The 72,089-nt window shown below is 35.3% G+C and overlaps 1 protein-coding gene across 12 annotated transcripts; it reads right to left on the bottom strand.

Moving 5' to 3' along the window:
• Positions 1 to 16,182: 16,182 nt before the first annotated feature.
• Positions 16,183 to 40,908, bottom strand: LOC145671390 (uncharacterized). 12 transcript variants are annotated; one of them, XR_014128519.1, is made up of 4 exons: positions 40,449 to 40,626; positions 35,808 to 36,337; positions 22,848 to 22,979; positions 16,183 to 16,292 (listed from the first exon to the last, which is right to left on the bottom strand). XR_014128519.1 is itself a non-coding variant. In XM_081740494.1 (4 exons), the coding sequence occupies exons 3-4, from the start codon at positions 36,260 to 36,262 to the stop codon at positions 29,698 to 29,700; spliced, it is 1,395 nt and encodes a 464-aa protein (XP_081596620.1). In that variant the 5' UTR covers positions 36,263 to 36,337; positions 38,615 to 38,720; positions 40,449 to 40,626; the 3' UTR covers positions 23,564 to 29,697. The 12 variants fall into 12 exon arrangements, 11 of the variants coding, with proteins under 11 accessions (XP_081596630.1, XP_081596620.1, XP_081596627.1 ...); XM_081740494.1 differs by lacking the exons at positions 16,183 to 16,292; positions 22,848 to 22,979 and adding exons at positions 23,564 to 30,637; positions 38,615 to 38,720; XM_081740504.1 differs by lacking the exon at positions 22,848 to 22,979.
• Between the last annotated feature and the right edge of the window lie 31,181 nt (positions 40,909 to 72,089).

A 72,089-nucleotide genomic window follows, 5' to 3' on the forward strand; every position in this document is an offset into this window, starting at 1 on the left:
TTCCCGCCATGAAAGAATATTAATCTTTAATTATTTCATTAATATTAAATCAATCAGAAGTACATGATTTCTTGCGGGAGGTGAAATCTATTATAGGACTATCCTTCTATTTTCTGTCAGTAACTTATTTGGTATAGACATGAATAAAAATTGTGATTTTGTGTATGTGCGTGCTACTTCCAAATATTATATTCTTTTCTCTTTTTCCTCTCTTCAGTGTTGCCAGGTGCCCAGCTCGAAAAGTCGCTACTGTTATTTATTTATTTATTTATTTCATTTTCCGCCGTAAGAACTTAGCGTTCATGGCTTCGTCAAGAGATACAGTTACTATTACAAGTTATAATAATAATAATTGCAAGAGATACGCTACAATTAGTATTACAATTATTAAAAAATAATATATAATAATACAATATATAAAGTAATAATATAAAATATATACGTAACAATAAAACAAACTAAGTGTACTTTTAGAGAAAATATAAATTTACCTTGTTTTATATATTTTAAAATTCAAATAAATTTTGATATTTACATTATAAAGAAAGATCACAGTGAAGATATTCATCTAAACCATAGAAAAGATGTTTGAGTAACAGTAACTTGAGGTGTCTTTTAAACTGCAAGTTTGGCATTCGTTTGACACGATCTGGTAATTTATTATAAAGTTTTATTCCTATGTGGTGTAACGAATTTTGAGTTCTTGTTAGACGGAAATTTTGGATATGAATATGATTGGTTGTTCTTGTGTTGTATTCGTGTAGGTCCGAGTTGAGTTGAAAGTTTCTTTTATTCATATGTATAAATGATGTTGTTTCTAGAATGTATATACACGGCAATGGTAATATTTTAAGTTTCTGAAACAGTGGTCTACTTGGTGTATGAAACGGGACTGATAACATTATTCGTATCATTTTCTTCTGCATAGTAAACACTTTCTTTGCATAACAGGTATTACCCCAAAAAATGATTCCATACGATAGAATTGACTGAATCAATCCGAAATAAATTGTTTTCAATGTTTCTGTAGTTAGAATCTTACTAACTTTACGTATAAGATATATTTTCGCGCTTAGTTTCGTCAACAAATCATTCACGTGATCGTCCCATGTTAACTTAGAGTCCAATTTTACTGTACCGTCAAAATTCCGCCACGTTCCGCTACCCTTACTGAAATTCCGCTATTTTCCGCTAGGTTATAAAATTAAGCTTAAATGATAAAAAAAAAAAAAGAACGCTGTTAACAAAACTGCAAAAAAAATCACACACTAATAATTGGCCTAAATTCTAAATGGAAAACCCTGATCTAGTGCTTCACAAAATTTTATGAATTAAAAAAAAAGAATTTCAGTCTTATTTGAATAAATCACTCACGGTCAATATTTATCATTTTCTTTTATTATCATGTTCTTTATTAACATATTAACATTGTGTAACACAGGCCGATAGCCAGCCCAACACTGTAGGAGGAGCCGGTAGAAGTTAGAGGGGGCCCGATCCAACCATATTATACTTTATCACAGCGTTTCCCAACCTTTTTCAACTTGCGGCACACTACAGATGTAACTTGAATTCTTGCGGCACACTCATGTAGATATTATTATTATTATTATTATTATTATTATTATTATTATTATTATTATTATTATTATTATTATTATTATTATTATTATTATTATATTATTATTATTATTATTATTATTATTATTATTTGTAAATATGAAATACCATGGTAATTTATTTCTGTGATTAATGATCTCCTCACAGGGAAGAAAGCTCGATGACTGGTTTTCGGTATTTTTTATGCTTATTTATCATTCTAATTTAAAAATAGAAAACAATTGCAATGAGATATAAGACTCAGGTTTTTAAAAATACACTTTCTTTCTCGAAAACTGTATCCAATCTTTCAGTAAGAAGGAAGATCACTAAATAACGAACGAACAAACAAATCTCTTTTACTTTTAAAACAATTTGTATGCATGTTTGCTTTGTCGAAAAGATTGAATGATATTACGAAACAGTCTGCGACAATAAAGAAGCAATAATGGTCATAACAATGATTACAAATACTTTTTTCAACATTAAAAATGTACAGAAAAGTAACCGAGTAGGAATATTAAAATTGTAGATTCATAGTAGAGGTTCATAGTAATGTAAAGTACAAATATACATTTTCCCCTATGTTTTGCAATTTGATTGCCATGAATTAATAATTTTATTTCGATTTCCTCGCGGCACACCAGTGGACCATTCGCGGCACATCAGTGTGCCGCGCACACCGGCTGGGAAACGCTGCTTTATCACTATATTATAGTCCAATTGCAAACCTACCGTGAACATTTTAGGGGCAGCAAAAATTTAGGGGGACCAGCCCCCTTATTACGGGCCTGGTGTAACATCAGTTCTATTTTTTTTTCTTTTAAAAATAGAAGAAATGAAAGAAAAGGGATACATATGTTTCATTCGTTACTGCATACAATAACTTCTACATAATTATATAAGAATAATTACAAAAATGCCACTTGACAACAAATTAAACAAACATTAGCGTGCAAATAATGTTGATACATATATCAAATATAAAATTTATAAGATTTTTCTTTGCAATTACCTTCAAGAAAAGTTTTTCTTTTCGTTTAATGTTTTTTTTAATTTCTCTCCCTATGAAACTACTATAAAATACTATTTAACTGCATAAAAAATTCTATACTTTTGTCTCAATAGTACTTCTACCTTACAACAAGTGGACCCTCTTTCCCCAAAGCCATACTCTGATTAAGCCTGGACAAGCATTAAATGCACCAGATAGATTTCACCTTAAGCAGAGTCGTTTTCACGTATAATTTATGTTGTACTAATGGCCTGACTACTGCAGGAAACATTTTACTCGACCTGTTTAGTATGACATGTGACAGAACAACTCTGCATAAGTCCCGAATTGGTTAAATTTTGTCACATATTTTCTAACCTAACATAAATATTTTGTAACCTAATTTGTTCACTTCTTTCAAGGTATGGGAGAAAATCTGAGTTTTTAAGATATGCTTTCAAAAGTCGCTACATTTTCCGTATTTTTCATACTTCGCCGCTTTGTCGCCAGAGCAACGAAAAGTCGCTACGCGTAGCGGAATTCCGCTACGGTTGGCAACACTGCCTCTCTTCACCCTAACATTCCGTGAATGACTGGCCATAATAAATATACAAAGCAAAGGTGAGTAAACCCTCCCGCCCTTCATTCTTCTCGCAGAATATGGATATTGGCGGGAGTAACACTTAGTTCCATTTGGATTGGTTTATACGTAAACCTCTCTTTCTGTTCTGGTTCTTTTGACCTTCAAAGACTCTTCGAACCCATGTATTACTTCATGTACAGTACAAACAGATGAAGACAAGGGGTGAGAAAGAGACGACATGAAAAGGAAGTTGACAGAATTTCCCATTTTCAAGCATAGTTTCCCACATTCCCGCCAATGCTAAGAATTTCCCATTTTGCGGGAAATTTCCCGCCATCTGATAACACTGGCGTTAGCATAGGCAACGTCCCTTGAATCTTTGGAAGGTACCAGTGTTGGCAATTGTTTAAAGGATAAAAAAAATCCTAAATGGTAATATATCGTAGATTACCTGCTGTTTATTCGGTCCTTGGGTCTATTTTAGTTGCGTTTATTCTCAATGCCTTTCGTAACGTGGCGGAAACAAATGATTGATCAGGTAATGGCGTCTGCTTTAAAACAAATGCTGATTATGAGAATTCTATCTGTCATAACTTTAATTTCGTGTGGAGAAGAAACATTTTGTGAACCAAAGGTTTAAGAACAACTCTTGTTATTAATATAAACTATGACTGCCTCATGCAGAGTCGTTTTGAAATAAGACTAGAGTCATACTAAAGGTTTGACTACTGCAGCAAACATATGTTAGTAGGACTCTTAAGTATGGCACTAATCACACTTCAGAACGTCTTTGCATAAGGCCCAACATGTGTTAAAATTTGGTACAGCTGTCTGCTCGAGTAATAGCGTACGGACTATCTCCCCGATATCCCGACTCTTAAGTAAGTTTTGCCAAATTTTTGAAAACTTTAAGACTTTTAATACCATTATTATTATTATTATTATTATTATTATTATTATTATTATTATTATTATTATTATTATTATTATTATTATTATTATTACTATTATTACTGAAGTATTCTGAATTTAATCTTTCACCCTGTTCCACCCAGCTCCTGGCTAGTGGGTATGGTGCTGGAGAAACGCAATGTGTGTAAGTTTTCTCCGGGTTCCGGTTCTTCCCACTTTCTTTTTTCCAATATTTCTTTCATTCTCATCATCGACGTCTTCTTTAGCTAGTCCGGAACTACCATTACCTAAAAACAAATTTTCTTAGGGCTCTTAACAGGACCGTAGCCAGCCAAAAATTTAGGGGGTGGCGCGACCCAATCATATTATATTTTATCACTAGGGCCCGGATAATTATGTACTAAAAACAATGAAAATATGTACATATATATGCACATAAAATCTCAAAAATATGTAATAAAACTCTTCCAAAAGAGCAAAATATGTAAAATGAAAATACCAGCATTTTCTATTACGTTTTCTACATTTAATGTGGTAAATACAATATTTATTCAATTACAGTGTTTACTACCTGTTACTTTTCCAGCATGATCTCCGCAACACTAAGAAACAGAATGAGTTTCAATTTTCAGTCAGAAAACTTATCTTATTATCGTATAAAAGAGTTTCTTTGCACTAACTGGTCGTTTCACTTCACACAAAGTCTTACTGCATATTTGTACTTTCAGAAATCATCCAAAGATCGTTCAACTATACATTACGGGAGAATTCTAGAACACTGGCCCTCCTACCTATACAACGGATACTAACCTAACCTAACATAGCCTAACCTCTCTAATCTCTAATTAATCTTAATTAACCTATTTAGGAAGGAATTTTTACGAAAAATTTGTTTATGCCATTCTACTTCTAATGGGCGTCCAGCGTTATAGAACCTTCCCATACATTACACACTCAAAACATTTTAGTAAAAATATCTTGAAGAACAAAACATTCTCAATTAGTCTTTTCACTATTTCAACAGATGATCTCAGTAACAGTAAGGAACGAAAATGTGTTTCAAATTTTCAAACACAAAACCTGTCCTGTTATTACGCAACAGCGCTTTGTATTGACTAAACGATCGTTCAACATCACACGAAGTAATTGGTGCATCTTCTTATTCACTGCATCCCCAACCGATCCTTTCATACCTACCAGAGAAGCTACTGTTGAGCGAACAATTTCAAGATTGTCTGAAAGGCTTGATAATGATTTCTCCAAGGATTCAATAGTACTACTGAGACACGAAAAATTGCTCTGAATGTAGGCAATATCATGCTTCAACTTCCCGTCATCAAACATTTGTTTCGCTATTTCTATGGAAGATGCATCTTCAGAATCAAAATGTTGTAACACTTGTTTTACTGCACCAAAGTTCGTAATATAGTAACACACAACATCAATCCAGCTTCCCCACCTCGTTAGTGCCGGCTGAGGAGGAAGAGGTAGTTCAGGGAACAGGTTTTTTTTTTTAATTTCTCAACTCTACTGAGAGCCTTCAAAACTACCTTCTTTGTATTTGAAATTAATGCATACAGATGTGAAAATCTAGAACGAACAAATTCTGCAACACGGTAAAAGATGCGGGAAAGACAAGTTAGATGTAACAGTTTCGGATACAATACTTGCAAAGCTTCTGCAGCTTTGCACATGTACGGTGCTGCATCAGTGACTAGAAGGAAGACATTGTTATCCTTGATACCATCAGACCACAAAAGTCCCATAGCATCATTAAAGAGTTTTGCAATGGCTTGATGGTTGCATCGCGGCAACAAATCACTAGTTAACAGGATAGGCTTGCTGACTTCATTACCTTTCAACAAATCTATTACAACATTACCAACATGTCGCCCCTCTACATCAGTTGTTTCATCAATTGACACCCAAATAGGACCATCACCGATTTCCCCACGAATAGAGTTCATTGTTTCCTCATATAAATTAGGTACGTAATGCTTTCTGATTGTAGATTGATCTGGAACTCTTTCATGTGTGTATTGTTGCAGAAATTCACGAAGTACTGTATTGTTTAGTTTCCAAATAGGGATATCAGCACATACCATAGGACGGCACAGATCACTTGAAAACTGAGACTTCCGTGGCCCTGGACTACTTTGAGCTTGAGATTCAGTTCAAACTCACTTCACTTTTCTGGTTTAGGTTTTGAAGCTCGGGTCTGATGGCGTGATGTGGATATGTGTTGCACAACTTGGGAACGTTGGCGCATGAGACACCCTTCTCACAAACCTGGTAATAAAGCACTTTTCCATCGGTGGAAAAATGCTCAAACTCTTCCGTGAAATGCTTAAGTCTTATTGACAACGGGGTTTTGTCCTTTGGCATCTTGGAAACAGGATTTGCTGACAGCACAGGAGATTAAATATTCGATAAAATATCTCACACTTTCCCTACGGCATGCGTTGTGGCGGCAGGCGCTTCACTTTTGTCAATCAAGAGTTCAGTGTTACCAATTGCGTGAATGCAAACTTCCCTATCTGATTTAATATTTTTCGCCAAAGGAAAATATTAGAGAGGCGAGTTTGCGACAACAACACGGTAGGCAATCGTAAAACCGCGTCGCGATAGTAATTCGATTGAATTATTAATCTCACGTAAGGATGTGAGCGCTACTACCGCGACCGAGAGTGTACGATTGCTAATCAAATCAGGTTGTGTCCAACTCTCCCTACCAATCCGCCAAACTACGCTTCAATACTATTTTAAAAGGGTGTAACGCAGTGAAACAATAAATAAATAAATAAATAAAAATTAAAAATAAAGCAAGCACTTTAAATTCAAAGAGAAGTGAGTGTTTTCTTCTTTTCTAACTCTATTGTTGAACAGTTTTTGTATGAAAAATCCCTATAAAACATGGAAATATCAAGAAATATGTAAAATTATGTGCTCATGAGCAAAATATGTAATTATATGTACATAAGTGTAAAATATGTAAATATATGTACTTTCACATAGGTGTTTTTAGGCACTATGGGTCACAAATGACATTATTACACTGATTTGGTATAAAAATATAACTCCTACAAAAATATGTAATTAAATAATTATCCGGGCCCTATTTATCACCATAGTATAGTTCATTTGCAAGCCTACCGTGAAATTTTATGGGGGCCAGCCAAAGTTTAGGGGGGCCCGCCCCCTTGCCACCCGTAGATAGGGCCTTACTTACTTAGTAGCCTTACTTTCCACATGAAATTTGCATAGCATTTAGCTAGTTGTAGGACGTATGCAGAGCGTATGTGCTAATGGTCCTGACACTTTTATCCAATCCCGAGTATTTTGTAACCTTTGCCTAGCGGTAGGGGCGATTCTGCAGATTTTAATACAATCTGTCCTCATACAGAATTGGTCTTCTATATTATTATTACCATTATTCTTCATATTATTATTATTATTATTATTATTATTATTATTATTATTATTATTATTATTATTATTATTATTATTATTATTATTATTATTATTACTGAAGATTTGACACCTCAATGTTACGTCCTATTCCAATGCAAATAAACATACTGAAGGAAAAGGAAAAGAAGTGGATTTGGACCCTGTTCAAGAGATCCTTTGAAAGGATTAATGTCCGGAAGGAAAAGAGGGGGAAAAAGAAAGTGGAAAATATGAAAATACGAAAATCGAAACTTCGGATGCCTTAACAGAAACTAAGTAGGATTTGTCTTCTTCACAATACATAGTAACGCCATTTCTTTGGGTAAAAAGCTTTCGATTATGTGTGCGTTATATTTATAACTTACAAAAATATACATACAAATATGAAAAAGAATAGTTCGTATTTACGAATGTTGGTTGAACGGATATATGGAACGTGCTGGAAATGAAGAACAAAACTATTATTATTGTTATTATTTCAAGTAAGAGTGGAAGATCTTGAAAACAATTCCACAATGAAACAATAACGTTTCAGACACATCTATGTCATACTAGACCATAAGTATGACCATTATGTATTCATAAATTGTTTCCTAAATACTATGGGCGGTATTCAGAGAGAATTCATTAATCGAAGTTTAGTCACAGACTACTTAGTAGGCTTACTAACTTTTTACTAAGGAAGATGCACTTTTTGGTATTCATAGTCTACTTTGAGTACAACTAAAATGATGATTTGGGTATAATTAACTTATATAACCCCAATACATCGGTGAGTAAAATAAATGTGGCAATACGGAAAAGTAGATGAGGGCATGTGTAGTCTGTACAAATGAAAATACATGAAATACGAAATACGAAATAATCCGCCTTATGCAGAGTCATTTCGACGTATGATTAGCGTCACATTAAACTACTGACTACTGCAGGAAACTTATGTTAGTCGGACACTTTAGTATGGCACTAATCGCGCTTCAAAACGACTCTGCATAAGGCCCATTGTGTCGCACGCTAAACCGTGGGTAGGAGATTAGTCTCTGCTTTAGATTAATTAGTCACATTATTAACTTCGTCGAATACTACGTCTTAATCAGAGACTCTGAATACAATTTTGAGAACCATCCGTTAGTCAAACCCGTAGTATGGTGTTAATCAGACCTCAAAAGGATTCTGCATAAGGCCCGTTAAGTTTTCAGACAGTACGAATCGAGATTGCAGACTGTCGTTTCAACTCTAACTTGTAAGAACGAGATAAATTGAATATTTTTTCTGATTATACAACAGAATTATCAACACTGTAAATGATAAAGTATTTCTTAATTTTCTCAGAGGAAATCGAACCACGGACCTCTAAATTACTGAACGAATGCTTAAGCCACTGCACTAAAACTGGTCTGTTACGTAAGAGTCAAGAAACACTCGTGTATATAGCGAATTGCACACCCTTACGATTCCAATATTTTAATAACCATTAAACACTGATTTTGGTCATAATAAAATATTATAATCCAGAGAATTCAAATTTAAAATTAAAAAAAGACATACAAACATGGAACGACATGTAGGAAAAAGTGGTCTTAAAAGTAATTTATTTCGAATTACTTTTTACTTTAAAAGTAATTCGAATCCTTAACTGGAACCTGGTGCCTCAGACCACTCTTTTCTTTTTTTCTGGTTCACCGAAAGCATCTCCATAACTTATCTCTATTATACTCGGTTATTCTCGTTTTGCAGTTATTTTCAGTAACATTGAACGACAGGGATACGAACACAAATACATCGAGGACATTTAATACTTCAAAGGCTCTCCCATCGGGAATCGAAATTGAGACTCCGCCTACCCAACTATCTGGTGGGTGGGGTACCTGGTTCGTTCCCAAGAGAAATAAACTTGAGACGGACAAAATCGGGATCGTGGGTTCTCTCAGGACACTCCCACTTTTTCGTCCATCATAATTCACTTGCTTTTATCATGGTCTTCCTCTACCTAACAGGCATAATCGTGAGATATTAAACGTAAATATATCATTTTCAAGCTGTTAAACCAAACCAATCCGAACCGAAAAACAATTTTATTTTCTATTGCTCATTACTGTATTTTCATATAAAAGCATGGTGAATCGTAATTCCATTCAAAAGTGAAACAGCAGACTCATGATACCTTAACATAAAATGAAACCATTACATATAGTTCGGAATTTTTCCAAAATATGTACGGATATTCTGAAAAGTGGCAATATAGTGTCTGTTTTCAAACAAAATTGAACCAAATTACGGTTCGTTTACTGAAATAAATGAACACAGCCTGTTTCCAGGGCCGGATCCAGGACTGGCTCCTATGGGGGCGGTGGGTTGTCATACTGCTACTTTTAAGGGCTCCAAACTTTGGGATGGGTTTTATTTATATATATAAAATAAGAAAGTTTCTTCTTCTGGGGGAAGTGATCGCCCCCCTGGATCCGCCCCTGCCTGTTTCAAGCTTATACCGAACCCAAACCATTAACCGGTTGTTGGAACACATCTAGTACCTAGATTGTAGTTGATGCTACTAATGTCTCATGAAATCAACTGCCATTATGTAGTTCAAATTTGGAGATAAAACCCCTATATACATTTGCAGATAAAAACCCTGTATAAACCCCAGTTCTTTCAGCCCATATATATTTTTATATGCAGGGCGTTTCAAAACAACACTGACCACGTTTGGGAGGTGATTCCAGACCCCAATTTAAGACAAAAGGTATAGATAAACCTGGGTGCACAAATACTTGCTTTCTAAGGTATAGGCTGCGGAAAACATGAAAAAATGAACTTTAAATGTTCAATAGTTCCAAAACTATGGGACATGTTTCAGACACATTTACGTGGGTGATCCGAAAAAAAATCGCCAACGAGCACGATGCTGTCCATCTCAGGCTTACTTTTCTTGGGAACGAACCAGGAACCCCCCCATCAGATAGTTGAGTGGGCGGGGTCTCAGTTTCGATTCCCGGTGGGAGAGCCTATGAAATATTAAATGTCTTCGATGCATGTGTTCGTGTCCTTCTCGTTCAATGTTATTGGAAATAACTGTAAAACAAGAATAACCGAGTATAATAGAGGCAAGTTACGGACATACTTTCGGTAAATCAGAAAAAAGTGGTCTGAATCTCAATCTTCCAGTTAGGGGTTCGCATCAGTCTTAAGACCACTCTCTCATTCTATTTTATTTCACACGATAATGAAGGTAGCGACATCTCCTTTTCTAAACACTTCGTGTGACACTAACTACGACTTGTGCAGTAGTACCAGTTCTGTCACCACAGGAACATCGTTACATACCGGTTTGACCATTATACCCCGACTTACCCTAACACCTTTTTCAGACCAGCCATTTTGAATTAGATTTTCCTGCGTTTCCTTCATTCACACTAGACAAATGCTGAGATGGTACCTAATATAATGATCCCAGGCTGCTTCCTTCCTTCCCCAATCTATTTTTCCTTCCCTTTTATCGGGTAGTGTACTCATCGCGGGACGTCATCCCTTATACACCTGATGGGCTAAATGGCCTTAGATACCGACAGTCAGGTAATTTAATTCTTAAGTTAAAATATATATTCTTTCGGTTGAAGGGTTTAGATTATTTGTAAAGAATAATTCCATAATTCTTATTCCCATCTGGCATTTCAGTTAGTATTAAATATTATTCACAAAGTTCACATTAGTCTACCGAGAATGACACAAAGTATACTAACTGGCAAAATATGAATTCACTATTTTTAATTTGAAACTTTATATTATGACATAAAATGTAACTTTTTATTGTAAAAATAATATTGCGGCACCGGCAGTCGTCAAATAACAAAGGTATAAAGTACTACATTTAGGTACTCCAGTTATGTATGATTTTGTAGTTGCAATGAGCCGTGTACCATATAATAGTATTATATCTTGCGATTTTTTTCACGCCAAATCATTTGAGGTAATAACTTATCAGTAACCAATAATCTCACCTATTGGTTTGTTTAATGCAAAATAACGGTATTCACATTTTTGACAAAAGTAAATGTGCAATACAACACTTGATTTTTGCGTGATACTGCTATGTCTTCAACTGGTGATATTCTTACTTAATTCCACAGCATGCTTCAGGTAACTAAAAAAAGAGTGGATATTTCATATTCTTATGTGAAAGCATGTCTCCCTTATTACCTTGCATGCTGTTCTATCTAGAATGTACATTATGACATAATTTTGGATATTCCAAAAGAAAATATTTCTGAAGAGAGAAATAAATAAAAAAAAAAAGCTTTAATGGACCACAAACAGACCTATCGTTTAAATAAACTAGATACGGAAGTTTGAACAGGAAAATATGATTCTCTGCCAATACTACATAATCGGAGGTAATGTTATACACAAAATAAAGTGTACATACATGAAAGGTAGCAGTGCTTTTATTCAACTAAGTTCGGTAGTTCTTAAATTCGGAGGAGGAAAATTCATTCACTCTTTGGCTACTAAATGACAACTTTCTCTCCATCATCCTTCTTCTTTCTTTTTTCTCCGATGTTCAGAGTCAGATACTACGTAACTACCAAATGCCATCAAATAACGTATACAGTAAATTAGTCTTACATCAAACCTGCCGTACTCCAATAATTACGTGTAGAAAATGTTTCTACATTAAAGTTTTGTCTCATCAAAAGTTCCGGCTTGCACTTAAGAGGTATTTTAAAATTAAGATTGACACATCCAGAAAAAAACATTGTTGAAATTGTTATGCTATTAGACTTTAATACAACACCCATACAAACCAAAACTGGAAGTTCAGACTTTAAATAATGTCGTTGAGGAAATGAGCCGCTCTACTATATGCTTCAGTGTTCACATTACGGATGGCAAGAACCAGATCCTATAATATTCAGGTACCGGATTCTCGGTTCGATTCCCACTGGGTAAGAAACCGCAACATGGATTCAATTTGTTAACGATATTACATTTCCTGCCATTTTTCCAGGTTTCTCTAGATTTCCAGGAAAATATTCGGGTGGATTTCGGGTGGATTCACGGTTTTTTGAGCCTGACACTCAATTGTCTGTATAAGCATCGGAAACTCATTGTCACAGTTTGAAACGGGTACGTGATTCGTAGTTCTAGATCAGAATATGCGATTCTTGGTTTTGGATCCGGGTACTCGATTCTCAATTCTGAAGCCGAGTAACCCGATCCGAAGTTTTCTCGCCATCCCTAATTGTTATCTGTAAGAAATTATTTTCATTCTATTTCTTTTATAAAAACACTCATATTCATTTTCGGGAAGATACAGGGGTGTAGCTAGCAGGTTTGTGTAGGAGGGGCCCGTCGTTTTTCAGGGGGGCCAGCTACAATGTACAAAGCCAAAAAATGTGTTGCTGCTAGTGTTTTTGAGGCCTGAAAGAAAGGAAAATTTTGGTTTCCTTCTGGAAAACTAAAAACACTATTTTAGCTTCTTCTTCTTATTATTATTATTATTATTATTATTATCCATAAATTATATTCAAGATAGTTTTTATTATGCTTAATCAAGAACTACTGCCCGGGACCAAACGCTATACTTTTGTGCATAACTATAAAGGTAACCAAGAAAGTTTTGTCCCTTTTCGTGGAGGTCTATGTTCAATTGAACCTCACACCGTGAGTTGAATGCGAGTGGAGATAAGGCGAACGTCAGTTGTTGGTGTGGATATACCCAACATACTACCTGATTGTGGCAATTCAGAACTTGCGTAAAGACAGAGGGAACATGGGACATCCACAGAGCGTCATAAGAGCATGTATGCTGAACAAGTTCAAATGGAGGTCAAACGCCGCTGTGGCGGGACAGAACATATGCCAGGCCTTTGGTGAGGGTGTCCTGACGACGCGGACAGTGCAGCGATGGTTTAACAAGTTTAAGGACGATGACGAAACACCCGAAAACACCACGTGCCAGAAGACCAACACACGTACAAAGAGGAACTGGGACTACAATTCAGTATGTGGAGAAACCATTCGGCAGCACATCCATCAACTTGTGAAGCACTACAAGTTGGGTCGATGGGTCTCACATGTTTTGACTCCGGGCCAGAAGGCAACGCTGCAGTCGCCTGTGTTTATTTACTGTTTCGGAGCCATTTTTGTCCAGGGCGTTGACATGTGATAAAAAGTGGGTCTTATACGAAGCTCCAAGGTGCCGTCATCATTGGTTAGCATCCCATGAACCGATTTCAAAACAGCCGAAACCAGCACTGTACCAGAAGAAGGTCCTTCTGTGTTTGGTGCCAATATTTTTCCATACTATTTTACCATAAATTATTAATTGTCAATAAACTTTGTTACTTTTAAATGAATGAAGCGAGATAATTTTACTATGATGTTTTAAAAGCTGGTCATTTGGGGGGCAGGAAACCATTTGGAGGGGCCTGGCCCCGATGGGCCCCCCTTGGCTACACCCCTGGGAAGATAGCATATATTAGCTAAATAACTTTTTGCAGATACTAGGCCAGGGAAACTGAAACAAAAAAGGATGCCTATAGTCGAAGCCATGATATAGGGATACTTAGAGACCTCCTAAATTTTGGAATAAACACGTTTGTCAATCTTTTCATTCTGGGTAAGTTGAACAGAAACTTTTCCTAGATTATATAAAATGCCAAAAGTAAAAGATGGGTAGGTAATCAAATTGACCAAAACTAAAAGAAATAAGTGTTCATCATATGTGCATGAAATGGTAGAATAGTATAGGCGAGACCTGAGGCAAATTTTGCGCCACCTAGAGTATTGCGCCCGGGCGACCGCCTTAGCTCCGTTCCTAGGATCACGTGATATGTCATATGGTCACGTGGTGTTAGGCCACGTTCTTTTGGGTCACATGATCTTTGGTCCTGCCTCTTTGGCTCATGTGCTTCCTTTGGGTACTCGATTACCTTCTTTGAGGGCCGAAAGACCTATTTCGTTCCCTTTTATGGTTATCTTGTTTCTTACCTTATATTGATATACGATGGAGTATAGGGTATATATATAACCCACTTTAAATTTTCTCGTTTCATTTTACGTTATAAATTTTGGAGGTTTCGACCTCTTTGTTAATGTTTGTTGCGTTTTGGTGTCGGCCACGTGATATTACGTCAAGAGGTCACACCTTTGCGGTAATTAATATTAGTACTAAACCTCTGTTATGACCAGGAGTTTTGAATTAGGGACTATGGGGAATTATTTGTTTCTTTTACAGTATAAAATCACTAATAATCTAGCTCAATGTTTGGCACTGGCTAGGGCGAATTTCGGTATTTTGATCACCTTCGTTCCATTGGATTAGTGTAACATTGAAAATTTTGTGAAGGTATACGTAACCTTTGAAGCGAATGTTCAGTTTCGATCGGTGGGTCTCGAATCGTGATCTTTAATTATCAAATAGTGTGTAATGTTTCACCAACATTCATTCTCTGAGATCCGTAAAACACAGGAGTCCAGGACCTTCGGAATTAACACATTAATACATATGATTTCCGTACGTAGATTAAATTAAGAGATGAAGCCACACTTTACTCTTTGCTTAAATCTAATAGGTTCATTGTAATTACTCTTCTAATGAAAAAGTACGAACTATTGTTATGGTTTGGATGATTTATAAGCGCTCAGCGTTTTGTTGCTCAGTTCAATCCAGTAAGAGTTTCGGTGATGGAAACAGTGTTCCCAGACTTTTAATTCTAAACAGCTCCGATTCTTTCCGAAACGGTTCCGCTGAGTGAAAGATTTTTCTAAGTAAAAATTCGAAAACAAATTTTGAAAAACAAAAATTTTCAAATGAAAATTTTCAAACTAAAGATTTTCAAAACAAAATTTTTGGAACTAAACATTCTCAGACCAAAATTTACGATCTCCAAATCAAAAAATTTGAACTACAAATTTTCAAATCACAGTTTCGAACTTAAAATTTCAAAGAAAATTTCGACAAAAATTTTCTAACCAAAATTTCGAACACAAAATTTATAACAAAGTAATTGAAACTAGTTTTTTGAACCAAAAATTCAAACATATTTTAGAATAAAACATTTCAAACTAAAGTTTTTAAACTAAAAATATTCTTCAAACCAAAGTTTCAAACTAAATTTCGGCTTAAAAATTTTCAAATCATAACTTTCGAAATCAAAATTTAGAATAAACAATTTCAAACAAGTTTCTCGAACCAAAATTTTCTAACTTAAATTTTAGAATTAAAAATTGCATATGGAAGTTTTCCAGGCTAATAAAATAATTTTCGAACCGAACTTTTAAAGAAGTTTCAAACCATAATTCTCGAACTCAAATTTTGTAATAAAATTTCAACTTAAAGTGTTCGACCCACATTTTTCAAACTCAAAATTTAGAATCTTTTTTTAAATTAAAATATTCGAAAATGAAAGAAACGTTTCTCAAACCAAATCTTCCAATCTCATAATTTTTGAAAAATAGCGAAAATTAGTTTTGAAGTTTCCTGAATAAAAAAATTTAACTTTTTTTTTCGCAAAACAACGATTTCGAGAAACTATGCTTTAGTACACGTGAAGTTTTATTTTACTGGTAAACCGATTCAGAAAAAGATTGGAGTCGAATTTTAGGGGAAAAAAATGAGTTTTAGGATATGGAATAAAATACAGAATTTATTTTTCTCCACAATGTATTTTTCTTCATGATTGTGTAAGTTTATTTTTCTTCTTTATACGTGAAGTAAGTTTGTGACTGTGGTTTCACTTTCGTCGGGTACAAATTCTGTAAGAAGAAAATAAAACATATTTATATACGTGGTAATTTTTTATTTTGTTTCCTGAAAAAGAACAAGTTATTGATATTTATTAAGAAGACAAACTAACTTCTACACATAACAAAGCATCAGACATTAAATGATCAGTAGGCACACTATGGCTATTATAAAAGAGAGTGATGAGAAAAGAAAGTACAATGTTTTCATACAACCTATTATTTTCTTTTCATTTAGGTCGTTAGGATATAATTTGCTGTTGATTGTTGTTTCGCCAGTGCTTCAGGTGCTCAAATGAAGAAATGCTTCAGATCCTAAAAATGTGCATTAAACATTAGACAAACTACACAAAAATAATTAAGATTTCTTTTTTCGTACCTGAATTCGTTTCTCCACTGGTTCCCGCAAGTGTATGTGCGTTGTAAAATGTCATCTTCTGTACCTGTGTTTGTCTCCGCTAGAGGATCAGAAGGAGAAGGAAAGATGTATGAGTCTCGTGCATCGCTGGGGCATCAGGAGAATATCCCGTGGAAAATCCCATCACGGTTGACTCTTTGCCGTCTTTGGGAAAGAAGGAACAGGTAATGTTGGTGAGATTGGGGAAGGGCGCATTTGGCTATTATTCTCTCTTGGCTTTCTTATACTGATATAGCAATTTCTCGCAGGAATCAGGTATTAGTCGGAGTTTCTTACAGCTGAAACTGTACTTTTTTCTTCAGGTTTTACAACAAGATTATGATCCTGGTTTGTGTAAATTTTATGTAGTGTGTCAATGGATATTTCTTCAGGATACGAAAATTAACGACAGTGGCAGATCCCTGGGCCGGGGGTGCCTAGGCCCCCATTTTTTGAGTAATTAATGTAATTTAAGGTATTGTATATATCTTTCAAAGTTTATAGTAAACTCATGGTACACCTATCATAGTCTGGATTTTGGTGCCCCCCCCCAGTTTTTACCTTCTGGATCCCCGTCTGATTAACTATCATTTGTTTCAAACTATTGAAATTTATCTTTTGGCTCGCTGCATACTTCAAAGTGAATCCACGAATTTTGCATACATAATTGGTTGACTTCGTGTTAGTGTCATAAATTTCTAAAGTATATTCTTTTGATCCATCAGACACAAATTTTTTAATGTATGTTTTTGGACGAAAATTTTTTAACTCATTTAACATAGACTCCAGAAATACTTCAGGTCCTATCGTAGACTCTGAAGGTCGCTGCAGGAATATTACATAGTTCGTATCGAAGTATGCCACTCTTGCAGCAGTTCAAGATATTTGTAGAGATCCAGACGAGCTTGACACATTGTAAATGCCCCGAGAACAACATTAGTATTGCGATTTTGAATTGGAACATCTTCATATTGAAAATAAAGGTATAAGAACGAATGATTTATAGGTAAAATTTGGTTGACTTGTATATCTAGAACTGTTAATTTCTGATACAGTTCTTTGTGGTCATTAATGATGGTCGTCTGGGTAAAATTGTTCCTTATGGCGAGTCTTCTCCAAAACGCATTCAAGCAGAGTTTTGCGAGACTACGACGTGCTGAATTTGTTACCATATTCGACGCATCCAAAGCTATTCCTTCACGTTATTGTACCATATGAAGATATTGTTGCTTTCCTTTGCTGACACAATTGGTCTGCTAAATAGAAGCTAACACCTTGGATATCAAAAATGTATTGATATTTTCGCTGTATAAGCTGCCCGTCTTTTGTTTCAAGATCATATACTGTGATGTTGTAGTCCCAAACTTCGTAGATTTCAATTACTTGATACCCAACTTGTATGGCTTTTTGAATTTCGTAGGACACCCAAGTTCCTGTAAGACTTCGTTCGTTGTCGGAATTCATACATTCAGAATCTTGACTTAATTCTGTAGCACATGCAGATTAATTTGATTAAACCCTTCACATCTTGAACGGCAGCAATTTCTGGATGTCGCATTAGGTAAATTCATTTGTTCCCTATCGGATACCGCCCACATTTGTTGATACACGAATACAAAGAAACAATATCCAAGTATCGAATTTCTTCGTCTCCATTTTCGTTTGCTTCGTGGTATAATTTTATGGCATTAACACGATCATCATAGAAACTATCTTTTGGATTTAGAGGCGCCTTATTAGTATAGGGATATGTGCTTAAATAAGATGTTAATGCTGCATTGGATTTTGACACTTGACGTAATTCCCATTGACACATTTCGTGCACTTTATACCCCATGGCCGTAATAGTTTCATTTTACACTGTGTTCTCTCGTAGCGATAATTCAGTCTCTTCGGAATTTTCATAAATGGGCTGATTATTGCCTATAGGAATAAAGTGCAGCCCCCGTGATATCTACATCCTTAAAACTCATATACACGATCTTCAGTGTCGTGATGTTTATACTAGCCATCTAGATGAAAACGAGCAACAAAAATTTCTTTTTCTCTTGCAGCATATACAATTTGGTGTCCATGTAGGCAACCCATTCCAATGTAATACGGGCCTGATTATTTATGTGATGGTAGCCTCTTGCAGGAAGAGTGCTAATGGTATTAGGTTTTAAGAAATTTCGTCGAAATACTAAGTTGCACGCACTCGCCAAAGTGATAGCCTCCAGGAAAGGGTTTACATATGTTTCGACTTCAAAAGTACTCATAAAGATATACAGGCTAGTCGAAGTACATTCACGTGTTGGATACAATATTACACCAATTCTTCTTGGAAAATAAACGTATCATTCTGGTGTTCATTGTTACATTTCACAAGTTTCTCTCGTTCATCTACATTCATTTCATGTGCATCATAATAATGGATGTCTGGTACTTTTTTTTCACATACGCTTGATTTTCAGCAATATTTAGAAAAGTGTGGAAAATATCCTTTGGTCGCTTGTAAATGAAATGCCTTGGATAATTGACTTAATGCCATTGGCATGAAATTTAAGGACTCAATACATGATAACTGATTCACTTTCAAACTTAAAATCTTTCCTCTGTTCAAAGATCAATGTCGGTTTTAATTCATAGTCTTCCACTAAGGATTTCAGGATAAAATGACTATTATAGCCTTTAGAATTGTGTGCCAAAAAACAATGTTCTTGATGTTTGATCTTTGCTGACGTAGATCCACAAGGAAAGCATTGATCGGATGATCTTGAAAAATGTGTTCCAACTGTTCACAAACTTCACACGGATGATGCATATCTTCATCTTGAATATAGTTGTAACATACTTGTTGGGCCACCAGAAAATGGGGCTTACGAATGAACGTTTCTTCATCAAATAAAGTATCCTGTGTTGCTTCGATATCACAAAAGACAATCATGCCGTTCTTTGCATGTAAGAATGATGAAACATCAACTTTTAACTGTGTCGCATCAGGCATAGCGACACCTAGCATTAGTGGCATGACGAAATGTGTTTACAACACACACATTACAAAAATAATCTGTACAATGATGATGTCTTTCACCAGCACGAACAAATGCGTAAATATTTGGAACATTGTTTCACCATCTTGCATATTGGCTGCCACTAATGGTATGGTAAGATGATTTATATAGCATGTTTCATCAAAAAAATCACCATTTCATTCTGGACACGTTTTCTCGATATTGATCTTACTGCATGGAGTTTTCTACAAACATTTCTTGCATATGGCTGAACAGTTCCTGACATGTCTGTCAAGATCATCATACTTTTTATGACATACAACACAATAATATCCAGCAGAAAAAACGGACGTTAATGACGTGATAATGTCATAATGGAAACTGATGCACATTAAATTAATTGGAATTTTATCATCGCCACCAATGCCTTCATACAGAATATCTTCTCCGGAAAAACTGGTATATACAGTAATTTTGTAATATTTCAAGTGGCTTTGCAATTGTCGTAACTCTTCCACGGATCCACCATGGTCTAAATTCACTGACGATTTAAACAAATGTTCTTGTGCATCTGGGATAACGATACTCTTACACTGTTTGTGATATTTATCGTAAACTTTTTATTTGCATCCTTGTACTTCTTCAGACCAATAGCAATCACAATTGCATAAGCCAAACATTTCTTGTCGGTGTTTTTACTCGTATAATGCCATTCTTGCGTTTTAATAACTCATCGTTTGATAAAAAAAAAAATAATAATCGAACTCTCGGTTCATACCCGCGGGGCACATTCACATGATGAAATTATACAATGAATGGTTCTTTCGTGAGAAAGCTATCGTTACTTTGAAGGATGCGATCGAAGGTAGCCCATGAAGTTTCCAATGTCAAATTACTCGCTCGTCTAAAATATAAATAGAACAGGCTTTTTCTTCTCATCATGAGATAATTCGGGTAATCCAAGCATGGAAGATTAGCCAAAATTTTCCAATAAGTAATCCAACTTCTGTTGAAATAAGGTCTGAATCCAGTCACCAATATCAGTGTCGCTAGTCAGAGTGTCCATTTGAATCTCCAACTTTCGTCCTTCGACAATAAAATGCCTGTAATATATGTTGATTTCTTTCAAGACAGTAAACCCAGAGATAGCCATATTCAAAGAAAAAAGTAATACAAAAACAAAAAGGGATAAAAAATGACCTAGGCAAATAAAAAATATCTAAAACAAGAAAGAAAAAGAATTAAAATTGAATTCCCAGATCAGAGTTCGCTATCTCTGTATGTATACGTTTATCAAGAGAGAGAGGAAGAGAAATGTTTAACGTTATCAAAATGACTACATTATGAATTCTCAAAGAAAATAATTATCATGCAAAGTTTTATAAACAAAATATTAAATCGTACCATTGATATTACATCTCAAATAGCCCTACTATTGATATGGATGATAAAAAGGTTTATTGTTGTCATACAGGTAGCCCGGGATCAATTTAATGAAAGTGATGTACACTACATGAACGATGACATTTAGCTGTAACTGATCTAAGTTTCTGTTGTGATAAAGAAGGATGCGTGAATGAATGGAATTGTTTTCTAACTGTGCTGAAGTGTGACAGAATCATTATAGTAAGCATGTTTCTCCCCACACTGAACTTTGAAACGTACGACGAACAATGTCGTTACGAGTATGTAATTTTCAAGAAGAAAAACAAACTCTCGTGTTCCTGTTTTGTAAAACTCACCAAATTCTTATAGTCTTTTCGAAAACTGAGCTTCCTCATAGCTAAGCGGTTAGTCTCTGGCGTGGAAAACAAAGGTTCAACCACCAATGGGCTCTCGGATACCACGTTAAGCTGACAGAACGCTATACTATACATCAAACGAAACAACGGTTTTAAAGAGCGCGATGAAACATTTACCGCTGGTGCATGAGGTCTCTGATCCGATTACTGGTCTACTAAATCTCTGATGAACATCATGTACGTGAGTACTCCCGTTTCCTCCCACTTCCTCATTCCATCAGTTCTTTCATTATCATTCAAATGCTCTCCCATAGTGAAAAGTGTCCTAATCGTGGGACGATATTTCATGCATAGTTTAAAACATAAAAAGTGATAACGGTGCGTTAGTGATACCTTTAGCAAATTCTCAAGAATAAAACAACCTTATTCTCATACATAATTTATAAATAACAGCACCTAACATTTTCTCAGCCACAGAAACATTATTTCCATGCGTAGTTTTCAAGAATACAGTTCTAGAACCACTCCACTGATATTGAATAACGAGGATTTTCAAAAACTTATAAACTTGTCTCGGAAAACAATCTCAAAATTTAATATTCCAAATAGCTTGTGAACTTATCTGAAATATGTTCCAACAATAATTTGTGACGAAAATTCACAGTGACACAGTAGGCTCACCTTAGAAATTAATGAATGTCCTCAATGAGAACCAACGAAAACACAACTTTCAATATTACGCAATATTGAGAACATCATGAATCACGAACCGAAACAACATTTAACAAGCAATCTGATTGATTACCCACTGTAATGGCGTCATTGAATTGCAAATACACGATCAAGTAATATCGAAAATAGCTGCGTTTCTCCTGCCATATCAATAGTTACGACGTGACAATCTTTTATTAGTCGATATATCTTTTTAATTACACCACCTAGTATAGCCATTCTAATCGTGACATCATACCCTTGACAAACATATACTTTTGTTGATTTATTACGGCATTCAAAATTGAAACATTAAAAAGTGATTCATAACTTTTCATTTTAAATAAGCTTGATTGAAAATGTAACTCATTGCTACGTATTAAGAAACTATCTTTTCATTATTAATCACGAAGTTTAATGCTGAGATTCAGAAAGCAAATCGTTGCACTATTAGCTGAGAAAGAGAGAGAAGAATGCTGGTGTACTAAGATTCAATGAATAAACTGACATTATACTCTTCGTAAGAGCAAATTCTGCGATTTCGCAAAAACAAATTCGTATGCGTAACAACAAACAACATGTTTAATATACCGTAATATTCAACGTAAACTGTACAAAACCTGCTGCTCTTTTCTATTACAGTAACTATACTTGAAACTGCTCGCACATAAAACCAAAATAAAACTTCTCAATGGGTACGGTGACTTAGTTTTAGAGCACTTACCTCTGATGCGAGAGATCCCTGGCTCAATCCTCACTCAAGTAAGTTTGTGATTTTCGTGAGTTTTCTCCTGTTTCCTACCATTCTCTTATTCCACCATTTCCCTTATTTCTCATCAGCATCGCCTCCTTTAGCCTAGAGGGCATAAGACTTTAAACTCAAAAATTCCAAAGATTTAGTAGGAGTAAATTCATGTACCTTGTTCTTTTCATATCTGTTACCCTCAGAGGAGCGCAATGGCTATAACATATTAATCAATTATTATTCAAATGGAACGACAGAAATCACGAGGTCCTACGTTACTTTAAAATGATAATTTTTGAAGCTAAGGGTGAACAATACAGACTTAATGTATCCCTGCTCATAACATAAACACCGTTGAGGTATATAACCTATTATATAACGTAATAAGACTTCATCAATGGGAGGTCAAAATCCTAAATTTGAAATTTTGGTAGTTTTGTACCCAGAAAAGAGAACTAATTACATCTTCAAATTAAAAGGATGCGCTCCTGAACTATCGTACTCCATCACATAAGGTTACCACATAAGACGTTATCAAAGGGGAGGTCGAAATCTTCCGAAATTGATAATTTATACCCATTGATAAGTATAATATTTTGGAAGAACAATTCAAAACATGATACAATTTTCTATTTTATTGTATCTATTTATTTCCGTCCTTTCTACATACATTTTGCACTATATTACAATGCATATGAAGTGAAAAAGTCATTTATATATAAACGCAAATGCAAAAGAAACAATAACGTACATTAACACACTACATTCCTGATAATTAAGCCTTAAATCTTGCAAGACATCATTATTATAGCTTGCGTATCTTTATTACACCTTATATTTTGAATGATACCATCATTAAAAATAAAGTAAGTAATTATTACTTTCAGTGTATGTGAAATTCTTGTACATTCATCTAATGCTAAAAACAAGTAGTGACACTTATTTACTGTGGATCATGTACAATTTTTATACAGTTAGCAATTCATATATTCCTCTACCAAATAAAAGGAGTGTTGTAATAAATATTTCGGGAGTTGCTTTTTAAATTTAGCAACAGAGCCTTGAGTCTTCATATCTTTCGGAAGTTTATTGCAAATCATGATACCCGCTTATATACACCCTTTTCATATAACATTGTTCTGTGTTCTACAATAGAAGTTTTGTTTCTTGTATTATGATTGTTGTTGCTCTATTCCCCTAAGGGTACCCTCTAGGCGTCTCTTTAAAAATATCAATAACTTTAAGATACAAAAACAGAATACTGGAAGTATAGGAAGTTCTATAAATATTGGTTTTCCGGTGACCTTTTGATCTTGCAGTTGTCATCATTCTTACCATTCGTTTCTATATTGTAAGTAACATTTTTCCTTGTGTGTATTACTCCAAAATAAACTGCTATATGTTAAATTCGAGTGGAATAATCAAAAGTAAATTGCTCTTAAAGTACAACTTTTTAACACGTTTTTAAGTACCTTAATTGCAAGATAATTATCTAATTTTTTACTACGCTTAGTAATATACACATCCCAGGAGCGATTTTTTTTCTATCAAACTTCCTCAGAACTTAGTTGAGTTGACATACTCTATTTCGCTACTGTCAATTAAAATGTTCACAGACTGTGCATGTTTTCTGCGCGTGAGATGAAAATTGTTTTATTTTGTCTTTTCGATATATAATTTAAAATTATTTTCCAGAATCCGGTGAGATAATAAACAAAAATTTCATTTACACTACTTTTAACATCTCATTTGTTTTCCCTTTTTCAATAATAATAGCGTCGTCTGCATAAGAAGATACTTCTGCCGGAGCAAAATTGCTTTGTAAGTCGTTACTACATAATAAAAATAATAACGGTCCTAACACGGATCCTTGTGACAGTCCACATGTTTATTGTTTCCCCGATATGCAGTATGGTTGTTTTCTCTGTTATTGCATATAAATTCTAATACTTGCTGCAGACTTTCCAGATACCATTTACAGCATTTTGACACAAAACGTATTATTATTGCATAACCTTGTAGCTTTGGAAGAAGATTTGGATGTGAATCTAAGTCAAATGCTTTGGAAAGATCAAGGAAATTAATATACATTTCAGCTTACTACATAAACTATTGTGAACGATTTCTATAAAATTATATAATGCAGTTTCCGTTGATTTCCCTTTTAAGGAGCCACATTGCTCTTTGGTTTTCTGATTATGCTTAAGAAACGATGATACCCGAACACTGACTTTAGTTCCTACAATTTTTGGGAAAGTTGAGAGAAGTGAAATAAGCCTACAATCTTCAAGCGCTGATTTGTCACCATTTTTAAATATTGCTTTTCCTTACGAAATTTTTAATATACTAGATAATTCCCCATTTATCATTTAACGAGTTAATTATTAGGAGATTTTCTGGCAAACACTCATATTTTTATTGCATGTTTGAATTTAGAAGAGTACATAATTAACAAAAAACTCTTCAAAAATATTTTCCAGTTCGTAAAAAAAGATACTTGCAGACATTTATTCCTAGATATCCAAGGAAAGGGTAAAAGTGAGGGGGAACGCGGTGTGAACGTCGTCACACTACTTCCAGAAAATATGTATGGCGTCTCCCACTTCCTAAAAGAAATTACACTCGGCAAAGATAGGCACGGGAACGACGTTACACCATGCTTCCCCCTACCTTTTCAGGTCTTTCTTTACCCCTAATCTCGGTGTTGTAAGAAGGTATAAGGACGTGAAGGTATAGCTGAAATATTCGTGCACGGACGATATTTACTGCGAAATGATATAAATAATGTGGTGTACAATAATAATAAAATAACATTTCAAATTTCCTACTTGATATCGTAATTTTCAACCCGTGTATTGACGATACGGAATGATAGATGGAACAACTACCCTTAACACAGATACGCTGGTGACGCTGCAGTAGAAAGCCGCTAGACACTCTACAATACCCCTAAGGCAGGCTATACACTATAAGATAGATCCTAGGAAATCCCTTACGATTTATCCTAGAGTCAAAATCTCAACGTGTATGGCAACAGATCCCATGTCATTTCCTGTGTTCTGAACGATCCTATGAGATTTCTCTTGTTTAGAGCACGCTCTATTTCGGAAAGAAAATTCGTAAGATTTCGATTTAAGCGACATCAGGTGAGAGAAAGTGAAAACAAAACAAATGAAAACACAAATGATGAGGTATCTTCTGATCGTGCAGGTTTACTTTCGTGCACCACTCGAAATAATTGTTGAAAAATTATAATTTGTCACTATTTCCTAAATGATTTGCGTTGACCGACATGAAAATATCTTACATAGCATAGATAAAATCCCTGAAGGGGACGAACAAAAGCAATTGTTGATAAACTACAATTCTTTTACGATTTGCGTACAAATACGGGGTCAAGATATATATAGTATAAAAACTATAGTGCAAGAAACGCAAACCAAGTTGTGCTAGGTTGTTTCTAGAAAGTACGAATGATATTTAACCGAGTCAGAGCAAGGCTAAGCGGAGTCCCGAGCGTCAGTGAGGGGGTGCGAGCGAAGGAAGCAGGCGCGTCAGTTGATGTAGTGAAAACGAGTGCGTTTTGACAATGATACGAGTTTGAATAGCACTTGTCATGGGATCGTGGTAGTAGCGCTCCACTCGTAAACATAAATTATAGCTTCTGTAAACTATGCAAAAATACACCGGTGGTGGAAAATAGTAACACCGGTCAACTTTCATATGCACTCACTTACGTAAAAGTTTCGCAGAAGGGGTCCAGAAGTAAGCAGAACATACAAAATTTACAGGAGAAATGGAAGATGCAAGTACTTAGATCTAACACAACCTAACGAAATCTAACCTAATGAAGTTAACTAGCTTAAACTAACCTAATATTAATAGAAGTAAGCGAAATTCTATCACTTTTTGAAAATTGTGTTGGACCCATGTACTAATATAATCTAACGTAACATAACCGTAACTAACCTGAATCAACCTAAGCTAATGTGAATATAAACTATCGAATTTGTAGCATTTCTTAGAAAAAATAGCTGGACCCTTTCTGCTAAACATTGTCTCACCTATTTTAACCGTCGTTAAAACATTTATAATGATTTTACACTAGTAACCCTACAGTTGTAAACATAAAATACAGGTGTATTACTTTGTATTTAATTATGTTGCTTCAAAAAAAATTGTTCCTTATAAATATGTCTTTTCACGCAAAGTATTAAATTTTACTTGTAAATCTTCTAAAATGTGGTGCGCCAAAAGTATACCAGTACCCTTCTGACTTATGCTTTTTTTTTTTTTCTTTTTAGAGGTATCCAATTTAACAATATAGCGCCTGATATTAATATCAGTGGGATGTGCAGTGTGGTTAGCATAGTAATTCTTCAACTTTATACTTTTATTAAATAGAACTATTTCACAATGTTGATATACGTAATTCGGTCAGACATTAAAAATCTTCACGTGTATGGCACACAAGGGTAAGATTTCCTACAAGATATGTCATAACATTTTTCCGAAGATAAATCCTAAGATATTTCCTAGGATTGATCTCGTAATGTATAGCCCGCCTAAAAGACATCTGTGGGACAAAATAAGTAGTTCGAACACAAATAGATGGCTTCTATCATGATAAGCACAAATAGGAAAATTACAAACGTGACGACACAACGCAGGAAAGAAATAATCACATTTTTTTAATAAACGATATAACTCGAGATTTGTCCTTAAGGGGTTAAGAACTACATATTTACAAGGAAACAATATATTTTATGCTTTCTTGCCAGTTGACTCATTTTCACTCTCTTTATCACTTTATTATTTCTGTATTAGTAACAGGATGTGGATACATTGTATTGTTGCAAAGTTTTGAGAATATTTTCGAAGTGTGCAATGCTGGCCCATCATTGTACATTTGCGCTGTAGTTACCACTAAATAGGTCAGCTCTTACATTGAATAGTTCATTTATAATGACAAGGCATGAAATGTTTATACTGCCATAACGGCAATTATTTTATTCTCACTAGTTTTCAAAATTGAAGATTGTTTATGCAGGGGATCGCTAACCTGCACTGGGCACGACCTGCATTTATTCCAAATTGAGTATATTGGATTTCATATTTTATATCTTTTAGTTTTCTGTAAATAAATTATGATACAAATCAGGTTCAAGTAGGGGGTATTTTGGAGTCTGGACTTTATCAAAATTATCGATGCTTTGTGCGTTTCGTCTAATTTGAGTAAGAATTTTATATATTTTATAAGTAGTTTAGCATCTTAATATGGAATCTTCCAAAATTTTGGTACACATGATTTGGAAAAGATGCGCATCCCATTGATTTCTTACAAATGTTTCTGAGTATAGATGTGGTCGAAGAACTCGTTCAATATAGAGTCGCATATGCTGCTCATGAAAACAACGCTAATTTTAATCTCAGCTTGGAAGAGATGTATTGGTTTTTAAAAGTACTAGTTCTAAGCAGCTATGTGCCACTGAGGCGTACAAAATTTTATTGGGAAACAAGTGAGGACGTTCGAAATGTAATGGTATGAAAATCAATGAGACGAAATCAAATTGAAGAAATCTTGTTGTTTACGCCTGTGATAATGAAGAGATTGAAGCTAATGATCAAGTAGCAAAAATACGTCCACTTCTCAATTTATTGAATTATTTATTTCTGTAATACATACCAGAAGAGAAAAATATTTCCGCTAACGAGTCAATGATACTGTATTTAGGAAAACGTGGATCCAAGCAGTTTATTTGCGGTAAGCTAATTAGGTTTGAGTTCACAGCGTGGGTTGCAGCACAACAAAACTGATACTGTCCGCAGGCAAATTTGTATCAAGGCCGACGTGGAGGTGAAGAAGGACCAACTAACATGTTACTGAAAGAATTTCTGCTTTCGAAATGTATGGGTATCCTCAAATCTGAATTTCCATAGGATACGGCTGAATTTCTTTTCTGATATATTCTTTACCCGTGGTGAAATATTGGATGGTCCCACACATTGTTGCATAAATGAGAGTGGGACTGTTAAGGTCAATCCTACACACACTGTCCAATTCTCACAGGAGAAGAAATAAGGAACCGTAGAAGATGTGAATTTGAATCCATGGTTGACAAATTTCTCAGGTCTATAATTGGAAAGATAATGGAGTAATAAGTATTATATCAAATCACACTGGCATGGAACCTTTACACCGGTGAGCAGATACTCTTTGCAACAGTGCAACAACTCCATGCCTTTCACGAGTATAATCGCAACATGGGGGGTTGACTTGATGAACTAGAACATATCAAACCTTCGTATAGCAACCAGACGAGAAAATAGCACGTGCCTATTCTATTCTGGCTCTTCATTGTGACAATGAATAACGCGTGGATACTTAGCTGAACTCTCGCGCAAAATACTTAATTCTTAAACGTCATGTCGAATGAAAGCCACAAAGAAGTTTCACAATAATAATAATTTATATTCGTTTTCTCACCTAATTAGAGAAGGATTGTTCAAACAAACAACCTTACATTTTCTGATTAAAACTGTAATCAAGGATGGACCATCCACTTATATGAATATGATATTAAGTACCATGAGTCACTTTGTGCAACCCGTAAATGCACTTCTCACATAATATTTGGTACAATGCCTACTTACAATAGTGCGTTCTGATTTACAAAATGAAATAAACACACTTACTATGAAAGTACAATTTCTATTAGCTTTGTATCGCGGTAATCACGTTGAAATAGATGTTAGTCCATACTACTGTAAACCTGGTCATGTACATTTATGTCTTACGATTTGTAATGTAATTTGCCAGTCATAATTTTCAACAATCATTTCCAAAACATTTGGAAATATGCTTTTTCAAAGTACATTTCCTAACAAACGCTTTTCCACACTCTTGGCATGAATGTGGCTTGAAACCTGTATGAATTGATGAATGGTATGTCAAATCACATTTTGTGCTAAACGCCTTACCACAGTCCTTGCAAACGTGAGGTTTGCTCTTTGTATGAGTTAACAAGTGCTTTCTTAAAGGAGATTTTGTTATGAACTTCCTCCCACATACTTGACATACGTGCGATCTTTCACCAGTATGAGATAAAATATGTTCTTTTAAACTGAACTTTCTAATGAACGTCATTCCACAGTGATGGCAAGAATGTGGCCTCTCTCCAATGTGAATTAACATGTGTTCTCTCAAATGGCGTTTTGTAGTAAAGTCTTTACTACATACGTCACAGGAATAGGCTCTTAGAGTGTTATGAGTAGCTTTATGCTTGCCCAAGGCAGATTTTGTTACAAATGTTTTTCCACATTCTTTACATGAATGCTTTCTCTCTCCTTTGTGTGTTAGGACATGATTTCTCAAGACCTCTATTCGTGTAAACCCTTTACCACATTCTTCACATGCATGAGATCTCTCACCAGAATGAGATAACATATGCACCTTTAAAGCTGACTTTTTAATGCACACTTTTCCGCAGTATCCGCAAGTATGTTTAATTACACCATCATGAGACAGCATATGCTTTCTTAGGAAATATATTGTACTAAAGGCCTCATCGCATTTTCTACATCTATGTGGTGTTGCACTTTTATGATAAAGAGAATGCAATTTCAAATCACTTTTGACAGTGAACGACTTTCCACAATCCTCGCATTTGTGCGGTTTTTCTCCTCTGTGAACCAATATATGCTGCCTTAAACTTCTTTTTGTACTGAAAGTTTTGCAACATTCTTTACAATAGTTCCCTGTCCCAGCACTAGAAAAGGAAAAAATATTGTAAAAGTAATATTTGTCTATATTCTTCACTTTGTAGTAAATATTTTAATTCTATGATAGAATTAAACTTTCTCCATTTTAGCTACTTAGATTAAGATAGTCACTCATTCCTGGTTTATTTCCGATATATGCATTTAAGGATAACTGTTATTTTAATGTACCATGGTAGGAAAAATTAGTAATTCTTGTAAAAGCTGCTTCGAAAATTGTGTACAAATAGTATCTTTACGAAAATAAAAAGAAAAAATCACCAGTGAGATTACCCCAGAAATAAATTAAGTTTTATGCATATAGAGACGAAGAGTGGATTGAGGATGGCGATGGAATCAAATATTTTCTTTATGCCACTAAAAGAATAGGCTTAATCTCTTGAGATGGAATGTACTTATGAAATGTTAGCGAGTACAAAGATTGAGGTAAAAAAAAAAATTGTATGGAAATATTAGATTTTCGATCTACGCTATCAGTAAGTATCGATAATTCTGCTATCTCTCTATCCGTAAATAACAATGAAAAACTAAAAACGGTACAATGATTGATTCAGAGTTCAAAAATAAGATATATGCAGTTCGTTACTTCTATTCTGTTAATTCTGTTCTCTAATCAGCCTTTTGCGAATTCAAAGTTGTCATAGAATGACAACTGTAACTGATAGCGGTTAGTTGTTTATAGTTTTCATTCTTTTCCATTCAGCGTTTTAAGGAAGTTAAAATATGAACTCCAAATGCATGTGGGTAAAAAAAAAAAAAAAATAGAGCTTAAAAATATAATTGCTCTTTTGATTTGCATAGAGCAAAATCGGTAGAGTATCACGAAAACCTATCTCACGAAATCGCTTCAGCATCCCAATAAAAGCTTGCATCTTTTTGTGTAGAAAAATGGATTTAGTAGAAATTTAAATTTTCAGTTTGAATGTTGGTCGCCATAGAGCAAAGTAATAATAATTGGTGCAATCGCGTATCGATCTACTTGCCCCATAGCTACTTTTACTTTCTGTTCCAATTCTCTATCCAGAGACAAAGTGTTATATACTGTATTAATCATTTCCAGCTTCAAGAATGGTAATTATATAAGTGTAATATATACTGATATGCACATTCTTGAAACAGATTTATTGTCCAAAGACCAAATAGTTCTGTCTTGTATCTCTACCACATTCGGACGTTGCTAAAATTTACTCTTGATCTCCATGGATCAAAAATGGTAAGAGATAAAGACAATTCATTCTCGAAGAATCGATTCATCGTCTAAGGTAAATATCCTATCTTAATTTACTAAAAACCGTTTTTACAAAATTGACTTTTTCAGAAGAAAGCGAAGAACGAACGCAAAGCTTGAACTCCTTAATGGACAGCCACTCTGATTTTTACAACAGCAACAATTCTGAAATTAGCAGGAGTAGCGCTTTTAGGGCTAGATACATTGATAGGCCGCCTGTTCTTAGTAAATACGATGTAAGAAAGTTAAAAGCGCGAAAATGGACCACTGCCCTTAGTAAACTAACGTACGGATATACAATCTTCACACGTATCTCTACTGCGACAGAAACTTGAAAAGGTGAGAGTTTTAATATTTTGAATCACACTAGACTTTATAACATAGTAAACAAGTTAAGATTTAGAAACAAAATGTATTCTGCAATCGACTAACCGTCTGATGAATAGGTTTTTCCTCCGAATTTACTCTAATACAACAAAAGTTGTACAAACCTATATTAATATTCCAGGTTTCATTATTATCCTACATTTCTGGCCCAAAGCAAAAATTCAACCAGTAATCTTGGTGCGTTACAATTGGATGGTATTGATCTACTATGAGAAGTTTGCATATTTAAAACTCATAATTTGGAAAGTCACAGTACTTTCACATTTTAAAATTAAACTAATTTGTTTTTTAACCTTTGTGTTCGTTTCAGACGTTCTCGTCCCAATTAAATCAGAACATTGTATTTAGGATATAAATATTTACACTGCTTTTTGAAATATTAAAAAGCATTCTATACTCTTGAAAGGGAATGTTATCGAAATCTAGCACAGCACATTTTAAATTATGGTTCAAATCAAGTTTCAATGGAGGGAGAGTAATTCGCAGTTACTGGTTAACACCAATCACAGCTACTTCAAAGAGAGGTGCAATGATTATTTCAAGATGTCGATTTATAACCAATTCATTATACTTTTACGTGCGAAGAAATAAGTATCATCTTCGAGTACTTGGTGTAGTTTTACATCACTTTTAAACCCCGATGATCTATACGGTTAAACATCGTTGTAACCCGCAACTATCTATTCAAGAAATCCAACCTGGAATCAGACACATACAGAAAGGGTGTTTGGCAGTCCCCAAGTTTATTGAAAAATATGTCCAGTGATTATTATTCTTAATGTAACAAAATCAAAATATAACAATATAGTGTGTATAACGCTGCTATTACATTCTTCTTCAAGTACACAAGTCACGAAATTGTTCGAATTTGGAAATATACTTGTGATGTAAGTGTAAATAACATGAACGAATACGCAATGAAGCACGTGTGATAATTAGTCCAATGCTAGATATTAACAGACAACTACTTCCAGAACATCTTTAAACTCACTTAATTAAAAGAAATATGTGCATAGGTTGAGATTTTTAACTTGAGAACATCGTAGCACCATCAAACCATTAAATCAATACTTTTAAAACACTTGAACTTCCTACAAAGCAAACACGAAAAAAAAGGGAATTTGTTTGTATACGAAACTGCACCAACAAAAAAATAATATGGCCAGTCCAAGACAAAAATATATCTGGATATATTTTTGTGTCTGTTATATATCGAAGCTTTTAAAACCCAAATCTTAAACGAATATTTACAATAATATATTTATAATTCTGTGCTACAATCAAAGGAAGCCTGTAAGCCTTAGAAGACTCTAAAACACTAAAAGCACAACTGAGACGAATGGGGCAATGCCCACACAATGTATTTAGCGTTGAATAGGTATAATATAATGCAATTTGAATAAATGGAAACAAAGTTACATAGGATCAAAAAATTGATTTCCTTTCGAAAAGTTTCATTTCGAAAAATACATACATATCACACCTAAATACTTATATAGTTTATAAAAAACGAACCAATCCTTTTGCCGCTTACAGCACTTTGGTATTTCAAAGCGTCCCGAAAATATGGCCATCATTGGTAAAATTTGCAATACTGCTTAAAAGTTTTTGTCTCATAGAATTTGTGCTAGTGAGCTATTTCAGCATATTTGCTGTACTCTTATAAAAGTAAAATCAAAAGAGCAATCCATAAAACTATTTTCAACAAATACATTTTATTATACATACACCGACATCAAAATAAGAGAATTTATATAGATTACCGAAAAAAGCGCATAGTTTCTGAACTACGACCGTTTTAAAATATGTAAATAGTAGGCCTTCAATACATGCCTCTAACTCCAGGCACTGTGGAGTGCTACTCCATATCGGCGTAAAGAGAGACAGACAATACGTAATCCAAAAATGGATGATTCTGCAGGGTGCACTAGATGTGCAAATGATTCTTCACGGGACATTGTGCTCCGAAATGCTGTACGTAGAATTCCCATATCCAGGCACATGAATTTGGGACGACAGTAGAAAAAAACTATGCCACGACAGCACTGAAGATGTAACATGTCGGAACAAAGTTTAAACTTTAAGAATCACCATTTTTTTTACTTCCTTGTGTTTGGTATAACGAGTGCTATTTTCTTCGTTTTTTTAGTATCTGCCTGTCCTAGCTTCGAAACTATGCATTCTGCCTTGCACCAATTATCAACACACTTTCTAATTTTGTGACAAATCTTTTTATTTATTTATTTATTTATTTGCGGTACGTTTAATAAATAAGCGTTGCATACACAGATACCTATCTATTTAATGAAAACTCTTCTTTAAAAAAAACAACTTATGAGATTCTTATGACGTAGACCAACATTCGATTCAGAGCAACTCGGATGTCACACCATTTCTGAATGGCAATAACACGATTCGGTATACTATGTATCACTCAAGTTCCATGAGAGGATTTGCCTCCAAAATGGACTCCATGTTCAATTATGTTTAAGCCATGCATTTCTTGGGTCATTATGGGTGTTGAACTTCATCGTGATTTACCTCAAGAAACGCTTCACTATCTCGCAATGAGAATAATATTGGCGCATTATTATTTCCAAATAAATTGTCATCGCCAGGCTACGACATCTGATGCAAATAGTCTCGTAAATGGCGACACAATCACAGGCAGTAACACGATCAGAAAATGTACCAATAAGAGCAATTGGAACCAGGATACTGAACCCTACAGCCGCCGTCACGTTTTACAGGTGGATGAAAACACTGCGAATCGCACGTTCTTATTAGCATCCACTATATACAAAAATATCCTACAATTGAAAATAAAGTGATGATGACTCATTCGACCATATTAATGTTTTTACTCGTCAGCGGTCTTTGCTGCATATTCGTTATAATTTAGCGCCGCGTTAAGTCCTTATGATCATGTATAAACGGTTTCGTACGTGTAATCCGACCTCGTACGTTTTCATGTAATTCGCAGCTGATTATGACTGTCGACATAGACTATTGGCTGCGGGAAGTTCTTCAGTCCCTGCTTTGCGGTGACTATGGTCAGAAGCTTCAATCTAGTTTAATATTCGGTTGTAAATGTCAGTGAATGTTTCCTTGCTTCTTTTCGATCATGTGTTTTTGTCGTGGGTTTTCTTGCCGTCATTACCATACACAATTGTCATTTTCGTCACTAAAAAAACGTCAATAATTTGACCATTTTGGACAGTACAAAGTTTGTCAATCTTACACTATTCGGTTTCAGTCCGCTCAGTTCACTGTACACTGTCGTTCTGCCCTTCCTCAAATAGTAAGAGTATTGCCTTAATATAACACCACTGAGAGCCCGGCGCAGCGATCGCTACCTGTTGCTAACCTATATACCTGAAGTGTTACTAGCTTCACTTGTTTTCATTAAATTAATAAGTATCTGTATATTGCAACGGTTGAAGATAAATGGACAAAACAAAACTGAGGTAGAAAATTATTCGAGACATTAAACTGTCACTTATACACCTAGTTTTGTATTTAAAAAATAAAAGCTGGAATATTACCTTTGAAAATCACAAGCTTTTGTTTCATTTCTCCTGTCTTCCAAAGTGTTTGAAAATGCTTCATGTGACTCCGGGAAAAAATTACTCTCTTCTACCTTCACTTCCCAATCATCACCAATTGAATGAGTTTCATTGTCGTTCGTTTCAGGTTCTGACTTCACTGCATGAATTGCTTTTGAATCCAAAGAGTAAGATACTGTTTCAAGCGTTGTTGTCTTTCCTTCAGTGAATGCTAATAAATGTCGCTCTGTGCTTTCTATCAATACTGGATTCTTCTCTTCCAGAGGCCCTTCCTCAGAAAAGTTATCACCACTTTCAGTTTTAACGAAAACTGATTCTACTGGAGATATTTCATATTTCGTTTCAATATAACTTTCCATCGTAACATTAAACTGTAAAAAATTAACTCTTAATACGTAATAATCAAGTTGGTTATACTTTGAACAACATGGCATTTGTATTTAGCTCCTCAGAGCGATTATATATCTGCTTCAAGCTGAATAAGAACATGAGTTACAATACCCTTGAACCTAAAAAGAATAAGAAGAAACGCTCAGGATAATTCCCTAATTTATTACACAAATGAGTGGAACATGATTGAGGTGCTATATGTAATTATTGGAATCATGACACTTAGAATTAGAACAAATTATGTAACACTTATTCATTCCTTAAATATAGATTTAAATCTTAAATTCTACAATGAAATGTCATAATTACATATTAAAACAATATGTAACAAAAGACCTCGTTTAGAGTACAGATGTGTATCAAGCTGCTCCGGCTAGTGACCGCTAATTCCCAGAATCAGAAATTGAGAAATATCGCAAAGTATACTTGCATCAAAACGATTAGAAAAAGTGACTAGAATAAGTGGATTTTTTTTACAATAGAGAAGTAGTAATGGTAGAGCATGTCTCACCCGAGCAACTTTCGTCTGGAAAAGTGTACTTACTTTAATTCGTATACGGAATCATATAATATGTTCTTTACTGAAAATATTAACGAACTATAGCAAGTATAAAGAAAGTTTAGTTATAATAAATTTATTAAATAAATCATGATGTTAAATTTAAAAAAAAAAAGTCTTTTAACTCTGCACACCTTGACTTCTTCAAGTAAAAAATACATCGGCATGCACTACGCATAGTCAATCACATTTAACAAATACTTTAACTTGCAAAACTTACAAATTCACCTTGACTATATCACTAGTTCGTCCTGAAAAAAAAATACTTTTTAACTGATTTTAGTAGTATTGTTAATCATAGATTTTTTTTTTATTAATTTCTAGCAATTGATACAAATGTAAATAGCAAATTTCTAATGCATGGGTTTCTAAAGATTATGAATCCCATAACTAAAAATACATGAAATGAATATTTTTCTTAGTTAACGTTTGAATCTAAGAAAAGAAATCTTAGGTAACAAACTACATAGGTATAACAATCTTAGCGTAGAAGAAATGTATGATCGTGTTTTCTTACATCTTCCTGTTGTTCTGCCGTGGATGTTGACTCCACGAAAGCTGGGCATTTCGCTGTGATATCATACCAAAAATCACTACCACTCACGAATTAGAGGAACAGTTCAGAGCGTTGCTAAATCTAAATCCCGATTTTAATGTATGACATATGGATACATTAAAATCGGGATCCAAATACCACGATGGATCAAATATCGGGATAACTTTCTTTAACTGTATTTTCTTAAGACAAAAACAATTCAGGATTAGTATCAATCATGTAAGATGTTTACTTATGCATATGTATGAGGATTACCGACAACTATGGACGTAAACTAGTTGTGTATAACTAGCGAAGAAAGCGGGCTTGGACCTGTACAATAACAACCCATTCCGGCAATACCTGATGTGAATGAGAGAAACACTAGAAAATCTTACTAGAGATGGCTGGCCTAAAAAGGCTGTGACACCTTTTGAGCGAGTACCGTTAGGCGGTAATCTAAATCTAGAACCGATCGCCCAGAAGGCGAGGCGTTAGTGAGTACGCTACGCGTGCAAACGATCTGACCTTAGTATTTGCAACTAAACTAACAGATATCTTGTCCCTAATTGTCCGATTAAGGTTGTCAACTTCGTGCGATGAAATGCTCTAACTCGCAAAGCGTTATAATCAGTATTTTATTTTACTTTTAGGATATCAATTAAGAACTAGGGAAAATTTCTATATAAGTGAAATAATTTAATAGTTTGAAAAATACGATATCGAAACTTAAAAGTAGGTATCTATTAATCAAAAACCTACAGAAATATCAATTACTGTTCCTATTTAACATAGTGTTTGGACTTATGAAATTGTTGAAGATGAACTATTCTAGTTACATTAGTTGCCACACCATAATTCTAACAAAAGACCAACGTTAACTGAGATGAATTGTGTTATTCTGTTTTGACGTAAACCAACAAGAGGCACTTCCTATTGGCCTTTTTTTTTTTTTTAAGCTAATTCAACATTACACCACTGCTCCATTTTTCGCGTAAGGACATCGCTTGAAATGGTTCAGCAAGCTGTGAAGAGAAAACTGTTTTCCTTATAGGAAGGGTCTGCGATCTTTCAGTTACTTTTACCAGTTGGTTTATATACCAAGCTCGCCTCGTTCGTTGATTTCAACAAGAAACTTGTCGCGAGAGTCTAGAAAAGTTTATTCAGTCTACCGAAAGAAGATAGGGAATTTTTATGTAAAAACTCTGATAGAAATAAAAGAAGTATAAGGTTATCCCAAAACAAGTTGACTTCAATAATCGGTTATAATCTAATAGAAAGAAAAAAATGGTACTACTTTACATTTTTCTGGTGTAAACTAAAAGTGTTTTTCCTCTTCTACCCACAATCAGATGGATAAACAAGTCACGCTCTTTAACACATTACATCAACTTGGGATTACGCACTGCTGTAAAAAAGATTGAACTAGTTGTTGGAAAGTAATCATTTAAAGAAAAATAGTAGAGAATATACCGTAGGTGGCCAAACTATATCCCATTCATTAACTGATGTTTTATATGTATAAGTGGAGGGTTACTAGTCTCAATCCTATAAAAGTACTATAAAACGGTTAAAATGAGTGAGTGTTTCTCAAAATGAACTACTAGGTATTAGTAGCGGTTCACTCGACCAGACGGTTCTACCAAACAGAATATTTATTGGTAGAATACGATGCGAAACATTTTTCGTGAAGGAATGAGAGTTTGAATACAAGTAATTACTGTTAGTACACAACGCATTGAATTGAATTTTGAGTGATAGTGGAAGTATGTGTAAGCGTGCTCTTCAACTATCCTTGTTTATACGTACACACCCCGTCGCTGATGGCCTCCTCCCTACGAACGCACCCCTTGATGACGCTCCGGGTTTCCGTCTGCGCTCCTGCTTTGATTCGGCTCGATAGCATTCGTGCTTTTAGTGTCCACCCAGCACAAATTGGTTCGATGCACTTTAGTTTTTATGACATGTCTACAGTGTATTTATAGTGAGTCCTCCTGAAGTCAACCTGTAAGCGGTAATGGAACTTCTCATTAGTGTACTCTGCTAGAATACAAAGCTCTAACCTAACGTGAACATGTAGGAAATGTCAGAATTTGGTAGAACCATCTGCTTGAGTAATGTCATAATTTCAACTACTCAACCGTATTCTAGCACACATTGCTGAGTATTTTTTACATGAACTACCGTTTCTATGGTATATCAGCTTGCTGGCATATTATCAATCTGTATATAGTTACTTGCGCATATATCACGAAAATCGAAAATACTACTATAGAGCAAGTTAGGACATTATTTAAAGCAAGATACTTGATATAAAGTAATTGTATACTGTGCACCTAATATTCCCTACTTGCACAAAGAACTTGATCTAATTATGTTCATCTTGATCTAGTTATACTGTGACAAAATATGAAAAAAAGTTACGTTTCGCAGAGCGTTGCCAACCTGATCAAAAGATATTATCGTACGAAACACTTAAAATTATCGTTTTTGTCCTAAAATTATCGTACCTTTTATTTCCAGTCTTAATACCAAGCTATTATTATTATTATTATTGAGGCGGAAATAAATCGAACGTTTACCAGCCTATTGAGAAAAAATCTGATTTTCCTTCAATACTGTATATGTTCAGTTGTGAAACTTTATCTACGTTAAGTAGCTAGTACTCCCTCCTTAATCGCTTTCCTGTGTGCGTGGCCACGGTCCACGGTTTGATTACATGTCTGCAGTACAAATATTAGTATTAGTTTGGAGCTATCTTACAGAATCTTTCATCGGTCCATGTTCCGTTAAGGGGGTCCAAAACTACACTGGACCCCCTTAAGCTAAGCTAAACTAACCTAACCTAACCTAATATAACATTATATTATGTAATCAAACGAAAATCAATAGAAAGAAGTGGTGTCAAAGACACTGGACCCCCTTAACGGAACATTGACCCTTTCATCTTACACAGTATCGGCATGTTAAACTTCAATGATTCGATTAACCAATTACCTAGTAATAATAAACATGTGTACGCAGGTGAATTGCTTCTATGATTTTAAAGTACGATAGACGTGAAATGTAGCTAACAGTGTAACATAAAAGTTCTCAATTAGTACCAGATTAAGTTCAATTTGTCTGCGTCATTTACCTTCTCGAATATTTTAAATAATATTGTTACATACTTGTATGTTCCAAAATTCATATTTTTTCACGCATTAAATACATTACTTTCGGATTTCAAATATCTTCAGAATTATCTTTGCTTCTTACCAGGAATCGTTAAATTATGGTATATTTTACTATTATTGTACACCAGCTATTGTACATAGTACCAGTGTTGCCAACCAATTTTTCGAAAAATCAGGAAATTTCTTATCCAAAATCCAGGAAAAATCCAGGAGATATAACTTAATATCTAAAGATGTTAATTAGGATGATTATTTTTTTGCAAGGCAAACACTGTACCCATCAATGATTATACTTACCAATGAAAGGCTAATCATCTTTAACTGCGTGCATGTCAACATTGACTCTGCTGGTCAGAGAGCGATTCACAGGGGATCCTAGCATGAGTTGTTAGAAGTGGGACTTCTTGTGTGCAGCAATCCTTGCAAAGTTTGGGTATCAAGTCTGTCTGTTTCGCTTTCATAAAATTTACGTTTGAAAACACTTTTTTTTTTACAGTGACACTTGAGGAAGGCAGAGCAAAGACATAACGAATGTGGATAAATTCGAAAAAAAAAAATAACTGGTTAGACTATCTACTTTTTTTTTACTAACAAGCATCAGAGACGTCATTTAGGGAGGGCGGGGAGTGGCAATTGCTCTCCGTAAATTGGAGATTTATATTGATTTTATCGATAGAACAGTAGTGAATCAATTAAATGTGCGAAATTTTACTTATCAAAGGGTCTAATCCCCCTAAGCAAAAACTGAAACGACGCTCCTGACAAGCATCCAAAAATCTTGAACAGAAATATCATTTTCAGTTTACAAATCTGAGTTTCGCAATAACCGTCATTCTGTGTCTCCTTGTTGCAATTTACTCTATTCTATATCATTAGGAAAGTCAGTTACGAGAGGAGCAATTGATTGTGCCGATTTCTTTATCTCATTTGATGGGCTAATCATCTCCAAATGTTTCATGACGGTATTATGAAGCGTATCTCTCTCTCGAGTTGAGTTGAGTTGAGTTGCGTTTAACGTTTCGTTCAACAGCAAGGCTATGTGAGAGGTGGATCTACTAATTAACGTAGAATCCGAACCACATAAGGTCCCACCGGGAATTGAACCCTGTTATTCCACGCCAAAATCGTGTACGCTAACCGCTTAGCCACGGGGGAGCTCATATCTCTTTGGAAAAATGAAATCTTAAGTTTTACGTCCCACGGTTATGCCGGTTATGCTAAAGGAGATGGTGATGATGAGAGATGAGTGAAATGGTGGAATGAAGAAAGTGGGAGGAAACGGGAGAACCCCGAGAAAACCCACGAGCACGGTGTTTGTCCACCACAAAGTTCACACGGCGCGAACTGGGATCGAATCAGGGACCCCAAGCACCGGAGGTGAACGCTATACCACTGAACTACCGCGCCCCCGTATCTCTTTCGAATTTGATGTACTACTTCAATATATAATTCAAGACACCTGAGTTAAAAATCTTGCAATCAATAGACCATGCAGTCCTGCATTTCATCTGCAGATAAGAACTCCTTTTGCTTTCTGAACTCTACATTTTCTAAGAGCTTTTGGATCATGCGGAAAACCAGGAGTTTTCAACATTTTTTAAAGAAAAATCAGTAGACCAGGAGATAACTTAAAAAACCAGGAAATCTCCTGGAATATCAGGAGAACTGGCAACACTGCATAGTACAGGGATCAAAATTATCGTATAATTCGATAATTATCGTACATTTCGGCAACGCTCGTAGGACGGCATTATGTTGTAACCACTGCTGCCAACTCTTACTGGTAAAATTTCGCTAAATTCACCTTCGAAAGTATCCCAATATGTATTTGCCTAATTTAAGCCTAAAAACAATGGGCCTTATGCAGAGTCGTTCTGAAATGTGATTAGTTTTATACTAAAGAGTTCGACAACCATATGTTTCCTGTAGTAGTCAGACTTTAGTATAATTCTAATCATATGTCAAAACGACTCTGCATAACTTGGAATGTTTCTTTTGTTTTTCTTTTTCTCTTTCATTTCGAAACAATATAAACTTTCGCAAAGAATCACTGGAGTTAATTCAGTGTTCGCATTTGGAAAATTTAGCGTATAACAATCCAACGGAAATTAAAAAAAAAAGAAAAAAACATTATAAACGCCATGTCAATTATCGCAAACTAAACCGCGTATTTTGCGTTGCATTCTTACAAAGCATTAAAATGAGCCCAAATTCTGCTTTTTCGTACTTCTTCTCTTCTTTGTAGTTTACTTCAGCAACTAAGAACAAAATAAAAACGGTGTCTTATTCTTAAGGGGGAATAAGAAACACACAGTTAGCACATTTTAATTACTCGAATTCATCAATTACAAGCACTATGCACCAAGGGCGCCCATGTTGTAGTTTCCAAGGGGGAAGTATTAGCGACGTTTCAAAACTAGTTTCAAATTTTGCTGTAACTAATGTAAAAATTCTATTGGATTTTCAATATTTTGAAGTACAATTTCCTCTAGGGGACGAGTGCCCCACCTTCCACCCCTGATGGGCGCCCTTGCTATGCACTACACAGTATTATAGGGAACAAGCTGTTTACCAGCGGGGGCTGAGGTGAAGGGGGGAAAATTCCAGCAATTTTTCTGCCTCACTCTTGCAATACTCCCTTACCTTCCTACTATATGTCAGCGTTGCCAGGGTTAAAAATTGTCACATGAATGTCATTTTGAAGAGTTAGTGTGAGTTTGTGATTTGTTGTGTGCTGTTGTGGTTGTGGTTTTGTTGCTTATTATTCATTTGACAATGGCTTCACAGCGTAAGAGAGGGCAAACTACACACAGTGAAGCTAGAGAAGTAATAAGCAAGGCATAGTGCAGTGCGACGAAGAAGCGAGGGAGAAAAAACTGAAGCATTTGTTATCACAGCCAAGGTCATCCATGTTGTGGTTTCCAAGGGGGGCGCAAGTATAAGCAGTAAAAATTCTATTGGGTTTTCGATATTCCCAAGTACAATTATCTCTTAGGGGGAGCGAGCGCCTCACCTTGCCCCCTGATGGGCGCCCTTGATCACAGCCTAACTTCCGTGTGTTCACGTATACAGGGATCTTCGAAAGGGATTGCATAATTGCATATACTCTTTGAATTAAGAGAGTATTAGCTGAATTTTTTGACAACGCAGTGGCAGCCCTGCCCAGGACCGTCGAGTGACCGTTTCTTGGTGACGGGGGGTGGGAACCTGTCAATCAACTCTGAATTCCTCAGCCTCGCATTAAAGCCAGCTCCCTATAATACACACTGTAATTATACATAGTCCTAACTTGAGTCGTAATGTACGAATTCAATAAAGAGTAAACAATATCTTGCGGTTGAGATGACACCCCCTTGATGCGTAATCTTACGAATTAAAAAAGAATGGGTTTTCTTCGAGAAAATTGTATTAGAACATTTATTGTATTGTATTAGATACATGAACATTTAACTTCACCTCAAAAAATCACTGCATCCCACTACGAACCAGGTAAAAAAAAAAAAAACTCCATTTGGTAATAAAGCTTAGTATTACAAAAATTGTCAAATATGCTACTCATTCTTCTTTTTAGAAATTATATTGACAGGATTAATATTCTTCCCCGTTCTCTTTGGCCCTCTAAGAGTGTCGTTTTAGATTTTCCTTTGGGAAAAGGACCCCTTGATATAAGTAAAATTTCGTGTTTTTCACTGATTTACTACTATTCTATTGATAAAATCTATATAAATCCCAAACTCAGGAGGCGGCAATTGGCCCCCGCTGCCACCCCTTAAATGATGCTCGTGTGGCCCTCTTGTAAGGAAGTGCACTCGTGACTTTTTTAGTTCGTTCTTCTGTTTGGAAATCGAACGTGCAATAATCGCTAATGATGGGCACAAAAGCCGAGTTTCAATTTCTGGATTTTAGGAAACCCGAAACCGGATGTTGAAAATTGTCAAGTGAACCAGTTTTGATCCCGTGACACATTGAAACTAAAAACAAATATACTGTGTTTTCCTGGAAATTCTTAACGCGGCAACAGCACTTTTTTTTTCATTTCTGACTGGGTGGGTGCCTCATTTATCCCACTCATTACCAGTGCAACTGTTCGTGCAGTTTGTATCAGAGAAGAGTTTGAAGAACGGAAGTATATATATCCGTTTTGAGTGTACACGATTAGGACATTGTGACTATGTCAACTTTTTTTTTTCTTTTTTCAATTGTTTGCCAGTGAACTTTTATGACATTTGAAAATTTTTCCTAATTGTTAATATGAAAAAAAGAAAAAAACATTGTTCGATTTCTGGCGTAAGAAAGAACACCATCTAAGTAATTCTGCCGAAGGGCAGAAGGTTAATAGAGGTTTGTATAATTTTTATATTACTAAAGGTTTATTTTGTGAGAAAACTGACCTGAGGTGCGGTTTTAACCAGCCTTCAAGTTTAGGTAGATATTGGAAAATGTATGTTAGTAGGGGTAACAAATCAATTTGTGAAAAACGTACGTTTAAATCGTCTGCTGTTACCTTATATTAAACGAAAGATTGCCGCACAGATGTCTGGGAGTGACATAGTGGAAGTATTTAAAACTCTTGTTCCGACTGAACGAAGACTAGTGCTGCAGTCTAGGCCATTTCATAAGACATCAGGAGTGGTTAATCGTCGGTTACTCTCGGACTAGTTAATGTCATACTAGATCTTTACTAAGGAATTTGCACTTTTTGGTATTCAGAGTCTACTTTGACGTTGATTTGAGTAAGATTAACTTACACAATCCTAATGCATTGGTGAAAAAATAAATGTGGCAACTACGAAAAAGTAGATGAGCGCATGCGTAGTCTTTAAAAATGAAAATAGATTAATTACGAAATCCGAAATGTTGTGTCGCACGCTAAACCGTGGGTAAAAGATTAGCATCTGCTCTAGATTAATTAGTCACATGTGATTAACTTCGTCAAATACTAAGTCCTAATCAAAGACTCTTAATACCATCATTAAATCTTTGACATGGAACAAAGTATTATAAAATTCAGAATGAATACGGTAATTTACATAAAGTACAAATTAAATCCTTAATAAGTACTAATATCCATGATGCTTTCTTATTCCTATTAATTGTTTCTTACGCATTTAATCTCAAGGAATCAATCCATATATGTCATTGGCGGATTAAACAAAAAGTCTTAGGGGGGGCTCTTTATTGTAGAGCGGGATATGTTCCCCAAAATTCTACCCCCCCCCCCAAAAAAATAAAGATAAAACGGATCCAGGAAAAGAGGGTGAAAGATATAATTGCTACGTAATTTTCACCACAATGCCCCCTCCCCGAAAAAGATATTCCGCCTTATCATTTTGCGTCTACTGCAGAGTCATTTTGACGTTATGATTAGCGTCATACTAAAAGCCTTACTACTGCAGGGAACATATGTTAGTCGAACTCTTTAGTATGGCACTAATCACGCGTCAGAACGATTCAGTATAAGGCCCATTCTGTCTACAGGCCTGGTCGTGGCAATGCTTTACTAAATATTTCGCTAGAAAAAATATCAGGTTAAACATATTTTAGAACGCTCATAATGTTTCTGTATTTTAGTAAAATGAATTCGACAAAAGAACTTACAAGTTACAACGCAAAACACGCTTTTCGGCGAATACCGCACAAAGCGTGTTTGTCGATATAATACTGTCTCTATCTACGGCAATGTCCCTATGACATTTAAAAGTGCTGGTCCATTCAGCCGCTTTTCGCCAGAACGAGATCGTAACCACATTTTCAGTCGGTGCAATGTGGATTAAGATCGTTCTGCACTGGCCATGCTCGAATGCAGGGTTACAAGTTGAGTTGATGTTGAGTTAAACGTCCCTTTCAGCAGCGAGGCTATATGACGTACTGATTAACGTGGAATCCGTACACAGGGTTACAAGTATGCGCAGCAGTTTTCGAATAGTCACGTGAAGATCTTCGTCGTTGGTGGTCAAGGCCTCCAACACAGTCCGTGATAGAGTTCCACCTTTTTCTTTAATTCTCTTCCATTTAGAAGTGCAGATTGCAAATTCAGAACTAAAGAGGAAAAACAGCATTTTTTATTGAGTTCCGATAGTTTTGTAAAATCTTTCTGCTAGAACGCTGAAGTTGTTGCTCAGAGTTTAGTCAGTTGCGCGTGTTGGCAATAGAATGTTGAGTCCGTATACATTTAAAACTTCCTGCGCAAGACGAGTTTTGAGGTCTTCTACAACCGACTCTATCCACAGAATGTAGACAGTTCTTCAGTAGTAAGATGCCGTGTCATCTGGCCTGAAGTTCGTACAATGTGTCGTCTTTGGGTGAGATGAGGAGTTTGAATCTGCACGTCGACACTGGTAACCATTCTGGATATTGCTTCGAAGTGTCGGGAGTAGCTCGGGATAAAAGTGTTTAAAGAATAATAAGAAACTAGTTGTAAAAGAAAAAGAAAAAGTCGTTGTTAGGTGAATGTTTGGTTTGTGATTTTTAAGAAACAAGGATCTTGTCGTAGAGGTTTGTAGATGATTCAGTTGTAAGGAGGTTACTTATATAAAAAAGAGTACTGAGTAAAGTATTGGTCAAAGATTATGTTATGTGGGATTAATATGTATAATTAGTGTCGTAATAAAAGTATGGAAGTAAAGTCTTATACAGGTGTAAACAGTTACTAGTCCAGGTTTAACAATTGGCGCAGTCGGTAGGATACGAACCTACGCTCCCATAGGGAATCTGTGATGAAGGATATGAAAGTTATCTATTAGCTGGGTTCCAAATCCGAACGTATTTTCTCAATCGTTTCGAATCAAAGCAAATGTGGCAGAGGTTCTTGTCTATAGATGTATATTGTAATCTTGAGAAGGCTTGCACTGTTGTGGATTTTTTTTTTCTTTCTTACTTATCATCCTCATCTCATGGCTAGGTGTAGATTAGCTTAGAGGGGGCCATCATATTTCACTGTCTTTATTATTCTTTTTCTTTAGTATAAGATATTCATGTAGATATTTAATAATGAGTTGTTAAGAGAAAATATGTACGTTATTAATATGAAAGTTGTGTATATTGATGTAAGTAAATGTCGGAAATGATTAATTAAGAGGTCGACCAATATGGTGATTATGAATATACACTTGAAATGTTTAATGCAAGCGCCGAAATAAGCATAATATATGAACCCTGCCTGACTGTTTAATAACTAATTATGCTGGAATTAAATCACACTTGAGGCCATATGAGGCGTAGATAAAATAAGTAGGTTATGGAATTACCTCTTGGATACGGTGGATTTTTTTTTCTTGCGCTTATGTTACATGTTTGTTTATGTTAAATGATTTATGGAAGGAGTCTGTTGACTGAATTAAACAATAAACTGTCAAAACATCGGAATATAGTATTTAATTGTATTAAATATATATATATCAAATATGTTAATTTCGATTCGAATCTCTCGCGTGGAGTGACTTCACCACAAGTTCCTGGATTATTTGTTGATTTTTTTACGGTTTTATTTTTTTTTTTTTTTACTGAGAAGATCCGTTGCGCATGTATAAATCTCATTTTCATTAAAAAAAAATTGGAATTAAACACCGATTTTTTTTAAAAAAAATTTTTTTTGAATCATAAAATTATATAATAGCTAAAATAAAATAGCAATACAAAAATTGTTAATACTTTTTTAAACAACCAATGTATTCACTGCTCTAAATATTAAAACATAGCCAAAGGATGTAGTAAACTATATATGTCTAATCCTCTTAGTAACTATATTCAATCTTAATATGTATACAAGAAACACTTGCATTCTTCAATAATTCTTTATTATAAACCTGTGCCCTATGCACTCTTTAAACATCATAATTCATCTTGACCATTCCACAGCTATTACATATTTACTATTCACAAGACATTCATAATAACTCATACCGTAAACATCAACTTAAACATCCATCATAATTCTGTATCCTATTTGCACAGACTATCTTCAGTAACTACATATCGGATATTCTCATATTTGTGAACACTTTTAGCCCATTTCTATTTCCAACAATTCTCCCCCCTGTACAAAAGTAGAACGTACTCAAATAAACCAACATCATACAAAAAATGAAACAAACAGCATAAACTCAATCTGGACCTCATTCCAATTACAAAATCAATAGTACCGGTAATCAACCTAACCTAACAAACTAATGAGTCAATATTTTTACCCAAGCTTCTCCACAGTCTGTTTAACAATGACTCAACACTCTTATGACCTGGAAGCCTCTTTCAATCTATTATCCAAATGCATATACCAGGTTGCTACTTTATTATCTAAATTCTCAATCTTCAATGTATTTACGTCCAAGTTTTTCTTTATTTTTGCAATATCAACGTGCACCTGTTCTAATACTTCCACACGTTTTTTTAATTCCCCAAGAACTAACTTCTCCAATATTCCATGACGTTTTTTAAGTTGTTCTAGATCATTATCCCTCTTTTTTAATTCCTCTCTCAAATCTTGTAGCCATTTGCCTTTACATTTACCATTACTCTGTTCCACAATTTTTGGTTCTTCTTTTTCTTGTTCTTCCATTAAATCGTCTTCAACCTTTTCGTTTGATTCTCTCGCCACTCCTTCAACTGTATTCTGATTTGTAATAACTTCCGACGAACTAGACTTGCTATCTACCGAAGTATATGTGGTTTGGTTTTCAGAAACTGTTCCTTTGAATTCTTTGCTGTTTGAACGCTTCTTGTTTAATGCTGCGATAGTGTCCTGAATGGCATCTGACGTTGCGTTCATGTCTAAATTTGTCTTCTGCAAAAGTTGATTGAGGGGAGGGTTATCGTGAGAACACCCTGAAGACACGTACTAGTTACGATAAATTCGCTGTCGTGCATGGCAGAAGAAAGTGCCCATACTTTGGCTGCTGTATCTAACTCGGATCACTTGGAACACACTGTAGAACCTCACTTATTTATTGAAATTTCACGTGGAATTGTAACACCGCGTCGATCCGTTCAACTCATCTCGTTTCACACAATGTCTACAACTGACCGCTAACCATAAGCTTAAGAACAGTATTACGTTTTGACGATGCGGTGAAAAACGTAATGATCTCTTTCGTTGTTCCCAGACAGTTCCTCATGCACTGTACTGACGACGACCTGAAGATGGACAAGTTGAGACGGTGACTGCAATATGAACAGTGCAGCGCGTTTGAAGCCTCCTTCTGGATCTCCTGCACTGCCCGGCGACTTTGAGAGGTCGTGACGGCGCAACCATTTGTACCAATATAAACGCAGTTTTTCGGGTCGAGTGAGAAGTCTCATAGCAAAGATAGAACAATTTCTCCAATTTTCCCCCCAGTCAGTGAGAGTTCGGGTGGTTTTGCGTCTTCGGATTCCGAGCTCGAACCAATGTCCTCACCTTTCAGCTCTGCTGATCGAGGATCAATGAAACCGAAGCAGTCTTCTCTTATTTCACCCATGTGTTCGTACCTTAGAATCAAAGACAGCTGAGATGTGTGCGAAAGGACCGTAGTCTCATCAAACATAATAGAATAAAACTGATCCTCTCGCACTCGATTGACAATTTTACAGACGTGATTTCTCATCCCCAACCCTCAATGAGGGCATTTTGTGTGGTTTTATTGGCAAAAATGGTCCTTTTCGATGCTTTCTTCCAGTGATTTTTTAAGAGATTGTCATAACAAGCCATTCTAAATTTGAGCAATTCTCGAAAATTGCCCTCGTCGAACTTAGTTTCTGCACTGTCACCATCTGATGTCCAATTATTCGCACACGCACCGTCCTTGTCCAAGGGCGCCGATCCTGGGGGCCGGGCCCCCCCAAATCTCATGTGGGCCTCCCTATTGTATTTATGAATATACAATATTTGACATAATTTGAATGCAATTTGTCTTAAAATTCTCATATATATAAATTCTGCATCTGAATGGTCCCCCAAATTTACGGAGAAATCGGTGCCCTTGTCCGTGTGGCCTTAAAAAGCAATGTCTTGCCTTCCAAGGAATATCACATTCCCAACATTAATTTCAGTTTGTCGCGATTTTGGATGACTTGTTTTCTTGACGAATTGATTTGATTCTCGACTGGTTTCACTGGTTCCCAGTAGTTTTTCAGAAACGCTTTTCCGCCCTCAAGAGCGTTAATGTGATATTGTGCCTTGTTGTGAGTTTCTAAAATACCGTTGAAAGTAGCGAATTTCTTCAAAGGTTTAATCTCAAGAGTTTGGAGAGGCACGTTTCTTTGATACTTCCCCCCCCCCCAAACCCGTTGCAAAAAGTGAGCAATATTTACAAAAAAGATCCCTCTCCTTATGGGAAAGAACCAGCCATGGATATTTTTCCAGATGTTCTGGCCTCAAGTAACATCGTCCTTCTTCCTGAGATTTATCTGATATTATGACTCGAATTGTCGTTAGACGGAGACTATTTTTAAATACAATTTAAAGAATTAACCCTCTTTTGAAATAATGCAAGAACGATCCCAAACTTTCGTTCGTGTGGCGGTAAGCTACGAGCGGCAGTGTTTGTAATTTTAATATTTTTGAGGGCTCTTGGGGGGGACGATCGCCCCCCTCGCCCCCTCCTTTAATCCGCCCCTGATATATGTGCAGTTTGTATTTGTTTTTGATTGACTAGTATTGGTGGATAGCAAATTCTTCACCTGCACATATTGATATAAGTTTAGGGAGCTTATATCTCAAATTTTTGGTTTAACCCTTTGGGGATCCCATGGTATCCTCGTCGCCATAAGTGCCTTTACATCGCAGTGACGGGTATGTGACCGCGCAGTACTCCAAGGAAGGGATGGTTGTATTAGAATTTGTGATTAATTTTGAAGAGATTTTATTTTGACTAGGGAATTAACATAGGTGAAGGGAGTAAAGACACAGATTTGAAGCATCAGTTCACTGTTATTGAAGCATCAGTGCACGAAAAGATTCGTATTCTCAGTTTTTCTATTTATTGTTTTATATGTTAAGTTAAACACCACAATATGTATCACTGATATCGCAGATCGTATTATTTTTTAAAATCGTGTTTGTAACCTATTGTCAAAACATTCATCTCCAGACATGATGTAGAGAGAAGAGAAAGAGATACGTCATCTGTAATATATGCATATGTGATTCACTAAGTAACTGTAGAAATTAGTTAAAGGTCACATAAGAGAGCGAAAAGGAGGTCTAGAAGTCTGAACTTTTTAGAGACGTCCTAGATAGGTGAAAATATAGTTAAAAATTGCAAAGGGTATCATGTAATTTACCTTTCTTTTCTTATATTCTAGTATACTTTTTCTTTCACATCCAAACATCTCTATTCAGAATTATGAGATAAAGGTGAAGAGAGAAACATTTCCATTTCAAGAATTATATCAGGAAAAAAATCGTTTGACTTAGACTAGACTCGAACTCGCAAACCTTGAATCCATGGCTCAGCGCTCTACCGATTGAGCTAACAACTTCTGTTGGAAAAGCCTGATTTCTACAACTACCGGTTGCTGAATGGTGTGTATTAACCAAGTTTGCCGAGATAATTGCTTCATATAGCTATTGCAATAATCATAATAATAATAATAATAATAATAATAATAATAATAATAATAATAATAATAAAGCAGAAGAAGAAGAAGAAGAAGAACATAATTTAAAAAGTCGCATATGTTAAAAGTTTGACGTGCAGAGTAAGTCCTAATGTGAGATTTTATTATTTATATATAATAAATGTAAGCGTGGTTTGTTCGTGCGTGCTACTCAAACTGCGCAACTCACTACCTAGTCCCATAAGGGTAGGTACAGTAGCCTTGCGTCCTTCAACCGTGAAGAATATTTGGGTTTGAACCTATGCGTGTCCTAAGAGGAAGGAAGAGATTGAAAGAAAGAAAAGTGGTTTAGAAATTATGCAAACGTAGAATATCTCAAAAGGTGAGGTGATATAGAGTTCAGCGTGTCTTTCAGCTACTAATCTATACAAGACGTGCATCTACGACTTAACGTGGAACCAGAACCACACGACTCCTGACGGGAATCGAAACCCGTATCACCTCTAGTTCTATTATGGGAGACACAGGAACATGTAAAAATAATCGAAAATGAACGATATTAATGTTAAATCCATAGCTTTTGAGTACATGAATTATGTATGATACCCTCTATATCGTTCACATCAAAGTTTAGCATTATCGGCATGGAGGTTTAATGGGAGGGGTGAAAATTAAAAATTCCTAATTGAAAGATATGAGTGTCTATTCAATAGCTTTTGGGGTCGCTGAAATGAATAATTACACTCCCAATACTATTAAAGCCCAAAGCTTTACTCTTTCGTTAGCAGGAAGTTTATTCATTTACTTAACTCAGGACACCTTAAAGTTAAGGATATGAAACTCGATGCATATATTTCTAATTCAAAATTATTAGATACGTATTGTAGCTTAGACTTCTAAGGAGGGGAAGGGACAATTTACGCAATGATTTCCTTCACATTCGAATAAAATACTGCCCCATGATATTGCGAAAACTCATTTCAAGTGGTGTCATTGCTAATAGTTTTCGTATTTGTTTATATCCCTACTCATTTATAACAGTACGGTATCTCATTTTTCCTGTGACGGGAGCAACACCTAAGCGAGCATTCAGTAAAGTAAATGCCATTAAAATCTATATTCATAGCACAGTGGTGCAAATAAAGTTGAGCTCTTTGGCAATCTTTAGCATGGGAAGCGAATAAAGCCACCACTTTGGAAAAGTAGCTAATGAATTTCTCTCCGAAAAATCTCACCCGCACATTTATTTTACAGGTGGTGGTTTATAGCTATGCTTAAGTTTGTTGAAATTGCTCCAGTGAGGCGAGACACTGAAGTCATTCGTAATAAGGGGGGAAGGGACATGTAAAAGTAGTCAAATATGAACAATATTAGTATCGAAATCATAGTTTTCGTGGTCGCAGATGAATAGTGACGCTGTCGATGTTGCTTAGGTACACCTTGTCTCAAAAAGGTTGAGCGCATTCTTTATTGCTGTTTCGAGGCAAAAATTTTCTAAGTCCAACTTCGGGTATCTTCGGGAAAAAGTAAACCAGGTTCGAACCTCGAAGCCAACCTTTGCAATCGGGAAAAATCTTGCAGATGTGTTTTTCTTCTTTTAAATATAATAAGACTTGTTACCAATTATATATAAAAAAGCAACATTGATTGAAATACTTAATGATACAATATTTCGAAACTGTATTAATGCCAGCACATGCTTGTTTGTCATTTTGCTCTCCATACTTAATGGAATATTTAGATACGTAAACGAATCTTTCCATATGTAAAAGAATGGTGAAAGTTAACACATAGAACATTATTCTCTCCTGAGTACTAAAATAAGAGTCAAAGTAGAACAAAAACAGCGTTTGCAGTGGATATGAATGTAATTATTATCTTAAATACCGTTATATATCGCTAGAAGTACTATTCGTGGAGCGCTTGTGTTAGCTCAGTGGTACGCCGTTGGATTTCAAATCGTAAGGTCGAGGGTTCGCTTCCGATCTGAGTCAATGTTTTTTTATGAAATTCTATTTTCCGCAATGCATGAAAAATTATATAAAATAATTACATTAAAATACGTCAGTTGTATATATATAACATATAATCATTGCAGAACATAGTGATTATTATGTTTAAAATATAACAGGTGTTCACAGTACGTTGGTATTCTATGATAAATGTGAATGTTAAATACAAATTAAGAAAATAATATCATCTCAATAAATAAATTATGTAGTGTATTTATTTGCAGCTATTTGTCATATAGGGGTTACTTCTGAACATTCGTATTACAGCATGTCATTGATATTCTTGAAAAATTATCCGAGGCATAAAAAGAGGGTATAAACAGAGAATCCAAAGTCGGAACGCTCGCAAGAAATTCATGAGCCCCAAAGGTCACGTGAGCAGACTGGAATTGTCCTTATGAAGCATGCCACAGCAGAAGGTCTTTACATAGATTTTCAATTCAATACCTGATATATGCTTTTGCAATGTGGAAGTGGTGATGCCTTTGGTCGCTCTCTCTCACTTTCTCGCTCGCTCACTCTGTATTTATATATATGAAAGTGGATGTATGTGTGTGTTTCGACATAATTCTGATATGTCTAGAGCAATTTTAACCATATTTCTTACAATCTGGAAAAGAGTACTGTCGGGATATATACAAAAATGCTAGAAAAGGATCGATATTAGTATCGAATCCATAGTTTCGTGGTCGCTTAGGTAAACAGTTCTACTTTCAATTCAAGTCCAATTAAGCTCCCATTAGCACCCAGGGTGGTTACATAGCGACAAAAAATATCGAAATCAACCAATATTAGAGTCGAAGCGTAAGTTTTCAGTGCCGCATTTCCCATTAGTCCAACTAGGCCCGTAACATATTTGAAGAGCGCAAAGTTTAAAATTTTAATTTTTTCGTATGAAAAAGTTAAAAAAATCGAGAGCAAATATACTATTTCATGAGCAGTCCTCTTTTACTATTCTAATATATTTAATGATAGCGTAAGAAATCTGAAAATAATTCAGAACATGTTTTCCATTTATTTTTTGTTACGTAATTGTAGCTGTAGCATCTAGTGAGTGGTATTTAACTGCAATAAATTCACTAATTAAGCATATTCGAATTAAGTTTTATTTGTAAGTTAGGGATCAAGGGACGGAGAAATGTGTAGTTATTGGGGGCGCCGAGAGCAAAAGTGCGTAGGGACGCCGAGCTTCTAAATGCAGCACTGTTCGCTGAATTAATTGGTAGAAATTTTAATGCCATTTAAGACCAAATTTAGTCCTAGCAGTGGCAGTATCCGTTTGCTGTCCTAGGAGGAATGAAAGGGAATGACATCAAAATTATAAAAAAAGACCTACATTAGTGTCGAATCTATAATTTTGGGGGTCTCTTAGGTAAAGATTGGAACTTCAGATGCCATGTAAGTTAAGCCCTCATTAACACAATGAAGGAGTTTGTGAAATTTGACATGTAGAAATAATTGAAAATAACCAATGTTAGTATACAACCCATATCTTTCGTGGTCGCCAAGTTCATTGGGAGCAGTTCTGATGACCTTTAAGTTTAAGTTCAACTTCCAGTAAGAGTAAGATCCCCCAGCACATCTAATAAGGAGAGCGTAGTTCTGGAATGTCTGGGACAACCTTTACCAAACTTGGGGGACATATTACTTTCAATCAAAGAAGAAAATATTGTAGTAGTATGAAGTTATGGAAATTGGGAGGTGTGACATGTAAAAATAATATAAAACGACTGATCTTAGTGTTTTATCCATAATTTTCTCGGTCGTTGAGATGGATAGTGATGCTCCAAATGGAGGTTACATCCAAATTCATCCCCATCTTCACAGGATGATGGCCTGGGAGAGCTAAAAATAAAATCTCAAAAATTACTTAAATATTTGTCGAATTCATAGTTTTCGGGGTGAGAAAGCGTTTCTAATAACTTTGGAAGGTAATTTGTACCCAAGTCTAGATGGGCTTTTTAATTGTATCAATTTCTCACCTTAAGAACAAATTACCGTTACAATTATGATATTAAACCAACCTTCGCAATCGATGAAAAAAATATGTGGATGTATGTTTCGTCTTTTAAATGAAACAAGACATGTTAAAATCAAAGATGGAGTGGGTCAGTGGGTCGGTTGGTAAGTGGGTGAAATGGGTCAAGATTTGTGAGTGGATCAGTGGATCGTGGGTCAAAAGGACGTGACCTACTGCGAAAAACCACTCACCGTGACTCACACTGGCCCACCCGGTGGCCACCCTTTTAGTCCAAAGATATTTCGTCCAAAGAACATTTCGTCCAGAGACATTTAATCCAAAGACATTTGGTCCAAAGGACAATTCGTCCAAAATACAATTGGTCCAAAGGACATTTCGTCCAAAGGAGAATTGGTCCGGTAACGCTTGGGGGTCAAGGGTTTGTTTCTATTAGAAGAGTAAAAGTGATTCATATAACATTATGACTCAGTAGCTTCTTATTTCTAAAGGAAATTTGAAATAGAGATTTATTCCGCAATTTTCGTTTTGATAGAACAAATAATGCTGAGATATTCAGAAAAACGTAAACGCCTGGAAACAACATGGCCGAACAACAGGAGTGAAGGAAAGGTTGTAGTGTGAAGTATGTTGCTGTAATAACTGCTAACATGACATCTAAAATTTTCATGTTGTGAATGAAAATTTTCATGTGTTTTCATTTTATTAATCATATCTCCAAGCCCCTCATCCTGTAAAGATGGGGATGAATTTGGATATAATGCCATTGAGTGCCTCACTACTCATCTCAACGACCGAGAAAACAATGCATAAGACTCTACAATCAGTCATTTTACACTATTTTTACATGCCACTCTTCCCAACTTCAATCCCTTGAGGTATCTGAATTCCACAATATTTTTTTTCCTTAGATTGAAAGTAATATGTCTCCCATGTTAGGTAAAAGTTGCTCCAGACATTCCAGAGTTTCGCTGGAATATACACGTATACATACATCAAACCATTTAGAGCTGTGTGAGCAATGCTTTTGATGTTGCTCCTGTAAATTCAAAATCCAGGAGGCATAGTCGCTCATACCAAAACGTGGCATTAAATGATATTGTGTTTGTAACAGTGTCACGAACTCAAACTATGGATTTCACACTAATCTCAATCACTTGAGATATTTTATTTTTCATCCTTTATCGCCCGCCATAATAATGGGTTTTGAACCAATTGAATTGATTTTGAGTTTAACGTCCCGTCAGCAGTGAGGCTATATGAGACGTAGACCTACTAATTAACGCGAACTACATGAGCTCTCGCTGGGGGCCGAATCTGGGTCCCCCACACCGAAAGCGTGTACGCTATACGCTTAACCACAAAGGAGCTTTACGATGAGAGTTAAATTTGGACTTTAACGCTTTCGGAGTTGTAATTATTAATTTCTGCAACAACGAGAACTATGGATTCGACACTAATATCGATCGCTTTTACTTTATATATATTGGCGGAGAGAAAGGGACCACATCCATATACAAAAGCCTTGCAGATTATTGAACTGAAATCCTTTGGAAAGAAATCCTATTCTGCTTTCTTTCTCGAGTATAAATAAGTCTCTTAGACATGACTTCGTGTTCGTAAATTTCCTGTTTACATAGTTTTGGGGATCGGGAGTTTTGTGTCTGTAACGAAGATTGGAGTTTGTATAATAATTTATGTTTATACCTGAATGGTCTCTTTACCCTTCAGAAAGCGTAAATCACTTGCTGTAATGAGAAAATTCAGAAGTAACTCCCGATGACAAATAGCTGCAAATAAATACACTACATAATTTATTCATTGCAATGATATTATTTTCTTAATTTGTATTTAACATTCACATATATCATAGAATACCAACGTACTGTGATCACCTGTTATATTTTAAACATAATAATCACTTTGTTCTGCAATGATTGTATGTTATATATATATATATATATACAACTGACGTATTTTAATGTAATTATTTTATATAATTTTTCATGCATTGCGGAAAATAGAATTTCATAAAAAAACATTGACTCAGATGGGAAGCGAACCCTCGACCTTACGATTTGAAATCCAACGGCCTACCACTGAGCTAACACAAGTGCTCCACGAACAATACTTCTAGCGATATATAACGGTATTTAAGATAATAATTACATTCATATCCACTGCAAACGCTGTTTTTGTTCTACTTTGACTCTTATTTTAGTACTCAGGAGAGAATAATGTTTTATGTCTTAACTTTCACCATTCTTTTACAAATGGAAAGATTCGTTTACGTATCTAAATATTCCATTAAGTATGGAGAGCAAAATGACAAACAAGCATGTGCTGGCATTAATACAGTTTCGAAATATTGTATCATTAAGTATTTCAATCAATGTTGCTTTTTTATATATAATTGGTAACAAGTCTTATTATATTTGAAAGAAGAAAAACACATCTGCAAGATTTTTCCCGATTGCAAAGGTTGGCTTCGAGGTTCGAACCTGGCTTACTTTTTCCCGAAGATACCCGAAGTTGGACTTAGAAAATTTTTGCCTCGAAACAGCAATAAAGAATGCGCTCAACCTTTCTGAGACAAGGTGTACAAGTTAAGCCTTGGTTGGCATGGAGGTCAGAGTGGGAGGGTGACAGGCAAAAAATAAATAAATAAATAAAATAAAATCGAAAACATCCTATATTTGTGTCGAATATATATTTTTCGGTATTTCTGACATAAATAGTAATAATCTAGATGTGGTATATGACCAAGGTCGGCCACATTTGCATGCGGTTTCAGAGGAGAGAACCGGTGAAGATTTCAGAACAGTTTCTTTGACTTAAGTTTCAGTACACTGAGAGTGAAGAGTGGTAACACACAAATACTGGTGTCACATCCGGACCTATCAGAGGTATGATTTCTGGGGAACTGTCGTTGCTCCAAGGAGGCATTACCCCCTGATCAGTCCCTAAAATTCTTACTGCTTTACAGGGGCGTAGATAGAAATTTATTTCAGTGATCGAAAGCATTTTTAGGGGTAAATTGTTCAGATGGTAATGTATACGTATACTAAATTCATTTGAAATCCGTCCAGGAGCCCATGTAGAATCTAACGTTCAACTGTACTTTTTCTGAGTCAAAACTCTCTCTCTCTCTCTCTCTCTCTCTCTCTCTATATATATATATATATATATATATATATATATATATATAACAGTAACAGGGTCGGTTGTAGACATTTCGTAACTGTAACAAAATTTCTTCAGATAATTGTTACAATTACAAATTTCTTCAATATATAATAATTCAGCCTTCCTGTGAGTATTAAAGGAAAATGGCAAAATTAAACCTAATTAACTGTGGATGAATCATGACCAAAGTTCCAGTTTTAATAATTTATATATTTTTTTATTAAATAAGCACAGGAAACAACTAAAATGTATACCTAAGATGTATTTTGACAAATACAGTTGAAACATAAAAGTCGAAATAGAATAAAACTAATGAGCTTCAAGTCTAACATTATCACAGGTTTGATTTTGAAAAAGAGATATGCTCTTACACTTCATTAAAAGCATATTTAAATATTGTTTTCTAGTGATACAAATATGGTAATTAGCTTAATTTCTCGTTTTCTTCGTTACTGTAAAGTTCATGTTATAAAGACACTTTTCTGGCTTTCAATTTGGCAAAATCTCTTATTATTGCATCCATATCAATTTCATTCAGAATGTCATTTTCAATGGCCATCAAAGCTAGTCCATTTAATCGTTCTTGAGATCTACTTGATTTCAAATAATTCTTTATTAATTTTAGTTAAACTAGTTCAATACACAAAAAATGACAAAAGTATGTGTCTTAATTTGTATGTAATTTGTCCCCGATCAGTGGCAGAACTTTAAAATCAGGTTTTCAATTCAAAAATTATTTTCAGGGCCACTTATGCCTAGAGAACAATTCAATTCTTTCATGTTTCTTTCCAACATAGACGTTCGAAATCAGGCAGTAACAAAATGTAAACACAAGCAATGATGCACCCAAGATTTTTCTTTGGGGTCCGAAGATTTTTTCGAAATAGCCTACAAAATGCAAACAATTTTGTGTATTTGCCCCCTGAAATTGTGCTAATTGGGGGGTCCAGACTCTCAGACTACCGGTTCAGTGTTTCGTCCACACATATTTTAGGGGGCCACTCCCCCCCGGGAGGAGATAAAATAATACGTCTATAATATAATAATAAATAAAAGAGTACTAGCAGTGGCCCTCTGAATACTAAGTGTGCCCCCCTGGAAGATTTTTCTGAATGGAAAACTGCACCTATTAGGGATGCCCACGATACAAGATTTGTGGCTGTCTCGTCTCGAAAATGTGCTGTAAAAGTGATGGCTCGACTCGAAAAATGTATATTTCTCTATTGAAAGAGCCATGTCTCGACTCGAAGTTTGTCTGGAAAATCCTGTATCGACTCGTCTCGTGCGCATCCGTAGCACCTATGTCGGTACCAAATTTCACAAAATTAAATCCCCACGTTAAGCGGGTTTGCGTATCCAGGCTCCTAACTATGAAAACATTTACGCTCAGTCCAACCTCAATCATTTCACGAATTCAACCGGGTTTACGTATGTTATTAGGACATAATATCGATTGTGATTTATTCTAAAAACACTTTTATACATTGCAAGAGTTGTAACGTCCAAATATTTACTGAGAACTCATAGTCGTATCGGAATAAACAAAAGCGAGTATGGAACAGTAAACTGATATAACAAAAGGCAAAAGAACATGTGCACAGGCATACGAAACGGTCGAGTGGCTTGGGTCGATACACTATCAATCACATGTTTGTGAGTTCAAACCCGGTAGCAAGATGTTTCTTTTATAAGTGTCTTCCTATTTTCATCCGGAGGCTGAAAATAGTTCTTTGAGTAACTCATTGAAAACTTCTTTTGTTTCAAATTCGATTAGAACGGAACATTATATGAATTGCGAATATTAAATCCATAGCTAAAAAAAATGAAATATACTCACTACTCTATTATCCTCTGATTTGTAACGAAAAACTATTTATAAACAGTGGTGACTTCAGAAAATTATCCTCGGGGGGAATTTCAATATGCGGGTGGAGGGCAAACATTGGTAGTCCACATTGAGCACGATCGAATATATGGTCCTGAAGGCGGAAATTTCTTAGCTCGAGAGGGGTCTCAAATTCTCCCTCAGATCACGTCCTGAAACCATCTTTGCTTAAAAGCTTTTCGTAACAAATATAATATTACACTTGTTTCTCGTTCTACATTTAGAATTGGTAAAATCATAACTTATAGAGGATTATAATAAAAGCATAAAAATTACAATACCAATCATATATAAATTATCCTGTTAGTTACCAACTTCGGGTCAGATTAAAACTCAAATATTTGTTTTCGGATTGCACTTAGAAGTAAGTCCTCTCTATATAATCCTGATTGGAAAGCCATGTATAACTCTAATTAATTAATCAATACTTATACAAATATTTTTTTTATTTTACTATTTTTACTATTCAATATTAAATACACTTCATTTCCAAAATCAAAATTTCGAAAATGTATATTGCACGAGTGCAGACTCGCAAATAAGTGATTATTTATCATATATATTGGTCTCTATTCGAAATTCTATTTAATCGAATCCGACAAGAACATAGACAGAAATATCGAGAACAGGTGAAAAAAGAGAGAAAAAGGCGTTGTACCCGGCGGGGACTCGAAGTAAGTTCAAATGGTACTTTACAAGCCGAACGCTTTAGACCACTCGGCTATGGTAACAACTAGTGATTGTAGCAAAGGCTTCGAGTAGTAGTTCTTATTACAGAATAACATTTTCTATTGCCTAAAATTTAAACCTAATTTACTTTGATATAATATATCTATTAATTTGTTTCATGAACGTTTTCGTTACTTTGATGAATGATGTATGTTGTTGATATAGATTCTATTACACGTTCTTTCGTAAATATTATAGAAAGTATCAGGGTTATTTATGATCTTTCATGGAAATTGACTGGCGCATGCGCAGTACACAGACAGTTCAATTGGAAGGCGAGGAAGGAAACGCTAACACACTGTTAGAATGTTTCATCGCTGTGAAGTATAAAGAACAGTTAAATTTACGCTTGTCATTGCGTAAAGAATCACCAGGTTAATGTTTGTCCAAGTTCTCACTAATCAACTGGACTCATGAAAAATAATTAATATTGTCATTACTGCACAATATGAAGAATAATGAACGTATATTACACCACATTGTTCTCGAATTCGAACTTAGCTAAGGAAGGGACAATAAACAAAATGTGATTTATTCATTCGAATGAGACAATTCAATGAAACTAGAAATTACACAATCAAAAGGAAAAATATCGTTAAAAAGACAATAATATTTTTATCCGAGATGTGAAATAAAGTTTTTAATTAACTGAAATGAAAGTAATATTGGGTATGATATAGAGTAAGAAAAAAAGTAAATATATTCTTAGAAACGTTCAAAGTAAATTCACAAATACTTTTTGAATATATACTACTCTTCCTTTATGTTTTAACGAACTAATAAGTAAACAAGCAAAGGAAAAGAATGAAGAACGAAAGTATTGCTCTTGAAAAAATATAATAAATAAATGAAACTTAAATAAATTTTTACACAAAAAATAACACACTAGTACTTCGTGTAGTCACCTCCAGAGTCAGTAAGTTCTTGAAGTCTGGAGGGGATACTAGATACAAGTCTCGAGCAATACGACGGTGTGTCACGGAAATGTTGCCACAGTTCCATAACATGATTTTGAAGAAATGTTTGGTCTCTGTCTTCACGTCTCTCTTCCCATTCTTGCACCAGGTAGGCCTACAGATGTTCAATTGGGTTCAAATTTGGGGATAGAGGGGGCCACTCAATACAAATTAACTCTGGATGTTCACTTAGCCACTCTCGTGTTTGTCGGGAAGTGTGAACAGCACTGTTGTCATGCATAAATATATATTCTTCCTGTTCGGGGAAGTTTCTTTCTAAGGACGGTAACAACGTATTTTCGAGGATATTAATGTAAACACTGCTGTTCATTCTCTCAGGCACCGCAACCAAATCTCCAGGACCAGCAGCCGTCATGTATCCCCAAAAGTGTGCTGATATTCGTCCTGAACAAAAAGTTCTGATAATATTTTGTTCAGCATACCTGGTTCCGCGCGGTCTATACAATATAACTCTGCCTTGTTGATTAGACTTAAAAACCTTCTCGTCGGTCCAGATGACTAAGTCCCAATATGACTGAGGTTGGGTTATGTTATTCTGTGCCCATTCCATTCGTCTGGCCTTGTGAGTTTCAGTCAGGAGAGTCTTCCTAGCGGGTCTTGAACAGTGTAGACCAGCCCCCAATAATCTCCTTCTTATTGTTTCGCGAGAACAATTATATTCTCTGGCTTTGTCCAAGAGGATTGACGTGTGGCGTAGAGGTCTGTTGATTACTTCTGTAACTAAAGCTTGATCTTGAGCTGCAGTTGTCACTTTTGGTCTTCCACTTCTTGACCGAGACCTGAACCTTTCACCACCTTCTTCGTGTTGCTGAACCCATTTCTTGACCGTTTTCTTGTCACATCCCAGATCTCTAGCAATCTGAGGCACAACTTGTCCCATTTTTGCTCGGCCTATGATTTCTCCTCTCAGAGCAACAGACAGTTCTCCACAACCTTTAGAACGAGGCATTGTGAGAACCTGTTAGAAATTTGCGTTCTGGCGTGTATGACAAATGTTGGTAAAGTTCATATTTCAGTTTCTACTGCGCATGCACCAGTCAATCTTCATGAAAAATCATAAATAATCCTGACAATTGCTGTAATACTTATGAACGAATACGTAATAGAACCTATATTAACAACATCATTCGTCAAAGTAAAGAATACCGTAAACAAAGAACAATTTCAGCAGACTATTACACCAGGCCAAAATAGGCTTAAACTTCAGAGAATACAAAATATATTTCATACTGTAACAAAAGATTGAACATGAAACACGCTTACTATATTTTCAACTTGTCACATTAGCCTAGTGGACTAAGGCGTTCGGCTAGAGATTCTGAGGCACCATTCAAGAGTAGTTCGAATTCCACCACAGTACAATTTGTTTTTACCTCTTCTTGACGTTTCTGTTTGTGATCCTGCCGGATTCTATTAAACATAATTCCGTAATACGCTAAATATACGTAACATTTGAAGTTCTTAACCTCCCATTTTTACATTTTTCAAGCTCAATTGAGAAGAAAGAGGGAAAATAAAAGTACAAAGATTTACAATAATTACTTAGCATTTACTGTCATTGTAATTGTGGATATTTTATTTATGAAAATGTATAATGAACTAAAAATATATTTAGTACGTCACATGTCTCCATTTTTCGATTCTAACTTGAAAGTTACAGTTTAGGCGGTGACATATCGAAGACCCAGGGGGTTGAGGGGGTTGTATACCCTCCCATTGAAACTTTTATATTCTATTGAAATAAAAAGTGTTTCAGTTTATAATCTTGGAAAAGAAACAATCACTGTGTGTGGAGGACGGTTTATTTATACTACGATTTATCACTTCCAAATGTGTAGAAGATGTGACTGGATATTGTGTATAATGATTCAAGAAATATAAGACAACGATGGGACTTCGTAAACCCTTCACGCCACCCCAGGAGGACGAAGTGCGTCCCGCCGTCCCTCGGTTGGGAACTACTGCTTGCGAGGGAAACATTCTAACAGTGTGTTAGCGTTTTCTTCCTCGCCTTCCAATTGAACTGTCTGTGTACTGCGCATGCGCCAGTCAATTTCCATGAAAGATCATAAATAACCCTGATACTTTCTATAATATTTACGAAAGAACGTGTAATAGAATCTATATCAACAACATACATCATTCATCAAAGTAACGAAAACGTTCATGAAACAAATTAATAGATATATTATATCAAAGTAAATTAGGTTTAAATTTTAGGCAATAGAAAATGTTATTCTGTAATAAGAACTACTACTCGAAGCCTTTGCTACAATCACTAGTTGTTACCATAGCCGAGTGGTCTAAGGCGTTCGGCTTGTAAAGCACCATTCGAACTTACTTCGAGTCCCCGCCGGGTACAACGCCTTTTTCTCTCTCTTTTTTCACCTGTTCTCGATATTTCTGTCTGTGTTCTTGTCGGATTCGATTAAATAGAATTTCGAATAGAGACCAATATATATGATAAATAATCACTTATTTGCGAGTCTGCGCTCGTGCAATATACATTTTCGAAATTTTGATTTTGGAAATGAAGTGTATTTAATATTGAATAATAAAAATAGTAAAATAAAAAAAATATTTGTATAAATATTGATTAATTAATTAGAGTTTTACATGGCTTTCCAATCAGGATTATATAGAGAGGACTTACTTCTAAGTGCAATCCGAAAACAAGTATTTGAGTTTTAATCTGACCCGAAGTTGGTAACTAACAGGATAATTTATCCATGATTGGTATTGTAATTTTTATGCTTTTATTATAATCCTCTATAAGTTATGATTTTATCAATTCTAAATGTAGAACGAGAAACAAGTGTAATATTATATTTGTTACGAAAAGCTTTTAAGCAATGATGCTTTCAGGACGTGATCTGAGGGAGAATTTGAGACCCCTCTCGAGCTAAGAAATTTCCGCCTTCAGGACCATATATTCGATCGTGCTCAATGTGGACTACCAATGTTTGCCCTCCACCCGCATATTGAAATTCCCCCCGAGGATAATTTTCTGAAGTCACCACTGTTTATAAATAGTTTTTCGTTACAAATCAGAGGATAATAGAGTAGTGAGTATATTTCATTTTTTTAAGCTATGGATTTAATATTCGCAATTCATATAATGTTCCGTTCTAATCGAATTTGAAACAAAAGAAGTTTTCAATGAGTTACTCAAAGAACTATTTTCAGCCTCCGGATGAAAATAGGAAGACACTTAAAAAAGAAACAACTTGCTACCGGGTTTGAACTCACAAACATGTGATTGATAGTGTATCGACCCAAACCACTCGACCGTTTCGTATGCCTGTGCACATGTTCTTTTGCCTTTTGTTATATCAGTTTACTGTTCCACACTCAGTTTTGTTTATTCCGATACGACTATGAGTTCTCAGTAAATATTTGGACGCTACAGCTCTTGCAATGTATAAAAGTGTTTTTAGAATAAATCACAATCGATATTATGTCCTAATAACATACGTAAACCCGGTTGAATTCGTGAAATGATTGAGGTTGGACTGAGCGTAAATGTTTTCATAGTTAGGAGCCTGGATATGCAAACCCGCTTAACGTGGGGATTTAATTTTGTGAAATTTGGTACATCCCTGAACACAAGTAACTGATAATCAAAACTCTACTTTGCATTAGAATTATTAGTAATTTAAAATATCGCTCCATCTAAATTTATTAGCAGAGAATGGATTAATAATTATTTTATCTGTCATAATAAAACGAGCATCTGTATACGCTGCTGTGATTGAAACTGAGAGTACAGAAAAAAATATTTGTCATCCAAATGAGCTTTCGTCGCTTTCGACTATATCCTTTCAAGTTATATACTTATATGCCGCGTGGAAACTAATTGAATTGAAACAAATTTTGAAATACATGAAATTTAATTCAGACCCGTAACCGAAATGACCGCATCGTTCCATTTTAATTCAACAATTAAATTACTGCAATCAGGTAAAATAAATTTACAGCTTCAAAAGAATGTCGACCGGCAAATGCTTCGTTAACCGTGACTGATATTGACAACTCCCCACCTCAACATTTGTATGATTTTGTCCAGCACTCGAAAGAACCTTTTTAGAGCCTTCGGTTGCCTCTTATCTTCTTTCACGTTTTGTAGATTTCTTTTCCGATAAAATGCTCACTTGGTTTTATATCGTTGGTCATTATTATTACATGAAAAACAAAGTACTATTAAAAAGTGAAAGCCCACATCATTATAAATTAAAAATATAAACAAAAACGAAACGAGTTAGGATAGAAATGAAAATGTTGACGAATGACAAATGGACTAATAGATATTAACAAAGTGAGCATTAAGCACTGGACAGCGATTGTGAGTCATTAGGAACTTAAATTAAAATTTCCCTCAGAAATTATTTTTAAAAAATCCATTTGTACCGTCTGTCTTTTCTTAGTATTCGCTCTACTCCCTGGACGAATGGACAAGAAAGCCTACTTGCTTGCATGGGGGTCCGAAAAATGTTTTTAGGGTGGTCATCTCCCTCGTTGCTATATTACTTTTCGTATTTTTATTTGTATTAAGAAAATCTTAAGAAATTATACATATACATTATACTTGTCGTAAGCCAGGTGGGGCCTGGCCCTTTCGTGCCCTTTTGGGTGCCCATGCTTGCTTCAACTTTGATAATGTGAATTTCATTTACGGTGATCTTTCTCAACCCTTAACTGTTGAGAAAGGAATGAGGAGTCTGTTATATTTGTATTTTGTGCATATGGTGGAATTGTGGAAAGAATACCACTGTCTTTAGCTCTACGGTCATAGTGCTTAATACAACATCTATTGGAAAGCTAAATTTACATTCATTTTATCTCATATTCGTAAAATATCCCTTTCCCTCTTTAAAAGATCTATCCTGTGCCATGGAAATTTTCCTCAAACTAGCATCTCTTGTGAGTGTTGCATTGGCATCGTTTGTAAAGGGGTGTTTTACAGCCAACCAAACGAAGATTCGACTTTATTGTCCTTTTGATGTATTTTATCTGTATCTCAGTCTGTACAATATTTATTTGAAGCTATATGAGGAAAATTTTTCATCATAACATTTTTTAAATAAATATTTACATTTAAAACAAAATTCATTTTTCTAATTTGGCGCCCTGTTCCCCTGGCGCCTCCTGCGAACGCGTAGTTCGCAGGATTCAAGATCCGGCCCTGCAGTAACAATGGAATAATATATTACCGCCCGACTATCGTTATTGTGAAAATATTCATCATGATATGACGTAGGAAAATGAGTTACATTAAGGTCTAAGATCTAATATCAAAGTTGAAACATCGCAAGTTAAACAAAAACATAATAGCAAAAAGTTTTGAAAATAATTTCAGTTTAAACTAGCTGCGACTACATTTAATTCAAAATTGAACTTCTGGAGCGCAACATATGAGCGTAGCTAAAAGAAAAAATCAATAAGAACAGTCGGGATATGAACCTAAGTCATACAAATAGAAGTCCCTTATATTAACCATTCATCTACTATATTTTGTTTACTAAAAATATTTTCCATGCAGCAAAATGCCATTTCACAGCGAAACATTAACAACATAAGAACAAAGTTTTCAAGAAAATTTGCCAAAGCTTATGTATTAAAAGTATCCCGGTTTTCGCGCAGTGGTACTGCAAAATCACTAGTCAGGATGCCTCGTATCGAAATTTGAACCTGGAGACTCCCAATTACAAAGCGTCAACGCTAACCAGTAACCTACGTTCGCTCAGTAAATGTCATGAAATTACTTTTCTGTAATTATTTTTGGAAAATGTTTATTATTTTCATGAAGCAAAGAGTGAGAACTCTACTTGGGTTCTTCTACTTGGGTTGAGAACTATATACTATACTTCTAAGAATAAACTAATAGTTGATGTTCATTATTTCCGTCGATTTTCTACGCCTACTAAGTTATTTCAATTTTTTTTAAGTTTTCCCTTCCGGTTATGACAATGATTAGAAATGAAGGCTCCTCTTCTTATACAATTCTTGATCATTGTAACATTTTTTAGTCTAAATTCTGAATTATAGAAAATATTTAAATTAGTTAGAGTGAAGAGGATAATACTAAGAAACATGATGAGAAAAAAAAGAAACATTGTTGTTTAACGAATTGATAGAATCAAGCTTTTTCAAAACATAAAAAAATACTGTATGGTATGGGATGATCATGGAAAAAGTAAAAATAGCCATCGAGGACACACTAACCAACCACTGTACGCAGATAAGTCAAGGTTCGTGAACTTGAGAATGAAATGAAATGAAATCTTTGAGTTTTACGTCCCGCGTTTATGCCGGTTAGGCTAAAGGAGACGGTGATGATGAGTAATGAATGAAATGGTGGAATGAAGAAAGTGGGAGGAAACGGGAGAACCCCGAGAAAACCCACGCACACGGTGTTTGTGGACCACAAAGTTCACTTGATGGGGGCTGGGATCGAACCCGGGACCCCAAGCAGCAGAGGTGAACGCCCTACCACTGAGCCACCGCGGCCCTTAAGGAAAAGGAAAGAAAAGCGCAGCACAGACAATACCTCTAGAGTTGTGGGGAAACTTGTCCAAATAGACTTTTCTTTTTATTTACATTTAAAAAGAAATAAAATATATTTCCATGACGGAATAAAATTCCACTAATATAATAGACATCTAAATTAGAAATAGCAAAGCCAGCTGAAAGTAAGGAGAAAACAGTAATTTCACATCAGGTTCCAAAGAGAATACACAGCAGCAAGCGAGTAAGCAGACAACAGCGTTACTTCTCCTGTGGTTCTGTCCCGGGCGTGTGTCAAAGGTGACGTCATTGCACGAGTAGGACAGAAACGCGTTCAGTGATGAAATTACCAAGCCAGTAACTACTGTATTTACGCCACGGAGTTCGACACTCTATAAAGTGCCTTTTATCTATACAGGATTATGCGCGATCAACATTATAACTGTTACATTTTTCATTCTCTGTTGCAAGAAAATAATTGACGTAAGGATAGGACCTGTACTTAAACGCAAAATTACATAAACGGTCTGGTAGTTTTAGATAGAACGATCCGTCAACTGGAGGTGGGGTAAGTTCTCAAACATTTAAATATACGACGTCTTATGTAGGTGCACTACGCAACCAGTTACTAGAGAACAAGCCCCGAAGTAGGACTGGTATCAAAACGAGACAATACGAGACTACTTACAGTATTAGTCTCCTTTCAATCGACAAATAGCGGTCTCAGTCTCGTCTCGATAGTTCCGAAATAAATTGTGTGAAATTATTCCATACTAAATTCGACAGTAGATTAATAAAATATACCTCCAATAGTTCTCCCTATTACTCCAGAATATATCCTGGATGCACCATTTTCTACTAGATAAAGTATGAATTAGCAATTCATATACAACATTCAAAAATGCATATGTCTATTTACATTAAATATACTCATTGATTCTTAAATTATTTATTTATTAATTGAAATACCCGGTGTTGCGCGGAAAGAATAGGTTTATATTTCAAAGATATATTTGAGATTAGTTTTCCCAGTAGAATACGTATTTGAATCGGAATGAAATAGTACGAATCTATTTCCAGCAGGAGCAACTGAATAAACTTCCCGCTAACGAAGAATAAAGCCTTGGGCTTTTATGGTATCGGAAGTGTCATTATTCACTTCAGCGACCCCGAAAACTATTGAATAGACACTCATATCATTCACTTAGGAATTTTTAGGACGTCGACAGCTTTGGATTTAACATTAATATCGTTCATTTTCGATTATTTTTACATGTTCCTGTGTCTCCCGTGATAGAACTAGAGGTGATACGGGTTACGATTCCCGTCAGCAGTCGTGTGGTTCTGGTTCCACGTTAAGTCGTAGATGCACGTCTTGTATAGAGTAGTAGCTGAAAGACACGCTGAACTCTTTATCACCTCACCTTTTGAGATATTCTACGTTTGCATAATTTCTAAACCACTTTTCTTTCTTTCAATCTCTTCCTTCCTCTTAGGACACGCATAGGTTCAAACCGAAACATTCTTCACGGTTGGAGGACGCAAGGCTACTGTACCTACCCTTATGGGACTAGGTAGTGAGTTGCGCAGTTTGAGTAGCACGCACGAACAAACCACGCTTACATTTATTATATATAAATAATAAAATCTCACATTAGGACTTACTCTGCACGTCAAACTTTTAACATATGCGACTTTTTAAATTATGTTCTTCTTCTTCTTCTTCTTCTGCTTTATTATTATTATTATTATTATTATTATTATTATGATTATTGCAATAGCTATATGAAACAATTATCTCGGCAAACTTGGTTAATACACACCATTCAGCAACCGGTAGTTGTAGAAATCAGGCTTTTCCAACAGAAGTTGTTAGCTCAATCGGTAGAGCGCTGAGCCATGGATTCAAGGTTTGCGAGTTCGAGTCTAGTCTAAGTCAAACGATTTTTTTCCTGATATAATTCTTGAAATGGAAATGTTTCTCTCTTCACCTTTATCTCATAATTCTGAATAGAGATGTTTGGATGTGAAAGAAAAAGTATACTAGAATATAAGAAAAGAAAGGTAAATTACATGATACCCTTTGCAATTTTTAACTATATTTTCACCTATCTAGGACGTCTCTAAAAAGTTCAGACTTCTAGACCTCCTTTTCGCTCTCTTATGTGACCTTTAACTAATTTCTACAGTTACTTAGTGAATCACATATGCATATATTACAGATGACGTATCTCTTTCTCTTCTCTCTACATCATGTCTGGAGATGAATGTTTTGACAATAGGTTACAAACACGATTTTAAAAAATAATACGATCTGCGATATCAGTGATACATATTGTGGTGTTTAACTTAACATATAAAACAATAAATAGAAAAACTGAGAATACGAATCTTTTCGTGCACTGTTGCTTCAATAACAGTGAACTGATGCTTCAAATCTGTGTCTTTACTCCCTTCACCTATGTTAATTCCCTAGTCAAAATAAAAACTCTTCAAAATTAATCACAAATTCTTATACAACCATCCCTTCCTTGGAGTACTGCGCGGTCACATACCCGCCACTGCGATGTAAAGGCACTTATGGCGACGAGGATACAATTTGTACCATACGGGGTGTTTCATGGTACATTGCGTTATAACTCTCCTATTTGAACTTTTTCGTCCGGTTTTTTTTTTCAAGTCCAGAGGCATTGTAGAAGACATTACGTATGGTTTCACACCTTCCTGCGTCGAGAAATAGGAGGTGATGACGTCATAAGTCTAAAATTTATATTTTCGTGTAATACCTTTTGGGGGGG

This window comes from Thermobia domestica, chromosome 15, assembly GCF_964235325.1.
Source record: "Thermobia domestica chromosome 15, izTheDome1.hap1.1, whole genome shotgun sequence".
Classification (NCBI taxonomy): Eukaryota; Metazoa; Arthropoda; class Insecta; order Zygentoma; family Lepismatidae; genus Thermobia; species Thermobia domestica.

What these genes read in the sequence shown, in the direction of transcription:
- LOC145671390 (XM_081740501.1), bottom strand. Translation starts at nt 36,262, where the DNA reads ATGCCATGTTGTTCAAAGTATAACCAACTTGATTATTACGTATTAAGA. An exon ending in AAAGCTTGTGATTTTCAAAG is followed by an intron (nt 30,638 to 35,807) that starts GTAATATTCCAG and finishes TTCCTTTTCTAG; the next exon opens with TGCTGGGACAGGGAACTATT.